Genomic DNA, 72,089 nt, shown 5'->3' with positions numbered 1-72,089 from the left:
TCAACAAACTTAGCAAGACACAAAGAGAGAGAAAGTTAATCATCTAAATCAGTAATGAAAAGAGGTATGTCACACAATCCTATAGAAATCCACATGGTAATCAGAGATTATTTTGAGAATCTTTCTGTCACAAAACAAGAAAACCTGGTAGAAATGGATAAATGCTTGGACTCGTATAACCTCCCAGGTTTGAACCAAGATAATTTGAAATAGCCATACAGACCCATGACTATTGAAGAAATTAAAACAGCACTCAAAACTCTTCCCCAATACGAAAGCCTAGGTACAGATGGATTCGCTTGTGAATTCTTTCAAACCTTTAAAGTGGACTGCTGCTGATGGCTACATCCCCTGTGTTAACAAATCCTGAGATCTAGGAAGGCACCAAGTGTATAAAGGTTCTAATTGCCAAGGGGGGGTTAAAAGCTCTCTGCCATTACAGGAACTTTTTCCCAGTAGTCTGTACTCAAAGAGAGGACTTTGAAAAAGTAGCACCTGTAAGACAAGATGTTTGAAAAAGAACCTGTACTCAAAATACAAAGGTGGTTTAACATACACAGGCCATCTATGTAATACACCATACCAATTTAAAAAAAGTACAAAAACCGGGCCCTGAGAGATAGCATGGAGGTAGGACATTTGCCTTGCATGCAGGAGGACAGTGGTTTGAATTTTGGCATCCTATATGGTCCCCCGAGCCTGGCAGGAGCAATTTCTGAGCATAGAGCCACGAGTAATCCCTGAGTGCTGCCAGGTGTGACCCAACCCCCCCTCAAAGTACAACAAGCATATGATCATAGTAGTGGATGCAGAGAAAGCAACTGACAAGGTCCAGCAGCCATTCATAATAAAAACTCTCAACAAGATGGACATTTAAGGATTTTCCTTAGTATAGTCAAAGTCATTTACCACAAGGCACGGCAAACCTTGTACTCAATGGAAAGCAACTAAATAAAAGCCCTTCTTCTACGATCTGGCACAAAAGGTTGTCCCCCTCTCACCACTTCTATGCAATATAGTACTAGAAGTATTTCCCACAGCAATCAGGTAATAAAAGATATCAAGGGCATCAGGTAGAAAGGAAGAAATCAAACTATCACAGTTTTCAGATGACATGAAACTATATTCAGAAAATCATAAAGACTACCAAAAAAGCAGGAACAATAGAATTGTATAGTAAAATGTCAGGTTACAAAATGAATACCCAAAAATCCAGGGCCTTTCTATAAATACATAATGAGTGAGACGAAAGAAATAGTAATCCCCCCAAATTTTGGTTTATTTTATCAAAAATAAAAATGAGAGAGAGAGGGGCCGGGCGGTGGCGCTGGAGGTAAGGTGCCTGCCTTGCCTGCGCTAGCCTAGGACGGACTGCGGTTCGATCCCCCGGTGTCCCATATGGTCCCCCAAGAAGCCAGGAGCAACTTCTGAGCGCATAGCCAGGAGTAACCCCTGAGCGGCACAGGGTGTGGCCCAAAAACCAAAAAAAAAAAAAAAAAAAATGAGAGAGAGAAAGAAAGAATGTTACAGTCTGAATGTAGGCTTTGCATACAAATGACTCAGTTTAATCCCTGGCAACTGCATTAAAAATTAAATGTTTAATCCCTGAGTTCTTCCAGGACTCATATCCACCCCAAACCCCACCCATCCACCTCCAAACAGCAGGTAGGTTCTAGTTGAATATTTCATCAAGCCTCAATCCCAGAGTCCTTACACATCACAGAAATAAGGGGCTAGAGAGACAGTAGGTAGGTAGGTCAGGTGCTTGCTTGCTTGCCTTGCTCACAGCAACCCGGAGTCAATCGCCGGCACCACATTTCGAATCCTGAGTCGTCCATAATGGGATCCCTGAAGGAAGACCCAGAAGTCAGGCCTGAGCACTTCTAGAGGGACCCCCACCCCGTAGTTGAAGGGAAGTTACACAAGCAATTCGGTTTAGGAGGAGTCGGATTTTCAGGCATGTTCTCCCACCTGGCTAAAAGGAGGGGGACCCAACCCTAAGGCAGGGCCAGGGGGAGCCCTGGGCACTGTCCCCCAACAGCAACCAAAGATCCCAGAGGACCTGGGCAGGCCCTCTCCACAGGGCATGCCTGCCCCAAGATATCTCCATCCCCCAGTACCTGTCCAGGCCGAGCCTGGCTTGGAGCAGCAGCGACAGGAACCGATTCGGAAACTCTCTCTTGGCCGGATTCCAGGCGAATGTTTACAGGCGTTGCCGGGACAACGCGGGTTTCCCTGGGTGGGCCCGGAGCCCAGGAAGGTTCCAAAGGCGCCCAGCGAGGAAGGGGGCCGGGAGGGCTCATGCAGCCCGTTCTGGCCTCCAAATCGTGACCAGACCAGCATGTGCAATCAACTTCTGCCCAGCGGGAGAGAGAGGTGATCAGCCACCCTTGCCACGCGGGACAAAATGTGGACAGGCAAGTCATTGATGCCCCTCAGGAGCCCCTAGGGCCTGGGTGAGGATCTTTTTCTAAGTTTTATTCTAGTTCACTGTCGTGAAGTTAGTCATTCATTCTTGGCTTTCAGGCTTACAATGGGTCAACACCAATCCTTCAGCAGTGTCCACTTCCCTCTACCCATGTCCTCTCTGTAAATATTCTGTCCTTGCAGTTGAACTCCTGGCTCTGCACACTGCGATCCCTCCTGGCCGTGCTGGCTAACCAGATGGGAACAAGGGATTGAATCATTCCCAGCTCCACGCATGTCAAGAGCACTAAGCACTGTTCTATCTCTCCAATCCTTAATTTTGGAGCTTTTGTTTTCAAATTGGAACTCTTTTATTCATGGTTTAATATTGTTATGATTGTTTTGAAAACATGTAACAAGGAATTTCAGATAATAATATATATTATATAACTGTAATGTAGTAATGTTTATATATTTAAGTATATTGAAAATATATATTTAAATATATAGTATTTATATAAAGTGTTATCTTATGCATTATTTTAGAACTTATAAAATTAATAATGATTATCAAACATTTTTATTTTACTTATATAAACAATATTTATATTAATTTTTATTTATACAAAATTTAAATGTAGATTATATATTTAAATATATGATAGATAATACATAATATTTATAATATTAATATTACTTGTAATATATTGGTATATTATAAATATGTAATATTCAATTATATAATAACTTATGGAGCTTTTATTTTGTATTTGGTTAGTGAGTGACTATAGTTTATAAAAATAGATGAAATGGATGTTCTCTCCATCAATCTAAAACAAGCTATCACTAGTCAGTAGCATCTTTATATATAACCGGGGAAATGATATGTTAAAAATAGAGGTTCCCCCCAGCTACCAGGAGTGATTTCTAAGCTGAGAGCCAGGAGAACCCCCTGAATGTTGTAGTTATGGCCAAAAAAAAAGTTATTTATAAAATTAAGATCAAATAAGAAAGAGACAGAGAAAGAAATATAACAGATTGGCAGACATAACAGGATATACCAATGTATTTTTAAATGTTATGCAACTATTTGTGAATTCCTTTGCTGTTTTCCCTTTTGTATATGCTTCAATCCTTTTTTATAAGAATTATAGGTTTGGGACCAGAAAGATAGCAGGACGCGCGGTGGTTGAAATCCAGGCATCCCATATGTGTGTTTAGAGATTTCTGAGTGCAGAGCCAGGAGTAACCCCTAAGCACTGCTGGGTGTGATAAAAAAAAAGAAGAAGATTTAAATATTTTAAAGATTTCCTTGGGTTCTTGGGGAAGACTTTTGTTATTATTTTTGTGTCACACCTGGCAGCGCTCAGGGGTTACTCCTGGCTCTCAGCTAGAAATTACTCCTGGCAGGCTCGGGGGACCATATGGGATGCCGGTATTCGAACCACCATCCTTCTGCATGCAAGGCAAATGCCCTACCTCCATGCTATCTTTCTGGCCCCCCACTTGGGGAAGACTTTGATGGCCCTTCTCCATATCCTTATCCATGCGCTTTGAAGTTTCCCAGAGGGTCCAGCCTTCACTGGACTGTGCCACCTAGAGTTAACAAGTGTATCAGTGATCCAGAACAATAGCACAGCTTTTAGGGCACTTGCTTGAAGGGGGCCTACCTGATTCAATCCCTAGCAACCTAGGGTCCCCTGAGCACTGCCCTGAGTTATTCCTGAGTGTAGAGCCAGGGCTAAGTCCTGAGCATCTCAGCGTGTGGCCTCCAAAACAATAAAGTGACAGGGTCATATTTCAAGAAGATAAAATTTCAAAAATTTGAAAGGATCATTGACATTGGCAGTGGAACTGCTGCTGGCACAGAGTGTATCTAAAGTTTAACTAAAAATCTCTTTGTAAGACAATCAGACAATAAAATCAAATAGGGGCCAGAGAGAGATAGCACAGTGGTAGTGTGTCTGCCTTGCATGCAGCCTATTCAGGACGAACTGTGCTTTGAATCCTGGCATCCCATAGGAACCCCCAAGTGTGCTAGGAGCAATTTGTGAGCACAGATCCAGGAATAACTCCTGAACACCACTGGGTGTGACCCAAAATCCAAAAATAAATAAATAACAAAATAAAATAAAACTGGGTCATCAAGGGCTAGACCTCTGCTCACTAGCAGGTTTTGAGAAGCACTGCTGGACTTTGACCACGAGGGGACAGTGGTGACATTCCTCCCCACTCTACTTGGCAAGGCTGAGGGGAAGTCTACTGTAACTTGGGACAGAAGTGATAGTACTGCAGGCAGGTAAGGTGCTTGCCTTGCACGTAGCCAACCCCTCGTACCCCATTGATTCCCCCGAGCCCACTAGGAATGACCTAAAGCCAGAGCCAGGAGTAAACGTTGAGCACAGCTGGATGTGGACCCACAAAATAAAAAAATAAAAAATAAATAAATAAAATAACACATACACTGCAAGTTGTAACCCCCACCTGAATCTACTGCTTCCTTCCTTGCAGGGATACCCAGCTGAGCTAAGGAGACATTCCAATACCCCAGGAGAGCACTTAGGCCCTGCAGAGTGTGGACCATGCCAGCCTCCAGCAGTCCATTTCCCCCTCTCCTTTGGGTCTCCCCCTCTTGTTTATTTCTTCTTTTCTATGTTTTCCATAGGGATCAACCCCACCAGAACTCAGGCCAGAATTGCCATGTTTGGCTTCAGCAGTGCTTTGCTACTAAGCGTACACACCCTCAGTGGAGCCATCTATTTTCCCAGTTCCTCCTCGCACTCTTCTGTAGCACCCAGAGTTCTTACCCAGGGTCCGCATGCTAGGGGGATCCAGTCACCCAGGTGATCTCAGAGTGAACTTTTGCCCTTCCTGATTGTTCGTCTCATGGATCCTGCCTAGCAACCACAACCCAGAGCCCTTTCCCTTGGCCCCTTGCTGTTCCCACAGCACCTCCTGCCAACTTTTGTCATAGTGCTCATGATCATGTCTATGAGGCCCAGAAGGACAGGTCCCCTGAGCCCCTCCAAAAGTGATCACTGAGTCTAGAGCCAGGAGTAAGCCCTGAACACTATCAGGTGTGGCCTCCAAACCAACAAAAAACAAGAGGGTAGATTTTCCAGGAGCTTGCAGAGAACTCGGGGGGGGGGGGGTAGGGGTTGTTGTAGCTCTGGAGGCTCAAAGGGCTGAGATTGTGAGCTCAATGCTACATGTGTGAGAGGTCTGAGTTCCAATGTACATATGTACACATGGAATCATTGTCCAAATCTTCACTTCTAATATTTTAAGGTTTGGAGACATGCCCGTCAGTGCTCAGGGGTTGCTCCTGTTTCTGCACTAGAAATTACTCCTGGCAGGCTCAAGGGACCATATGGGATGCCTGGGATAGAACCTGGATCAGTCAAGTGAAAGACAAATGCTCCGACTGCTGTGCTATCTCTCTGGCCCCCAGCTGCCTTCTCATTTTCCCTTGGGGTTTCTGGGCTATATACCCAGCAGTGTTCAGGGTTTACTCCTGGCTCTGAGATAAGGGATCATCCAAGTGAGCTAGGGGGATTCTAGTGGGTGCTGGGGCAGAGACAAATCAGCACTTTGGAGCATCAGTGGTAGCAGCACGGCTATGTCTGTCCCCAGGCAAGTTAGCAGAGCCCCTGTGGGGCCTGATGGATCAATGTAGTCCCATGTCGTGGGCACCAAGTCACAGAGCTGCCTGACTGCTGTGCAGGCAAGGCCTCTTCCTACACTGAAGAGGGCTTAACACAGCTGTCACACGAGCCCTGCCCTGCTCAGACTGCAGCATGGGGTCAGCGCCAGGACATAGGCACGCGGGTGACGGGGACAAGTAGACATTTCTACACACTGCACACTTCCTGTCTGCAAAGGGAGCCTCAGGGTGACTATCTGTCCCCAGGACCTGGCAGTATCTCTAGGTGAGCAGAGCACCTCTTCTCCTCACTCCTTCTCCCAGGGCTTGGCTGGTCTTTGTTCCCCCAAGATTAACTTTCGCGATTTCTTTCTTTGCCAAGTCCGGACGTTAATGCAGGAGAAGTAGTGACTATCAAACTTGACTGTGTCAAAACCAAACATGTGCAGCTCCACATCGAGAGCAAGATATACAAGATGATGCAGGGAAGTTGTAGAGCAGGGGTCTCAAACTCAATTTACCTGGGGGCCGCAGGAGGCAAAATCGGGGTGAGGCAGGGCCGCATAAGGGATTTCGCTTACCGAATATTCGCAATAAAAAATCGCATTAGTAAGAAAAAATCGCCAAAAATCGCATTAAACATTTGCATACCCCGAATGGAACTGCTCGGGATATTCGAATGTTTAATGCGATTTTTTCTTACTAATGAGATTTTTATTGCGATTATTTGGTAAGCGAATAATCGCGAATACTGCGGTATTTGAAGGCCAGCCGAGGGCCACAAAATGTTGTACGGAGGGCCGCAAACGGCCGCGGGCCTCGAGTTTGAGACCCCTGTTTTAGAGCCTTTGCTTGGGGAAGGGAAAGGGGCCTCAGGCCAGGGGGTGGTGTCCTATGCTCTCCCTCACACAGGTGCCCGACAGCTGCATGCAGCTGCCTGGGGCCTGCCATCACACCCAGGACTAGCTCTGATTCTTCTACCTCTTTGCGGCTGGCCTCCTCTGTGTGCCCTCATCATACCCTTTGCTCCCAGTTGTGTGTGTGTATGTTTGTGTGCGCTTGAGTGCGGATCCTTTCAGGTGTGTGCAGTGTTTGTACGAGTGTGGATCCCATCGGTCTTCTGCTTATGTCTACATGTGTGTGTGTGCATGCCCAAGTGCGGTCAGTCAGTCTCTTGAGGGAGGCAAAGGTTTGAGCTCCCTGACCTCTGCTTTTATCACTTCACTTGCTGTTCTGGTTCCCTGGTCACGTGTGCAAGACCTGCTCTGTGAGCCTAGAAGCTTCGAGCCTGACTTTTAGACTACCCCGACCCAGAGTAGACTTTGGTGTGTGTGAGAAGGAGGTTTTATCAGAGGCCCCAAAGGGAAGACACAGCAGGGTCATGTCTGTGCTGCTCCCCAAGGAGCCCAGGGTGCTTTGGGCCTGCAGGAGTGTGTTGTGTTGTGGGCTGCAGGAGTGTGGACTGCACCCTTTTTGGAGTCCCAGTAAGGCTCTGGCTGCCTCATTTGGAAGTGCGGCGACTCAGTACTGTGGTGGAGGAAGACATTGCCTCAGGAGTCAGGCTTTGCCCTGTCTGAGCTGGATGGTGACCTGTCTTTTCTGCACAAAAACAAGTCCGTGTGTTGCAGCTGGGGTGCTTTCTACATTGGTGACAGCATCCCAGGAACACTGAAGGCCATCATAAGGCTGTCCCATGCCTCAGTCCTTGTTCCTAAAGCCAGAGCTGTAGGCTCCTAACTGACACAGAGGAATGAACACTTGTCCCCATTAGTCCCTGGACAGAGCCCGTGGACTTGCCGCTATAGGGCAGGTGCCTACGCACTGGGTCTGGGGTTCTGTAGGGAACCCGGTGTGGCTTGATGGGGAGAAGCTGGGGTGGTAGAGTCAGATCTGATGAGTTTAAAGCCTTGTTGAGGCTGAAGGAGCAACATGCCTTTCACTCCTGCCCGGAGCAGAAGGGCCCGGAGCCAGGAGGGTTACCTGGTGAGGAGCGGGGCTCCTGGGGTCAGCAGACTGACAGAGGCTCCCAGCCCCGCCGCTATGTTAGGCTGAAGTCCTGCTGTGCCCAGGAGTCACTTCTGTCATGCTGGGACCAACCCAGACCCTCCTGTAACTGATGTCAGTCCTTTGAGCTCTCAGTCCAGTGCTAAAAAGTGAGCGGGATCTCTTTCCTCGGACGTGCCCAGGCCCCTCTCTTGCTTTAGAGATGGGAAACCCACTGGATTTCGAGAACTGGCCCCCACCTGCCCACCCGCCACAGCCTGGGTGTCACAGGCTCTGCTGAAGCCCCAGCATGCACTTGTGGATTATGGCCAGGGTGCAGCAACCTCGTATGTCTAATTACTCTGGGGTGAGGGGGTCTCTGGTAGAATTCAGGGATTGAATCAGGGCTGGCCACAGGCAAGGCAAGTGCGTTGACTTTGTATCACCTCTCCAAACTGTAAATACCTCTCTGAAAGCGTGTTTTGGGGACAGGGACCAACCCTGCCAAGGATGGAACTTAGGACTTTACACATGCAAGTGTGAGCTAGCAGCCTCCTTCCTACCAGCCCTCGGAAACCTTTCTTCCAAGAAACCAAAAAGTGCGTGTCCTGGCAGAGTGTGAGCCCACTCGAGGGAGTAGGACTAGCAGGGAAAGGCCTGGAGTCTCCTCCCAAAAGCCACCATCTCATCCCCACACCATGGGGTGCCTGTGGGAGGTGCTGTCCATGGAGGTGCAGCTGAGTTAGGGGTCACCTGAGGTGGTGTCTTTTCATAAAAAGGGGGATTGTGGCACACACATTTGAGCTGCCTAGGGAAGTGTGGGTGCTCAGGACACTTCGGTAGGATAATGCATCACACACTTGAGTGTGCTTCTTGCCACGAGAGCGCTGTGCATTGGCACCAGGACACAGGTTGAACTTGAACGTTCCTGGGTCGCACTGCAGGGAGAAGTCTGAATAGCAGGAACTGAAGAGAGCGAGCAACGGTGTTGGTGAAGGACTTGGCAGAGGCCAAAGACACCCACGGAGGGGGAGAGTGGCTCTAAAGCAACCAGTGTGGCCACTGTGCCCTCCAGGGAGCCGGCCAGGAAGGCCTCGCATGTGCTCACAGTACCCCAGCTTCAACAGGCTATGAAAGAACTGGCCTGGGTGCAGCCTGACCAAGAGAGGAGAGGCAGGTGTCCATTCCCATTGGTTCTAGGAGGCCTTGGATGTTTTCCAGAAAAGTAGGGTCATCTAAACAGGCCGGCTGCCTAACTTGAAATGCTTTTTTCTCATTGTTCAAGAATAAATAAATAAAAATAAATAAATAAAACAATAAAATCCAAAGCTGAAACAACCAAGTGCAATACCTAGAAGCATTGGGCAGTGTCATTTCCAACTGTCTTAAGGTTGAAGTGCTGAAGCTTTTGGTTTGTGGATACTGCTGAGTCCCCTCCTGGGGTCGAAACATGTCGCAGGTCTCAATGGGCTGCTTGTACGTGGTCCTGGCCCCAGTCTGCCCCTGCTGTGTGTGGTGCCTTTGAATCTGGGGAGGGAAAGCACATCAAGTGTTACAACTGCCCGGGTGCTTCAGGCAGCTCCTTGCTCATCCCAAGGCTCGCCGGGGCTGCTGGTGCCACTCATGTGTCCAGGCAGCCTGGGTGCTGCCCTGAGCCCTGCCCCACCCAGTGCCCACTCCAGGTCTCGAAGCTGCTGACCCCAGGTGGCCTGCTGCTCCGGACATCGCATCTTCGGAGGGCAGCATGCATGCCAGGCCGCCCTTCCCAGATGCTTGTCTGTGCTGCGGCTGCCAAGCAGGGAGGCCGCTGATTACCCCAGGAAAGAGGGCCACCCTCGGCCCTGTCCAAGCGGACAGGCCTGCCTGGCATGACTCCTGCTCTCTTCGGGTTCTTGTGTTGGTTTTAGCGGCCGGCCGTCTGAGAGTCTTTTGGACCTGTGTCCATTGTTTTTTCTGCTTGTTTTCTTTGGGGTGAGTGAGGGAGACTCCCCTGCGGTGCTCAGGATGCCATTTGGTGCTCAGCCTCCAATACCAAACCTCATGTGTTGTGCCACCTCAGCCCTCTCCGAGCCTGTTTGTTGTTGAGGGTCGTCCCAGGTTGGCTTTTAGCATCTTCCTCTTAGGGATGGTGCCTCCCTCAGGCCCTGGGCCGTGACTTCTGTCACCTGCCCATCACGGGATTTGCAATCCAGGGTGCAGGCGACTGGACGGCCATGCCGGTGGAACAGGAGCTTGGTGTGGCAAGGCACAGGCCTGCTTCTGCTGACCCATACACAGAAGCTGGGGAGGGAAAGGAAGATGGGAATCCAGGAGCATGTGACCTTGATCCCACAAGGCCTGGAGGGTGCACTGGCTAGAGCAGGTTACCTCCGCATGGGGGTAGAGAATTGATTCGTTTTAGCACCCCAACAATTACTTACAAACTCCTGCTTCCTCCCAAGTACCAATGAGGCTCTATCTTTGGTCATACCCAGTGGGGCTCAGGGGTTACACGACTCTGCGTTCAGGAATTACTCTGGGCAGGCTTATGGGACCTCATGCGATGCCAGGGATTGAACTAGGTTAGCTGTTGCGGGGAACAGATTGGGGCGTGGTGTGGCTGAGAGGATGCGGGCAGGGTCAGGGACTTGATGAGGGCCCGGAGCTTGACAAGATGAGAGGGCGTGGCTGGAGCAGAGGGGCGTGGTAAAGAGTTTGGGGGCGTGGCGTGACCTAGGCCCGGGAAAAGTTGAGGGGGCGTGTCTAGGAGTTGGGGGTATGGCTATCCATTTGGATTTTACCTTTGTACATGATGTTAACTGGAGGTCTAAGTGGCTAGCCAGTTGTGCCAACACCACTTATTAAACAGGCCTTCCCTGTTCCATTTAGAATTTCTTGCACCTTTATCAAAAATTAGGTGGCGGTATATCCTGGGAACATTCTCCGAGTATTCAAGCCTGTTCCACTGATCTGAGGGTCTGTCTTTATTCCAATACCATGCTGTTTTGATAATTATTTCTTTGTAATACAGTTTAAAGTTGGGGAAAGTAATTCCTCCCATATTCATTTTTCCAAGTATTGCTTTAGCTATTCTTGGTTTTTTATTGTTCCAAATAAATTTCAGAAGTGTTAGTTCCACTTCTTTGAAAAAATGTCATGGATATCTTTAGAGGGATCACATTAAATCTGTACAAAGCTTTGGGGGAGTATTGTCATTTTAATGATATTGATCCTGCCAATCCATGAGCAGGGTATGGATTTCCATTTCCATGTGTCTTCTCTTATTTCTTGTAGCAGGGTTTTATCATTTTCTTTGTATAGGTTCTTCACATCTTTAGTCAAGTAGATTCCAAGGTATTTGAGTTTGTGTGACACTAATGTGAATGGGGTTGTTTTCTTAATGTCCATTTCTTCCCTATCATTATTGGTGTATAAAAAGGCCATTGATTGCTGTGTGGTAATTTTATAGCCTGCTACGTTGCTATATGCATCTATTGTTTCTAAAAGCTTTTTAATAGAGTTTTTAGGGTTTTCTAAGTATAGTATCATGTCATCTGAGAACAGTGAAAATTTGACTTCTTCCTTTCCTATCTGGATTCCCTTGATATCTTTTTCTTGCCTAATCGCTATAGCAAGTACTTCCAGTACTATGTTGAATAGGAGTGGTGAGAAGGGGCAACCTTGTCTTGTACAATAATTTAGAGGGAAGGCTTTCAGTTTCTCTCCATTGAGGACAATATTTGCCATTGGCTTGTGATAGATGGCCTTGACTAGATTGAGAAATGTTTCGTTCATTCCCATCTTCCTGAGAGTTTTTTTTTTTATCAAGAATGGGTGTTGAACCTTATCAAATGCTTTCTCTGTGTCTATCGATATGATCATGTGGTTTTTATTTTTCTTCATGTTTATATTGTGTATTATGTTGATGGATTTATGAATGTTAAACCATCCTTGCATTCCTGGGATGATCCTTGATCATAGTGAATGATCTTCTTGATAAGGCATTGAATTCTAATTGCCAGAATTTTATTGAGGATCTTTGCATCTGTATTCATCAATGATATTGGTCTGCAGTTTTCTTTTTTGCCTGTATCTCTGTCTGGTTTTGGTATCAAGGTGATATTGGCTTCATAGAAATGGAAATGTTCCCGTTTTTTCAATTTCATGAAAGAGCCTGGCCAGGATTGGTAGTAGTTCCTCTTGAAAAGTTTGAAAGGATTCATTAGTGAATCCATCTGGGCCTGGGTTTTTCTTTTTGGGGAGACGTTTGTTACCGTTTTAATTTCCTCAATAGTGTAGGGGTGTTTAGATATGTTACATTCTCCTTGTTCAACCATGGAAGATTATAAGAATTCAAGAATTTATCCATTTCTTCCAGGTGTTCATGTTTCGTGGCATAAAGTTTCTTGAAGTAATTTCTGATTACCCTTTGAATCTCTGCAATATATGTAGTGATCTCCCCCTTTTCATTTCTAATATGGGTTATTAAGTTTCTTTCTCTTTCTTTGTGAGTTTTGACAATGGTCTATCAATCTTGTTTATTTTTTCAAAAAAACAACTTCTGCTTTCGTTGATCTTTCGGATTGTTTTTTGGGTTTCCACTTCATTGATCTCTGCTTTCAGCTTTGTTATTTGCTTCTGTCTCCCTATTTTTGGTTCCTTTTGTTGATCATTTTTTAATTTTATGAGCTGTGTCATTAGGCTATTCAGGTAATTGTAATTCTGTGTATTGAAATAGGGTTTGCATTATATAAAAAGTGCGTGGCCACGAAGCAAAGTGGAACTGCTGTGCTTTTATTTTTTATTTCCCCCCCTGTGTTCTTTTTGGTTGGACTAGGGATCACAAAGCAGCTTCAGGTGTGGCCCTCAAAAACAGTCTGCTGGAACCAAGGCAGGTAGGGGTCAAAGAGCCATGGACTGATCCACTTCTACCTTCAGTCAGACAGTTGTTTTATTCTTGAGTCACACTTGGTAGTGGTAATAATCAGGCTTTCTCTTAGATCTGCATTCAGTGGTCAGCACTGGTGATGCTTGGAAAACGTTATGAGACTCTAGGTTTTTAACCTGGATCAGCTATGTACAAGAACTGTAATAGTTGCACTATCTCTCTAGGTTTGTTTTGTTTTGCGTGTGTGGGGGACACACCTGACTGTGCACAGGGTAACTCTCGACTCTGCACTCAGGAATCACTCCTAGTGGGGAACCATATGGGAAGCTGGGGATCAACTCCAGGTTAACCCCGTGAAAGGCTGACTTCCTACCTGCTGTGCTATTGCTCTGGACTCATCTCTTCAGCTTTTTGTTTATTTATTTTTTGGCCACATTTGTCAGTGTTGTTTGTTTACTCCTGGTCTGCACTCAGGCAGCCTTTCTGACAGGCTTTGGAACCTTAGGGGTTCCAGGTCCAGGATTCAGGACAATCATTATGAACCAGACTGGTGCAGGCCTGAACCCTAGAGAAAGCAATACAGAGATCAGGCCTGCCCCGTTCCTGAAATAAGAACAGGACACTCCCCAACCCCTCGCCCAGGTCTCTAGGAAAACAAGGACTGCATGACAACAAAGAAGGCTCAAAAACATGATGCATTTGGTCAGAATGGCTTAATATCTGCTTCTGTACATCTACTTTGCCTAGATAAGGGTTAGGAATGCAAACATTGGCCTTGAGTACTTTTTAAATGTATATACATTGTGTGTCTACTTCATGTTCCGGCTCACTGAGTCTCCTTGTCTTGGGGGCCTTCAGCCTTCAGACATATGTATTTGTGTACTCACCTTCATGTCCTCTATTCTGTGCAGTGAAGTAACACTCTTGGCTCTGCCCTCAGATCACTCCTGGCAGGACTCTGGGGAACCATAAGACGGGAGTTACTGGGGCTTGTACCTGGGTCTGCTGCATACAAGGCAAATGCCCCTATCTGTAGTATCTCTTCAGCCCTGCCTCCCCCATCTCTTTGTTTTGTTTTGTTTTTAGGTCACATCTGGCATTGCTCAAAGCTTATTCCAGGCTCTGTGCTCAGGAATCCCTCCTGGTGGGCTTGTAGGATCATATGGGGTGCCGGGCATGGAACCCTGGTCAAACAATGCCGTACCCGCTTTACTATTGCTCCGGCCTCGCCTGCCACCTCGCTAATGTGATTGCCATGAGGATCCCCCAGGAGAAGTGTTCCCCCCCTTTTGTGAAACCCGGTACTGGAGTGCTGGGGCACAAGTCTGCTTCTCTCTCTCTAAGTGCATTTTCTTTTGGCTTCTGAGACAGATATGGAAGCATGAGTCCTGCTGGGTGCATTACACAGAATTCCTGGATAAACAAGATATTCACCATAGCATCCTCTACAACTACCGCGTGAACTGGAGCATCCCGACTGCTCAGATCCCCATCCCCAAAATCGAAACAACGATGGACTTCACCATCAAGTTCAGCAAAAGCAAGCCTCCGGTAAACTCTTTCTTGGAGGCCTGGTACTCTTGGGGCAAAGAGAAAGCATTAAACATGGTGGGGGCCCCTCTCTGGCTAGTTGCATTAAGGTGACCCACTTTGTAACGTGGAACCATCAAGAATGGTTGCTGTCCCATGAGTATGGTGCCTGTATGTGCCTCTAGGTCTGGACTTCCATACATAACTGGGCTCTGTACTGGGGCGCTCTCTGTCTTTGGAGAAGCCTGTGTGCCTTTTTGAGTTCAATTGTCTCTTTTCCCTCCTTTCTTCTGAATTTCCAAATAAAACCTGTTATGACTTCAAAAACAAAACAAGAGTTCGGTCCCAAGGGACCAAACAAAACAAAGCCAAGTTCCATCCTTTGCCTTTGTCCAGCCACTGGGCAGCAGACCATAGATGAAAACTCCTCCCGTCCAATGCTGCAGGAACACCTTGTCTCCTAGTTTTCCTCCTGCTTCAGGACCATTCTTCCTCCCAGCCGACTGGCCTTGCCTGCTGTCAGAACCTCCTCATAGTACACTATTTTGCAGCTCAGGTCTTTTTTGGTTCGTTTTTAGGCCACACCCAGCACAGTTCAAGGCAAACTTCTACAACTGAGCTCAGGGATTATATGGGGTGATGGTGATCAAACTGGGATTTCTTCATGCAAGACAAGCACCCTACCTGCTAGTCTGGCCTCCAGTTTTCCTTTATTCTGATTTATGCACCACACCCAGCAGTAATCAAGTGTCACTTCCTGGCTCTGCACTCAGGATTTTCTCCTGGCAGGCTCGGGGGACCACGTGGGATATTGAGAATCAAGATCAGGTCCACCGCAAATGCCCTCCTTACCTACTGTACTATTGTTCCAACCATCTTATGGAGATTCTTAAGGTTGTTGCAAAAACAGATCTTGTGGGGAAAAAGAGGTTTGCAGAAACAGAGAATTCTAGAGATTTCTGAATAAAATAAATAGAACCAGAGAAGTGTAAGAAAAATTTCTGGTAAAACAAGAGAAATGCAAACACTGTAAGTCAGAACCGCTGTTCTAGGTTGACAGTTGTCCTTTATTTTTATTTATTTATTGATTTATTTGTTAGTTTTGGTTTTTGGGTCACACCTGGCAGCGATCATGGTTACTCCTGACTCTACGCTCAGAAATTGCTTTTGGCAGGCTTGGGGGGACCATATGGGATGTCGGGATTGGCAAACGCTTTACCTCCATGCTATCTCTCCGGCCCAGTTGTCCTTTTATTAATCTTGTAGAGGGCATCCGCTGATATCACCTATAAAATGGATTCATTGAAACGTAAGGAACATTCAGAGAGTCAATAACAAACACGGTGATAAGATCATCTTACTTCAGGGATCCTGAAGGTCTATAATTCCTTGATCCCCAGGGGTTACTACAGGCTCTGCATGTAGAAATCACTCCTGCTAGTGCTCTGGGGACCAAATGGGATGCTGGGGATTAAACTTGGGGTAGCTGTGCACAAGGCAAATGCCCTCTCCGTTCTCCTCTTGCTTTAGCCCTATTTTTCTTCTTTTGCAGATCAGAACCTATGCAATTTCAAGAAAAATGGATGAGGGAATTTCTTCTTGGAAAATATATCTTACTGGACGCAGTTCCTGTGACAAGACATGCATATGACCTTGAAAAATTAAATTATAGAATTGAATTTTAAACTCATGCGTTAAAAAAATAACTGAATGTCAAACAACAGAAAATTTATTGAACAATAAACTTAACGTGTGGCACACATACAGCTGTGATCACTTGAGCCCTCAAGCTGATCTTAAGTCTCTTGTTCTCACCATCTTAGGTAAGGCTGTCCTAGCTTGCTGCAATTTCCAATAACAAAGACAAAGTTAACCTATGGGTGATTAATTAACAGGTAAATCAGATTACATAGGTACTCAGACCAGCACTGTAAGAGAACACAGAACACTCAAGATGACACACAAGATAGTGTGTCATGTTTCTTTGCTGTAACCATAACATCTATGCAATAAATAAAAAGGGAGGTAGAAATCTTACAGAGCAAGAGACAAAGTGGTGATGGGTGGTACAAACTACCTCAGTCAATGTAGTGAAAGAAAACATGTCAAAACAATAGCCCTTCTCTGTGACCTATGCCTCAGGTGTCTAAACAGAGTTTGCAGCAGGAACTCTCTGGAGCTGAAACTAAAATGCATTTAGCATGTTCTTTCTTCTGTCTCCCATTTCAAAGACTACGGTTCTTGGGCCATACTTGGCACTGCTCAGAGTTCAGTCCAACTGGCGTGAGGGGGACCATATGGGCTGCTGGGGATCAAAACCAGGTTGTCCAGGTGCAAGATAAGTGACATATCCATATCCAATTTACTACTTCTCTGACCTCAAGCGTTGCTTTTCTTTCCATGACTCAGTAAGAACTTACTTATCTACTGCTTGGAGGAGACAGAAGCAATTCAATGACAATCCACCAAATCTCGCAAAATAGATGTACTGAAACTATTCATACACTGAAAACATAACACCCAATTCCTCTGGAAAACCAAACCAAATGTTCTGAGAGAATAATAATTTTAGGGGCTGGAGAGAGAATAGAGCAAGTAGGGCCATGCTTTACACACACATATATAATAATATATATACTATATATAATTTTGCTTTATTTTTGCTTGTGTTTTGCCATTCCCATCAATGTTCATGGGTCACCCCACTGATACTAAAGGGGATCAGATGAATACTGGGATTAAACCTGGCTGAGCTACATACAAGGCAAAGACCCTAGCTGCTCTATTTCTTACTTAAACATTTTTGTTTAAGGGTAAGAGCTGGCAGTAATCAGGGATTATTCCTGGCTCTGTGCTCTGGGATCCATTCTGGTGTTGCCAGGGATTGAACCTGGGTGGATGTCTGTGAGGCAAGTGCCCCACCCCCTGTCCTATCTCTCTAGCGCCCCCTGTTATAAACAATGTACCATCAGAAAAAGGGGACACCTGCCCAGTGGGGCCCAACTGTGAAAAACTGTGAGTGCTGCCTGTGTGTGTCTGTCTACTGTCCTGTTGCGTGAACCTCTTGGGAGTGGGCCGAAAAGAGGCTCCAGAAAACTCGCTCTCCCAGAGCTCCGCTTCGCTATGCGGCCATGCACTCTTTCTAAGAAAAGAACACCATCGCAACAAGAAGAAAAAAAATCACACTAAGAACTGTGCTGGATCACTGAAGCCCAGCATTTCTCTCTGGACTGTCTTCTCTGCTGCGTGCTGGGGCCTAAGATTTGATCCTGTGTGAGGCTTCATCCACGGAGGACTCCCCTCCCTTGGAGGCAAGTTGACCCATCCAGAAAGGGCGGAGGCAGAGGAGGGTGGCTGCCTGCATCGTTTAGCCAATGAATACCACCACAACACGTAGAAAAACCCACAATACAATTGTGACAATGGGGAAACAATGCAGGCCAGCATCAGACATAGAGAATGAAGATGACAATTCTGATGACCAGATAATGACCAGCCAACTAATCAACCTCTCAGAGAAGGACTTTAGACTAGCAATATGGAAGATGCTCAACAAACTCAAAGAAACCATGGACTGAGTTGAACAGAACACTAATAAGAACCAAGAAAATATGAAGACAGAAATCACAAAACTCCAAACTGAAATAACATGTCAACTAACAGGCCTGAAAAACTCAGTAAACGAAGTGAATGACAAAATGGATAAGCTCTGGGACTGGGTATCAGAAGCTGAGAATAGACTTGGTGCTGTGGAAGATAAGATACATAACAATTCCATACAGCGGGAGAGATTGGAAAAAAAAACTTAAAGCAAATGAACAGACAATGGAAAAATTAGACAAAGAATGGGAACAGATGAAAATAGAAGTCTATGATAAGCTCAACAGAAACAACTTAAGAATCATTGGAGTCACAGAGACCCAGGAAGAAAATTTCCAGGAAGAATCAACGGTCAAGAACATCATTAAAGAGAAACTTCCAGAGCTAAAGAATATATATGATCAAATCCTGCATGCTCGAAGAGTACCAACCAAAAGAGACCCCAGAAAAAATACCCCAAAACACAGCCTAGTCACAATGACAAATCCCACAGATAGAGACACAATTCTGAAAACAGCAAGATCAAAAAGGGAAATTACATTCAAGGGAGCATTCTTGAGATTTACAGCAGACCTGTCACCAGAAACACTCAAGGCCAGAAAGCAGTGGTGGGATATTGTGACAAGACTGAATGAAATGAATGCTTCACCTAGAATACTGTACCCAGCAAAACTCACTTTCCGGTTTGACAGAAGAATACATGGTTTCATAGACAAAAAACAGCTCAGAAACTTTACAGACTCAAAACGAGTCTTATGAGAAAAACTGAAAGACCTAATTTAAGACAAGACTAACCAAAAGACACACCAAATTTCGATATAAAGATGGCATTAAATCCCAAGACAATTCTTTCTCTCAACGTCAATGGACTAAATGCACCAGTTAAGAGACACAGACTGGCTAAATGGATCAAAAAACTCAATCCAACCTTCTGCTGCCTACAAGAAATGCACCTGAATAGTCAGAACAAACAAAGACTCAAAATAAAAGGCTGGAGAAAAATTATCCAAGCAAACAACACCCATAAAAAAGCTGGAGTGGCCATACTAATATCAGATAATGCAAACTTTATACTCAGGAAGGTTGTAAGGAACAAAGATGGACATTTTATATTAATCAAGGGGTATGTAGAGCAGGAAGAAATAACTCTCCTAAACATATATGCACCAAATGAGGAGCCAGCAAAATATTTAATACAACTGTTGACATATATGAAAAATAATATCAATAACAACACAATAATTGTGGGGGGCCTCAACACAGCTTTGTCAACACTGGATAGGTCAACCAGACTGAAACCCAACAAGAATATACTAGACCTGAGGAGAGAACTGGAAGAAAGAGGCCTAGTGGATATATATAGGACACTCCATCCCCAGAAACCTGGATACACATTCTTCTCCAATGTACATGGGACATTCTCCAGGATAGACTATATGCTGGCACATAAAACATACCTCCATAATATCAAGAGGATAGAAATTTTGCAGACTACCTTCGCTGACCACAAGGCTCTGATATTATTTGTGAATTCCAAAGGGACACAGAAGAAAAACTTTAACACCTGGAAGTTAAACAGCCTCATACTGAATAACCAATGGGTCCAAGATGAAATCAAGGAGGATACAAATGACAATAAAGACACAACCTATCAGAACTTATGGGACACAGCGAAAGCAGTACTGAGAGGAAAATTTATAGCTTTGCAAGCACACATCAGGAAGGAAGAAGGAGCTTACCTGAGTAGCTTAATGACACAGCTAATAGAACTAGAAAGTGCTCAACAAAAGGACCCAAAAATAGGGAGACAGAACGAAATAACAAAGCTGAGAGCAGAAATCAACGAAGTGGAAACCCAAAAAACAATCCAAAAGATCAACGAAAGCATAAGTTGGTTCTTTGAAAAAATAAACAAGATTGATAGACCACTGGCAAAATTAACAAAGAAAGATAGAGAGAGAGAAACTTGATAACTCGTATTAGGAATGAAAAAGGAGAGATCATTACTGATATGGCAGAGATTCAAAGGGTAATCAGAAACTACTTTGAGAAACTCTACGCCACTAAAAATGAGAACCTGGAAGAAATGGATAAATTCTTGGACTCTTATAATCTTCCACGGTTGAAGGAAGAGGATGTAGCATTTAAACACCCCCATCACTATTGATGAAATTAAAATGGTAATCAAATGTCTGCCCAAAAACAAAAGGATTGCCCAGATGGATTCACTAATGAATTCTTTCAAACTTTCCAAGAGGAACTACTACCAATATTGGCAAGATTCTTTCATGAAATTGAACAAATGGAAACACTTCCAAATAGCTTTTATGAAGCCATCACCTTGATACCTAAACCAGAAAGAGATGCTACAAAAAAAGGAAATTACAGACCAATATCGCTGATGAATGCAGATGCAAAAATCCTCAACAAAATCCTGGCAAATAGGATTCAATGCCTCATTAAGAAGATCATCCACTACGATCAAGTAGGTTTCATCCCAGAAATGCAAGGATGGTTTAACATCCGTAAATCTATCAACATAATACACAACATCAACAAGAAAAATAAAAACCACATGATCATATCAATAGATGCAGAGAAAGCATTTGATAAGGTCCAACACCCATTCTTGATCAAAACACTCAGCAAGATGGGAATGGAAGGAACCTTTCTCAATATAGTTAAGGCCATCTACCACAAGCCAGTGGCAAATATTATCCTCAATGGAGAAAAACTAAAAGCCTTCCCTCTAAATTCTGGCACAAGACAAGGCTGTCCTCTCTCACCACTCCTATTCAACATAGCACTGAAAGTACTTGCTATAGCGATTAGGCAAGAAAAAGATATCAAGGGAATCCAGATAGGAAAGGAAGAAGTCAAGCTTTCACTGTTTGCAGATGACATGATACTCTACTTAGAAAACCCTAAAGACTCTACCAAAAAGCTTCTAGAAACAATAGACTCATATAGCAAGGTGGCAGGCTACAAAATTAACACGCAATATTCAATGGCCTTTCTATACACCAATAGTAAGAAGGAAGAAATGGACATTAAGAAAACAACCCCATTCACAATAGTGCCACACAAACTCAAATATCTTGGAATCAACTTGACTAAAAATGTGAAGGATCTATACAAAGAAAACTATAAAACTCTGCTCCAAGAAATAAGAGAGGACACGCGGAAATGGAAACACATACCCTGCTCATGGATTGGCAATACTCCCCAAGGCATTATACAGATTTAATGCTATCCCTCTAAAGATGCCCATGACATTCTTCAAAGAAGTGGATCAGGCACTTTTGAAATTCGTTTGGAACAATAAACACCCTAGAATAGCTAAAGCAATCATTGGGAAAAAGAATATGGGAGGAATTACTTTCCCTAACTTTAAACTTTACTACAAAGCAGTAGTTATCAAAACAGCATGGTATTGGAATAAGGACAGGCCCTCAGATCAGTGGAATAGGCTTGAATACTCAGAGAATGTTCCCCAGACATACAATCACCTAATTTTTTATAAAGAAGCATGAAATCCTAAATGGAGCAAAGAAAGCCTCTTCAACAAGTGGTGTTGGCACAACTGGCTAGCCACTTGCAAAAAATTGAACTTAGACCCCCCAGCTAACATCATGTATGAAGGTAAAATCCAAATGGATTAAAGACCTCGATATCAGACCCAAAACCATAAGATCTATAGAACAACACATAGGCAAAACACTCCAGGGCATTGAGACTACAGGCATGTTCAAGGAGAAAACTGCACTCTTCAAGCAAGTGAAAGCAGAGATTAGCAGATGGGAATATATTAAGCTCAGAAGCTTCTGCACCTCAAAGGAAATAGCGCCCAAGATACAAGAGCCACCCACTGAGTGGGAAAAACTATTCACCCAATACCCATCAGATAAGGGCTAATCTCCAAAATATACAAGGCACTGACAGAACTTTACAAGAAAAAAACATCTAATCCCGGGGCTGGGTGGTGGCGCTGGAGGTAAGGTGCCTGCCTTACCTGCGCTAGCCTTGGACGGACCGCGGTTCGATCCCCCGGCGTCCCATATGGTCCCCCAAGCCAGGAGCGACTTCTGAGCGCATAGCCAGGAGTAACCTCTGAGCGTCAACGGGTGTGGCCCAAAAAACCAAAAAAAAAAAAAAAAAATCTAATCCCATCAGAAATGGGGAGAAAAAATGGATAGACACTTTGACAAAGAAGAAATACAAATGGCCAAAAGACACATGAAAAAATGCTCCACATCACTAATCATCAGGGAGATGCAAATTAAAACAACTATGATGTACCACCTCACACCACAGAGAATGGCACACATCACAAAGAATGAGAATAAACAGTGTTGGCAGGGATGTGGAGAGAAAGGAACTCTTATCCACTGCTGGTGGGAATGCCGTCTAGTTCAACCTTTATGGAAAGCCATATGGAGATTCCTCCAAAAACTGGAAATCGAGCTCCCATACGATCCAGCTATACCACTCCTAGGAATATAACCTAGGAACACAAAAATACAATACAAAAACCCCTTCCTTACACCTATATTCATTGCAGCACTATTTACCATAGCAAGACTCTAAAAACAACCAAGATGCCCTTCAACAGACGAATGGCTAAAGAAACTGTGGTACATATACACAATGGAATATTATGCAGCTGTCAGGAGAGATGAAGTCATGAAATTTTCCTATACATGGATGTACACGGAATCTATTATGCTGAGTGAAATAAGTCAGAGAGAGAGAAAAACGCAGAATGGTCTCACTCATCTATGGGTTTTAAGAAAAATGAAAGACATTCTTGCAATAATAATTTTCAGACACAAAAGAGAAAAGAGCTGGAAGTTACAGCTCACCTCAGGAAGCTCACCATAAAGAGTGATGAATTTAGTTAGAGAAATAACTACATTTTGAACTGTCCTAATAATGAAAATGTATGAGGGAAATGGAAAGCCTGTTTAGAGTACAGGCGGGGGTCGGGTGGGGAGGAGGGAGATTTGGGACATTGGTGATGGGAACATTGCACTGGTGATGGGTGGTGGTCTTTACATTGCTGAAACCCAAACACAATCATGTATGTAATCAAGGTGTTTAAATAAAATATATATTAAAAAATATAAATAAAAAATGTGAAAACCAAAAAAAAAAAGTTTTGAACAGTTCAATTTCATGAATAAAACTTTTTGAGAAACAAAAAAAAAAAAGAAAGGGCCCGGAGAGATAGCACAGTGGCGTTTGCCTTGCAAGCAGCCGATCCAGGACCAAAGGTGGTTGGTTCGAATCCCGGTGTCCCATATGGTCCCCCGTGCCTGCCAGGAGCTATTTCTGAGCAGACAGCCAGGAGTAACCCCTGAGCACCACTGGGTGTGACCCAAAAAAAAAAAAGGAAAAAGGGTATTTTCTCATAGTGAAGGCAAAGTGTACTCTTTGCCAGGTATGTTCCTTTTACCCCTGGTTTACTACAATGATGCAGCTCAAATAACCTGGACAAAAGAACCAAAGCTTGCACTGTTCCCTGCCTCTTCACTCTAGTGATCTAACAACCAGAAGCACACAAAATGAAAGAAAAAAACATGTTTTCACAGTCCCAGAGGTTTTATGTCTTCCAACTGCAGAGTCAATGGTAACCATAAAAATGGGACAACTGAGATGGTTCCATTCAAGTAAAAAGTGGAACTGAATGAAATTTATATCTAGAAAACAAATAAGTGGAAATACTTAACAGTGCTAAAAATATCCTCTTCCATAAAGAACTGGCTTGGCAGCACTGAACATTTTTGCTTCATCCCATTGAAACAACTAAGCTAAACTACTGTTCGTTCCATTTCTCCCTGTTAAACTCTTGGCCACAGACAACTCTCTGACTCATCTAGCAGTCAACTAAAGATCTAAAGACTCTCTGTTGTTTATTTGGGTTACCTGCTCAGGGTTAACTCTTGGCTCTGCACCCCGGAATCCCTCCTGGTGGTGCTTAAGGGAACGTATGGGATGCTGGAGGTCAAATTAGGGCCAAATGCATTAGAGGCAAGCACCCTACCCACTGAACAACTTCTCCCGTCTTAGATGGCTCTCTTAGATGGAAATTGATAATGTATTATTGTGTTGCATCAATGCAACAGTTGACTGAATCCCCAACATTTGATACCCTCAAGAACAGATCTGAAGTAACCCATGAGGAATTTCAGTAACAGAAGTTCACATTTGCAAGTCAACAAGTCTGTGGGTTAGTTCACCTTCCGGTTTGTCAACTGGCTTTGGAGCAAAGGATGGGACAAACCCAAAATAACTTATTTTCAAGTTATTTATATACATTACTATATGATTCTCAAATTGCAGATTTTCTTTTAGCAATGCCTTCATTTTTGTGTCCTGTAGGCTTCAATCAAATGCACATAAAACATTTTCCACCTGGAGATGTGCTCTGGTGGGCAGGTGCCCCAACTAAAATTTGCCCAGTCCCAGATTTGACAATTGAGTTTCTCTCCTCACCAATGCTATTCCTTACTGCTTCCCCCCTAGCAGGGGAGGAGAACAGTTTCTTTGGGAATTAGAGTTTTAAACCAGAAAAAGTCAATCCGGAATAACCCAAAGACCTTGTGACGTGCAAGAAATAAATAGCTTTTTAAATTAAAGGACTGAAAGAAGGAAATTGAAGGCACAATTGCACTGTAAAGCTTTTTTTTCAGATTATAATCTTTCTCTTTTTATATGAATAAGGAACCCAGACTTTTGTTGCTAGCAGATCAAAAGTATCTGCAGAACCACCCAAATCCTATTTGTCGTCTTTTCCTTTGGTTTTCCTGTACACCATCTCGCGAAAGCTGGCCAGGATCTTGTTCTCTCTCTTGCGCCTTTCCTCTTGGTTGAAGGATGCCAGGGCTCGCTTCTCGTCTGCACTGTAGATCTGGTTTTCTTTCCGCAGTCTGACGGCCTCCATTCGGCGATGCCTGTGAAGAAGTTGGCAGAGTTTAATTCTCAGTCAAGAGTCTTGGGGCATGACCACAACGGTCGTCCTTGATATATAATAGTCCACCAAAAATTCAGAAAAATTACAACGGTTTTGTAAAGGAGTAATCACAACAGCCCGAGTTTTTTCTGCTGTGTCCTTTTTGCACTGTATTTTGGGGGACTGTGTAATACCCAGCACTACTCTGGGCTTAGTCTTCACTCTTGGTGGGCTCAGAGGATCCTATGGGGTGCTGGGGACTGAATCCACATTTACTCATGCAAAGTGCCCTGCCTGCTGCAGCTCTTTTGCTATTCCACTGATTACGTTCTATCATTGAAATATTAAGCTCTGGCGTTCTGGAATGGGGATGGAATTTATTTGTATATTTTGGTTTTTGGGCCACAGCCAGCGGCAGCACTCAGGGGACCATATGGGATGCCAGTAATTGAACCCGGGTCTGTCCCAAGTCAGCCGTGTGCAAAGCAAATGCCCTACTGCTGTTCTATCTCTTTAGCACCCTAGGAACAGAATTTATTATTTCAAAGTCTAAAAGTCTCAATTTTGCTTTGTTTCCTGCAAGCAAGCAGACACAGGCAATTTATTTCACTCTATCCGTTACCTGCGGCTTTTGCCTTTGTGGGATTGGTAGTTATATAGACAAAATACTTAGGGCAGGAGTGATAGTACAGTGATGAGGGCATTTGCCTTGCACACGGTTGACATGGATTCTATCCTCAGCATCCATAGGGTCCTCCAAACTAGCCAGGAGTGATCTCTGAGCTATTAAAGATTGGGTTAAGTATTGAGCACAATGGGTGTGGCCCAATAACAAAAAAAAGAGATTAAGATGTCAGGTTCTGGGCCGGAGAGATAGCATGGAGGTAGAACGTTTGCCTTTCATGCAGGAGGTCATCGGTTCAAATCCGGCGTCCCATATGGTCCCCCGTGCCTGCCACGAGTAATTTCTGAGCCTGGAGCCAGGAATAACCCCTGAGCACTGCCGGGTTTGACCCAAAAACCACACAAGATGTCAGGTGCTGGAGAGAAAGTACAGTTGGAAAGGTTCTTATACCACACAGGGTACAAGGTTTTAAGCATGCAGCCCTATTATGAGGAGTGTCAACCATGGTGCATTAAATAATAATGAGTAAATAAAAATGTTATTGACTTCTGCTGGTTGTTTTAAAAAGTTTTTTGGGCTACACTGAGAAATGTTCAGGGGTTAATCCAGGTTAATTGCATTCAGGAATCACTCCTGGTGGTACTTAAAGGCCGAGGTCTATTGATAGGGAATGAACCTGGGCCAGACATGTGCAAGGCGAGCATCCTACCTGCTGTACTATTGCTCTGCCCCATGATCTGAGTTTGACTTTTAATACTGCTGTCCTATGAGCGTAGTCTCATCACTGTTCCTGGTATACTGCTTGCTTTTCTAATTTTCCTGTTTAATTTCTCTTATTGAACCTGGTGAATGCCATAATCATTTTCTGCTCCTTTCTCTGAGTTCATAGAGAACTGACACATCTGTATTTTGTGTGGTCCTGCCTGATGTTGCTCAGGGCTTACTCCTGTCATGGCACTCAGAAATCACTTCTAGCAGTGCTCCAGGGACCATATGGGATGCTGAAATCGAATGCAGGTCCAGGCAAATGCTTGTTCATCCTACCCACTGTACTATCTACCTCTGGTCCCCAATAAGTCTATATCTTTCTTTCTCTGATATATTTTTGGGTTTTGGACCACTTCAGGGGTTACTCCTGGCTCTGCACTCAGAAATTGATCCTGGTAGGCTTGTGGCCCCTTTTGGGATGCCAGGATTTGAACCTGGCCCAGATTGGCCCTGTACAAAGCAAATGCTCTACTGCTGTGCTATTACTCTGGCGCTGTTTTTCATGTATTTTATGTTTTCTGTGGGTGGGGTGGGTGAGATGGGGAGGCACAGATTTGGCCACACCCAGTGGTAGTCTGGACTTACTCCTGGCTCTGGGCTCAGGGATCACTTCTGGCAATGTTCCAGGGAGTATATGTTGCGCAGAGGATCAAATTGGGGTCGGTATTGTGCAAAGCAAGCACAGTATAGCATATTCCTTATAGGTAGCGAGAAACACTAGTTAACTATATCCTCCAGATTATAAGTTACCTGTGTGCCAAAATATGAATTATGAAGGGAGGCTGAAAGGTTGAGTCTTTGAAGTTGAGGCAGAGTCATGTTGTGTACATACTTAATTTCAGACAACACATAACATCGTCAATATTAAAGCAAAACTTTCTGCTTCCTTTGGAACAGAAATGAATGATAATTCATGAGATGAGAAGTCCTGAACTTTTCACCATTTCATAAGATGAAATGGAAAATCATTTTCAAAATGTAACTTTCTGGTAGTAAAGCTGAAAAACAAGTCACAGCAGAGAAATAGTCATACTAAGCACATACCTGCTACCACTCATTACGTAACCAGAGCATTCAAATGATGCAATTTCTTCACTTGTCAAGCCAATTTCACCTCTGCGTGGGATCCGCTTTCCAGCTTTTACATATTCAGCCATTGCCGCACCTTCACCAGGTAAGAGAGCATGACCATAGCTGTGAAGGGATACAGAGGTCAAGAAGAAGGTTCTTTATAACAATCTGCTCCTCTAAAGGAGGAAAAACCTCATGGTCCCTCAGAAAAGGGTAGGAACAACAGCTTCCAAGAGTTGGAGGCTGGGACGACCAATACTAGCACAACCTGGTGACTTATGACACTAACGCTAAAAGGCAGAGAAGAGATACTTTGGAAGAGCAAAAGACCGGATAGATAGTAGTGAGCATACAGATGCTTAGCTGCAATTGCAGATACATTTATTCCTGAACTAACTACTATTACTCTTTGCCCTTGAACAATTCCTTTGGTCCTAAAATTGCAAAGAAATCATATATCTCAAATCAGAGTGTTTTTCAGACTTAAGAGTCATAACACTATATGGTAAAAATGGTCTGTTCAATTGTTTTCATGGTAACTTAAAAACTACCACTCCTTCACTCAATTCATTGAATACCTTCTAAATATTTATTAAAGGCAAGAATTTTAATACAAAAATGCTGCTCTTATGGGATTTAACATATAAGAAAACACCACTGCAAGTACAATCCAGAGTATATAATGCAGCATACAAAATTATAAGTGTGGTCAAAACTAAAAGACACTAGAGGCAGGACTCATACCTATGTATAGAAAAAAGGTAACTGCTTGCTCTTTAAGCCTACACTCTCCCTTAAATATTTAAATATTTTCTCTTCCCTAACACTTAAGTGTTGATAAAAATTACCATGCAAAACAAAACAAAACACCAACTTGCTTCCCACACCAAAAAAGCTATCTGGATTCAGAACATACACACCTCTTGAAAAAGGACCTGGAAGGCGATCAGGATTTTAACAGAAAGAAACAGGGACCACTGAAGAACACTGAACTGGGAAAGGGCAGCATGTTGGGGGAATAACTAAACGAGGCACAAAAGTAGGAAGGAATACAGTAAATGCAAGGATGTGTTAGTTCAACATAGTGGGAATCTGAGATAGAAATAAAGGGACAAAGGAAGAAAGCCTTGGAAAAATAAGATAGGGTCATAGTTGGAAACATTTGATATTGCAAACTCACTGTTACTTACTTCAAAGGCTTATCATCTTGAGATGCAAGAGTTTTTGGCGCTTCGGGACCAATTAAATCTGAGGGTTCTTCAGGCTCTGCATGGAAGATGTTAGAAAAATGTTTATATCTTGACTACAGAGAATGAAAGAGAGAGAGAGAATTTGTAAGACAAATACCCTACCAGCTACTATTACTCCAGGCCTACTAAAATTTTTTTGGTCTCCCAGCAGTGTTCTGGGAGGCCCAAATACTACTCCTGAATATGTTCTATCAATAGGGCTAGATGGTTCACTGCTGGGGGCCACCAGGCATGTACCCAGCTATTTGCATACCAGCTGGTATGGCAAATGGCATATGGAGGCCCAAATATTACTCCTGATTATGTTCTACCAATAGGGCTAGAAGGTTCACTGCTGGGGGCCACCAGGCATATACCTAGCTGGTATGTCATATGGCAAATGAAATGGCATATGGCATATGGTACTGAAGATCAAACTATGCTCTAAATGTGTCTTTGATTTCTGCGCTGTCTCTCCACCCTGATGAATCAAAGTTTGTCAGAAGCACCTACTTGATCGGTCCTTCCAAGGATTCTCCAGGAACTCTTCTTGGGACTCTTTAGAGCTTGAATCACTCGAATCCTTTCTGTTCTTCTTAGACTTCTTCTTTTTGTATTTCTTCCTGTAATCATCATAATTTGATCCAACTATTTCCATGATGAAGGTCACATTTCCCCCCAATTAAAGTTGACTGAAATGCTTTGAATTCTAAGTTTATTCAAATGTTTTAGAGAAGAGATTTTTGGATCTGTTTGGGTTTGTACCTGGGGGTAAATAGGAGCCAAAATGATTTGAATTCTTGGCTTATCCAGACTTTTTACTGATATTTTTCCTCCTGGGTTTAGGGTCACACTTGGCTGGCGATGATCAGGACTTATTCTTCTTGGTTCTGTGCTCAAGGATCACTCATGGTGAGCTTGGGGGACCATATGGGGTTCCATGGATCGAACCTGGGTGAATTGCCTGCAAGTAAATGCCTTATCCACTATATTACCACACCAACCCCTTATTCAGACATTTTAAAATTTTTGAGCCACACCGAGGAATGCTCAGAGTTTCTCCTGGCTCTGCACTCACAGGTCACTTTCAGTGAACTCAGCGTGCCATATGGGGTGATATGGGATGCCAAGGATCAAACCCTGGTTTGCCAGGTGCATGGCAAACACCTTATTAGGTGTATTATCTCTCTGGTCCTTTATATAGACATTTTACAGTAGGAATTTTTACTTGTTTTTCTTTCATGCACAGTGGTGCTCAGGAGCCTCTCTTAGCACTGTGCTCTGTGCCACAGGGAACATGTGGTGTTAAGACTATACCTGGGACTACTATATGAAATCAGGCACTAGGCCCTTTTAGCCATCCCACTGGCTCTTAGAGGAAGTCCTTTGTCTATTTTGGGGGGAGATTGGAACTACCCACCAGTGCTCTAGATCTTCTGCTAGCCCTGTGTTCAGGGTAGTGCTTTGGGGATCATGCAATGTAGGAGATGAAACCAGGTGGCAGCATTCAAGACAAGTGCCTGAATATCTGTACTATATCTCTGGCCCCTAGAAAAGAGTTTTATTTTATTTGGTTTTGGATTTATCTTAGAGAGGAGCTTTTTGTTGTTGATTTTGGATCATACCTGGTAGTGCTCAGGCTGACTCTTGGCTTTGTGCTCTGGAATTACTCTTGAAGAGTTTTTTTTTTTTTTTGGGGGGGGCATACCTGGTGATGCTCAATGCTTACTCAGGCTTTGCACTCAGGAATTAATCCTGGCCATGTTGAGGGGACGAGAGGAGGCCAGGCTTGAACCCCAGTCAGCTGTGTGCAAAGCAAACACTTTACCTACTGTACTATCTCTCCAGACACCATCCCCAACAATTTAAATTTAAAAAATGATAAAACTTAAACAAATCATGCTTCACTATAAACAAATCCTTAAAAGGAGCAATGACATATACTTTCCATGATATGGAATAATAACAGAAATAAAGTGACTTGAAAAAGGTCCAAATTGAATTAAATCATTTTAAATGTAATGATTAAAATACACCAAATCTGCTTGTATCTCTGGATTCAGATTCCAACTCATTTTTAAGAGCCATGAAACAATGTAAGCGACATTCCTGCTGTTCCTACACAAACTGAACTTCAGGGTACACCAAGCAGTCAATGAGGATTCTTTTCATATCATTCTTCTTGCTACTTGATCAAGAGGGAAAGTCAGAATCATCCAACCAGCATTATAAAATTCCTAATGAACTAAGAATAAGAAATCCAGTCAATGCCCCATCTTCCTCCTCCCCCACCTCCTCTGCCTGTATTCAAGAGAGGCATTCTACTTCTCTCACGCATTAACATTATCATGATGGTTGTTAGTGTAGTTATTTGATGGGAAGGTTGCATTGGTAAAGGGAGCGTTTTCTTTTTATGACTGAAAGCCAACTACAATCATGTTTGTAATCATGGTGCTTAAATAAAGATATTATTAAAAAAAGAAATCCAGTCAAGTAGTATCAAGGGGACAACAGTATAGTGGGCTGGACACTTATCTGTGTACAGTCAACCAGGCTATTTTTTTATGGGGGACACACTTGGCAGTGCTCAGGGTGTACTCCTGGCCCTGGACTCAGAAATTATTCATGGTGGTGCTTGGAGGGCCATATGGGATGCCAGAGATTAAACCCATGTCTGATACAAGTGAAGTAAGCACCCTACCCATTGTATTAACACTTTGGCCCCTCATTTCAGGTTTGATCTCCCAACACTACACAGGATCCACTAAACCCTGATTTGAGTGATCTCTGAGCCAGAAAAAAGCCCTGAGCACTGACAAAAACACAAATAAAAAGCATCAGACTGGTAATATGACAAAGAGAGATATAAAATTGTATTTGCCTTCTGATATAAATAAATTGTGTCATCATTCAAGTATCCCTGCTAAAACTTCAAATCAGAACTTTCTTAAGTTTTCAGACTTTACTATAGATTCTGTGTGGGAAATATGAAGGAGAGAGAAAATAATAAAATAATAATAATGCAGGGCTGGAGAGATAGCATGGAGGTAAGGCGTTTGCCTTTCATGCAGAAGGACGGTGGTTCGAATCCCGGCATCCTATATGGTCCCCTGTGCCTGCCAGGGGTGATTTCTAAGCCTAGAGCCAGGAGTAAACCCTGAGCACTGCCGGGTATGACCCAAAAACCAAAAACCAAAAAAAGAAAAAAAAAAAAAAAGAAAAAAAAGAAAATCATGCAAATACAACAAGCGAAGCCCACAATGGGGAAACAAAATAAGTAACTTGGTTTTTTTCAACAAGCAAATGTCAAGGAAATGGAGTCTATTGATTTAAAGATGTTTGAAATTCATTCCGCAATTGCAATTAAAATATTTTTAAATTAGAAAATACTGACGGTTTGTGTTTTTTCTTCTTCTCCTTTTTCTTGGCTTTCTTGGCTCTCCTTTTGGCATTTTCATCTACAAAGTAAAACATGGGCCAATTAAACAAATGAAAATGGAAGAAAATATTCACAATCAACACATCAGATAAAGTATAACTATCAATAAGAGACTTTTTTTAAACCATGTACTCCTTAAACTTAACTCCATGTCTGGCATTCAACAGAACACTATTAGTACTACTGTTTTTTTTGTTTTCATGTTTGTTTTGGGGCCAGACCCAACAGTGTTCAGGGGTTACTTCCTGGCTCTGCACTCAGAAATCACTCCTGGCAGGCTCGGGGGACATTATGGAATGCTGAGGATCAAACCTGGGTCAGCTGCATGCCAAGCAAATACCCTACCCACTGTCCTATCTCTCTGGCCCCAATTAATATTTTAATAGAGTTCTTAGTGAGCATCAATTAACACCAGTTTTCTCATCATGATGCTTGAAAATGGGGTGCTTTCAAGAATCTTTGTGCTTATTTATAATAAATGTATATTTTCTGAAAAATAAAAGGGTTATGAGAAAAGATACAAAGCATTCACACAGGAAAACAATAAAATATCCAAAATCCCTATTAAAATGGGGAAAGGAAATGAGTCAACACGTCTCTGAAGAAGAGAGTTGGAGTACAGGAAAGAGAGTAGGCACAGGAAAGTGTTCATAGTGGGGCCAGAGATATAGTACAGTGGTAAGGCACTTGTATTGCACATACTTGATCTGAAATCAATATCTGGCACTGCATGTGGTTACCAGAGCCCTGCCATGTGTGGCACTAAAAACAAACAAACAAAAGTGTTCATCAACACTAATTTTAGGGAAAGCCAAATCAAAATGAAAATGAGGTAACATTTCACACCAGTGAGAATGGCATATTTCAAAAATACTGAAAACAGTATGTGTTGGTAGGGATGAGCTCAAAATCATGGTGAAGCCCTCTGCACTCCTCTGTTCACTGCAACACTAGTCACAATAGTCAGAATCTGGAAACAACCTAATGCTCGAGAATAGATGAGTGGATAAAGAAACTGGTAGATCGACACAATGGTATACTTCACAGCTGTTAGGAAAAATGAAGTCATGAAATTTGCTTATACATGGATGGATATGAAGACTATAATGCTGAGTGAAATGAGTCAGAGGGAAAGGGATATAGAATTATCACACTCTTTGGTAGGATAGAAAAAAAGGCAGCATGGTTATAATATCCAAAGACAATAGAGATGAGGGCCAAGAGGACCAGTTCATGGTAAGAATCTTGCCACAAAGAGCAGGAGAGTGTAATTAGGGCAGTGCAACGACGACTGTGGCAATGGTAGCTGGAAATAATCACTCTGGACAAGAATTGGATACTGAAAGGAGATAAAGGGCTACCATTATACTCCTTCAGTAGCAGTACTGCAAATCAGTGTCTAAAGGGTAAAAGAGGGAGACAGAGTGAGAAAGAAGAAAAATGTCTGCCATAGAGGCAGGCAGGGAAGAGGGCAGTGGGGATTGTGGGAGTGAAAATGGGGACATTGGTGGTTGGAAAGGAGCACTGATGAACAAATGGTTGTTGGACATTATATGACTGAAACTCAATTATGAACAACTTTCTAACTGCATATCTCATGGTGATTTAATTAAAAAAATTATTGAGGGGCTGGAGTGATCGCACAGTGGGTGGCTATCACAGTGGGTAGCAATGTGACCAAGCCACATTTGATCCCTGGCATCCCCTGAGCCCACAAGGAACAAGGAGTGATCTCTGAGCGCAGAGTCAGGAATAACCTCTGAGTAACACTGGGTGTGGTCCAAACACCAAAAAATTATTGAAAAAAAAAATTCATGGTGCTGTAATAAAATTTACAAAAGAGAAAGAAGGTAAAAATAGGTCTCATCCACTGCTGGCAGGGAATGTTGTCTGGTTCAATTCCTACGTAAAACATTATGGCAATTTCTTTCTCTCTTTTTTATTTCAGGCCACACCCAGAAATGTTCAGAGGACCATGTTTAATAGTGGAGATCAACCTTTTCATCCATGTGCAATGTAAGCATCCTACTCACTGTACTATTGCTCCATCCCTACAGTATGACTATTTCTAAAAAAATGTAACAGAGTTTCTATATGACCTAAAGATTCCACTTTTTGATAGCTATGTCCAGGGCAGAAAAACATTCATTTGAAAGGACAGATATACACATTGTAGTGCTTAGTACAATAGCCAGGCCATAGACTCAATACAGATGTCCAGATGAATGGATTATGAAATTGTGGTACATATACACAATGGAATACTACGTAGCCACAAGGCAATGATAAAACCATGCAAATTATTGCAAGTTGAATGGAACTGAAAGATACTATGTTAGATGAAGTCAAAAGAAAAATGTCAAGTAGCAGATGATTATCACTTAAGTGTGGTGTATAGAATAATGTGACAAGGGAATACATGATAAAAAGGCCCAATATTACAGAAATGAAAAGCTTACAGAAAGAGAGAAATGGAGGGGGTGATGGGGCAGGAGGAGGGTAACAGGGGCCAGGGGCAGGGGCCTTAGATACACTAAAGGTGTAGATGTCTAGTATATGTATATATCTAAATCCCAGACCTATCAATACTGCAAGCGGAACCAACCATATCCTAATAATTAAACAAAAATCAATAAAAAAGGAGAAAAGTGCAAAAGGGTGCCCATCATCCAGTTTAAGAATCACTTAGAGGGGCCGGAGAGATAGCATGAAGGTAAGGCGTTTGCCTTTCATGCAGAAGGTCATCGGTTCGAATCCCGGCGCCCCATATGGTCCCCTGTGCCTGCCAGGAGCAATTTCTGAGCCTGGAGCCAGGAATAACCCCTGAGCACTGCCAGGTGTGACCCAAAAAAAAAAAAAAAAAAAAAAGAATCACTTAGAGGTACTGTTCCACTGTGCTACTGAAATCCGGGACCACTTGGCTCGGAGCTCCACTTCTCACCACCCAACATACTTGGTCTGGTACAACTACAACTACATGTAACCAGTCTGGCGTGGTATGACTTAGATGCAGCTCTTCATAGCATGCATTTGAGCATGCCTCTAGAGTCTGCTCTGTGCCTCCACGAGATTCCTGAAGCAACTGAGTATCAAGCATGTAGCTGGCACCATATCCATGAGCTCTGCATAAACTAGTGCTTCTGGCCATATGCCTGGGTGTTCCCCAGAATGGAACTGGCTCGGATGTGAGGCTGGCAGAGCCACCGGCTTGCTTACCACTGGAGTCTGTTTCAGATTCAGAGTCACTATCGCTGTCATCAGAATACTTCTTGTGTTTTCTTTTTGACTTTTTCTTCTGCCGTTTCTTAGCCCTTTCCTTGGAATGGTTAGACTTCTTCTTCTTCTTCTTCTTCTCCTCTTCTACAGAGACACACATAGAAAACTAACTTCTAAATATGTACATTTCTGGGGCCGCAGTGGTAGTGTGAGGGGTAAAGCGTCTGCCTTGCCTGTTCTAGCCTAGGATGGATTGCAGTTCGATCCCTGTGCATCCCATATGGTCCCCCAAGCCAGGAGAGATTTCTTTTTTTTTTTTTTGGTTTTTGGGCCACACCCGGCGTTGCTCAGGGGTTACTCCTGGCTGTCTGCTCAGAAATAGCTCCTGGCAGGCACGGGGGACCATATGGGACACCGGGATTCGAACCAACCACCTTTGGTCCTGGATCGGCTGCTTGCAAGGCAAACGCCGCTGTGCTATCTCTCCGGGCCCAAGCCAGGAGAGATTTCTGAGCACATAGCCAGGAGTAACCCCTGAACATCACTGGGTGTGGCCCCTAAAGCAAAACCTAAATAAATAAATATATCCATTTCTGAGTACCCCCAATTATTGTATTGAAAAGGCACAAAGAGGGGCCGAAGAGATAGCATGAAGGTAAGGCATGCAGAAGGACGGTGGTTTAAATCCCGCCATCCCATATGGTCCCCCAAACCTGCAAAGAGTGATTTCTGAGCATAGAGCCAGGAGTCACCCCTGGGCGCTGCAAGGTGTGACCCAAAAACAAAAAAAAAGAAAGAAAAAAAAGAAAAGGCACAAAAAGCGAGAGTAGGCAAATTTGAGTAAAAGCAATGGTTTATAAACTGTTTAATAACCAACTTCCCAATAAAAAAAAGCTCTGCATTTTCTTTTAAATTTTTATTTAGTTATTGGTTTTGGGGACAAACCCAGTGATCTCAAGGGTTACTCTTGGCTCTGCATCCAGGAACTACTGGCAGTGTTCAGGGAACCATGCGGAGTTCTGGGGATCAAACTTGGGTTGGCTGCATGCAAGGCAAATATCCTATCTGCTGTACTATTGCTCTGACCCTAATTCTGTACTTTCAAAATATCTTCTAGGGGATGGGCAGCAAGGCAACTGACCCAGGTTGAATCTCTATAACCCAATATGGCCCTGAGACCCTACCAGGACCACTGGGTATGGCCCCCTAACAAACAAAATAATACCTTCTGAAGAAGAAGCAGAAGTAGTGCTCTTTTTTGGCTCTTCATCCTCTACAGGAGTGTGTTCATCAGAACTGAATTGAAAGAAAGTAAGAATCAGAAAAATGATAGAGACCTGGACAACAGTACAAAAAATAGCTTTCAGAGGCTAGAGAGAGAGTATACTTGCACATGGGTCCAGGCTAGATCCTCAGATTCATATAGGGTCTTTTTTCTTACAATCTCATGTGTTGAGGACTGATTGTCAATAGATCACAGTGAGGGAGCTGCTCTGCTACAAATGAAACCTTGATCCTGCCAAAGTGTCTTCTAAGCCCTAGGAAGTGCAATGTGTTTCTGAGTTCTATGAGCTTTTACAACAGATCATTCCAATTGGAAATCTCTGGTTTAAGGCCAGGTTGGCAGAAGCACCAATAACAAACAACCTGCACTTGCTACTTGCTTCTGATGTATAAAGATGTTCTGAGTAAATGAGTCCCTAACTTATTAAATAAAATGGCAGGGAATGTCAGAACTGAGTTGAATTATCAGACTTGCAGAAATGCATGTTGGCATGAGGAAGCACACACAGCAACATACATACTCACACGCACTTTGAAATTCACATCCCCACATGCATACAAAGAAATTCAATGAAAACACATTTTCGGGTTTGTGCTTCTACTGTTCTGCCCTGCCATCACCTCTGCAATGTACCTGGGATCCCTGCAACCTGGTCAGCACGTCTCAGAATGAGTTTGACAAAGTTGCTGAGGGAGTGAAGAACCTCCAGACCAGGTCAACAGATGAAGAGATGCTGTTCATCTACAGCTGCTACAAGCAAGCAACTGTAGGCAACAGAAATACAGAATGGCCTGAGATGTTGGACTTCAAAGGCAAGACCAAGTGAGGTGCCTGGAATGAACGGAAATGGATTTCCAAAGACAGTGCCATGAAAGTGTATGTTGAAAATATAGAAGAGCTAAAGGGCAAATATAAAATATAGGGACTGGATTTAGCTGCCAGCCACACATCTCAGCTCAACTTTTATAATACCTTATCCCCCCTTTCAATTTTGTCTTTGGGCCACACCTGGCAGTGCTCATGGCTTACTTCTGGCTCTATACTCAGTGATCATACCTGGCCAAGGCTTGAGGTACCATATGGGGTACTGGGGCTCAAACTGGGTCAGGTGAATGCAAAGCAAACACTCTACTTGTTGTTCTGTACTCCAGCCCTGCCTTTTCTCTAATTAGTTTCTCTAATATTTCAGATGAAGTGAAATAATGAAAATAACCTGTTAACTAAATTCTTCAAACTCTGCAGATTAAGGACTGAAGCCATTGTGACATAGTTTTAACTGAAGATTGATTGAAAGTACATTTATTTCTTGAAAAAAGAAATTCACCAAAACCCGGATGTAAGATATATATATATATATATATATATATATATATATATATATATATATATATATATATAGAAGAAACCACCAGGTCAAACTAAGAAAAGAAATAGAAAGTAAGGAGCTGGTATGATATCATAGTGGGTAGGTGCTTGCATTATACTCAGCTGACCATTTTTGATCCCCACACTCCATATGGTCACCTGAGCACTGCCAGGAGTGAACCCTGAGCACGGAGCCAGAGTAAGCCTTGATCATCACTGGGTGTGGCCCAAAATCCCCAAAGAAGAAATAAGAGGTAAGAAGGCTGAGGGAAGACTTCATCATTCTACTGTGCATGTGTAATGTACTTATGATACAACAGAGACTATTATGTCTTTCTGCAACAAGAACCAAACATACCACAGTACAAAGAATTTTCATTCTGTTGCAGAGATTTTTTTAAACAGAGGAATTATTAAAATTCTATAGTATTTAAGAAAAGGAATTCCTTATATCAAAAAATCATTTCCTTTGAATAATACAATGGGAATAATTTAGGTAGTACCCAGTAACTTGTTTTTAGGGTCCCTTCTGACTCTATTATTTGTGCAGTTTAACTTCTTATGATAATGCCTTCTCTCTGCCAGTCACAAATGATAAGACTTTACCTGTCAATCATATTGTCTCAACTTAACCTAAAATAATTTTCAGAAATAGGGAGAGGAGAAAGAAATTATAAATAATGCCAAAAGAGAAAAAAGTATGGAAAAGGAAAAAGCACTAACCTTACGAGTACTGGACACAGAAAACCTAAACAAAACCATACTGATATAGTCATTTAAAAAATTTCTGTAGGGGCCAGAGTGACAGTATGGTGAGGAGGGTGTCTGATTCACACGTGGCCAACCTGGGTTTGATTCCCAGTATCCCATATGGTCCCCTGAGGCTGAGTGATTCCTGAGTGCAGAGCCAGGAGTAACCCCTGAGATATTGGGTATGACCCACCCCCAAATCTCTGGATTATAAAATACAAAGACATAAAACATTCAAACCAGCTGAGAAAAAAATCACCCCAAACAATGTAATTTAAATACCATATTAAAATAATAACTATACATTTAACACTGAGCAGGTACATGAGTAGAAAACTAACACCCCATGAATTATAATTTTAAAAGAATGATATTCATGCAAAAATTCATTAGGACTGTTCAATGTCTGTAAAACCTAAGGGGCATAAAGGAAAAGAGAGGGAAAGTATCTGCCATACAGGGAGACTGAGGGGGGACAGGAAAGAAACTGGGGATATTAGTGACAGGAAATGTACACTGGTAAAGGGATGGTATTGGACATTGTAGGACTGAAACTCAATCATGAACCACTCTACCTATGTATCTTATACTGATTCAATTGAAAATTTCTTTTAAAAATCCCTAAGGGGTCGAGTAATATAAAGCACAAGGAAGAGGGGAAAATGTGAACTGTGTTGAATTTTCCACTTAATAGAAGCTGTGACATTTGACACCTGGATTGAAACAAAGGTAAGTTCCTCAACAAAACTATTTTGAACACTTACTCTGGTTCTGGATTCCTTGGAGAAAGTCCCCACACTTCAGGAGCTCCTAATTCTCCAATTCTTTCTCTTTCACTTAATCTCCTAGAAGAAACAAGCATGTTAATTCTGTCTCCAGAGTGAAAGTTTTATTTTTCCTCACAGACACGACATTTGAGACTTAATATTAAAACCTGGTTAAGTGGAAACTCATGAGAGATCTGATGTTCTGTAGTACTGTTCACTTGTACAGGTGACAGAAGCTGGGAAGGCTGGGGAAACTGACCAGTGCACACTGGTCACTTTTGGCACACTACCCTGACCTACAATGTGACAGAAAAGTCCATATGTAAGGCTAAACACCTTACCCTCTGGACCCAAAAGACACTAGCTTCTTTTCTCTTTTCTTAATTTCTGCTGTTATTTGCAAACATACAAAATGCAAAACACTAAGGCTCAATTTCCTATGTTTAGAGGCTTGTGACTCCAGAGGTTATGACCAATTTGGTGAGAGGGAGTGCAGGAACTATGTACATTAATTAATAGCCACACATGTTAACTGTATTGTGATCATATTATCTAAATTGCCATTATAAAGAAACACAAATTGGAGCTAGAGAAGTAGAGCAGTGGGTACCTCTACACATAGACAACCGGGGTTTGATCCCCAGCATAGTCCCCGAAGCACTTTCAGGAGTGATTCCTGAGAGCAGAGCCAAGAGTAAACCCTGAGCATTGCTAGGTGGAGCCAAAAACCTAAACATTTTTGAGGGCTATCAAAAAACTTTATAAATTCCTGGCACTGCATACAGTCTTCTCAGCAATGCGAGTGGTCTCTCCTGAGCACAGAGCCTAGAATATCCCCTAAATACTGTGGTTCTACCCCCCAGAAAGAATGCTAATATTAGAAAACATAAGCCATTATAAGAGAAATATAATGGATCTGCTTCTTTTGGGGGGTGGGTGGATTTTGGGGGGAGGGTCACACCTATCCATGCTCAGGGTTTACTCCTGGTTCTGCACTCAAAAATCACTCCTGGCAGACTTGGGGACTGTATAGGAGACCAGGGATCAAAACTGAGTTGGCCTCTTGCAAGGCGAATGCCCTATCCACTGTACTATTGCTCCAGACCCAGGTCTGCTTCTTTGAATCAATCATTTTTCACTTTTCAAAAGAAAATAAAAACAGTTATATCACATTTGGTGGCAAGTGGTAAGGTCAAATTAGCATTAGCTGTCTTCTAAAATATTCTAATTATTGTGCTATGCTTTCTCAGGGTGGACCAAGCAGAAACCCAGAGTTACATATCCTGCAGACTTGATTTATTACCAGCATATCTAAGCCCTAGATAGGTAAAAGAATTAGGTCTGGTGACAGACTAATGGTCTTAGAGTAGTGAATGTTTAGCCTATTACAAAATCAGAACAGTGAGAATGTTCAAAGCACATTTTTGTTTTTATTTTGTGGTCACAACCAGCAATGCTCAGGAGTTACTCCTGGCATTGCACAGAGGAACTACTTTTGGTGGTGCTTAGGGGACTATATGGGTCAGCCATGTGCAAGGCAAGTGTCCTACAGGCTGTGCTATTACTCTTATGTTTTACTTCTTGATTTAAGGGAGAGAGTCTGTAGGTGACCATGCAGTCAAAGACCCAAGTCTAGCTGCTATCTGGCTTCACCCGCACTCTTTTTTTTGTTGCTATTTTGTTTACTGGGCAACACCTGGAGGTGCTCAGAAATGACTCCTGGCAGGCTCAGGGGATCATATATAGATGCTGGGGATTGAGTCTGGGTAAACCACGTGCAAAGCGAATATAAAATCTGTGTGCATAAGTGGTACTTGTGATTGAATCTAGAACTCGCATGTGCCTTAACCCCTGCCCTCTCCTGGACCAGATATTCCTGATAAGAGTAGAAATGTTTATTTTTCTGCCTCCTTGACACCACCCAAATATGAAAACTTATAGTAATATGAAAAATTTTAGTAAGAATCTCATTTTTCATGGCACTGGGTCTGCATAATTACAGAAAGAAGTCTTTCCTTCATACATGAGTGATTTCAAAACTGAATTTGTTGTTCTCTTTTAATGCCGAATGGAAGGCATTTGCACAGCATACTTTTCATATAAATAATTTAGGCAATTTAACAACAACCAAAAAATACCCAGAGTCAAAGAGATGTACAGGGATTAAGGGAGTTGCCTTGCATGTGGCTGATTCTGGTTGGATCATCCCCATCAGTTAGGGTTTCCCAAGCACTGCCAGGAATGATCCCTGAGCACCATGGGCTGTAGCCCATGCCCAGCTCCAAATGATCAGTGGGGCTGGGAAAGTGGTATGTGTAAGACCTTAGGTTTAATGCCTGACACTACACACACACACACACACACACACACACACACACACATACACACACACACACACAAACACACACACATACTAAACAGAAGACAATCTAATTAAAATGGGCAGATTTTGGGGCTGGCGAGGTGGAGCTAGAGGTAAGGTATCTGTCTTGCAAGCACTAGCCAAGGAAGGACCACGGTTCGATCCCCTGGCATCCCACATGGTCCCCCCAAGCCAGGGGCATTTTCTGAGCGCTTAGCCAGGAGTAAGCCAGGAGTAACTCCTGAGCATCAAACAAGTGTGGCCTGAACCCCCCCCCCCCAAAAAAAGGGCAGATTTTGTGCACAGCCGACCTGAGTTCAATCCCCAGCATCCTGTATGACCCCCTGAGAGTGCCAGGAGTAATTTCTGAGTTCAGAGTCAGAAGTAAATAATAATAATAATAGTAATAATAACAAATCTCATACCTGTGAGTATAGATTACATCACAGTAGTAAGAAGCATGGGAAGAGGTGTGATGAAAAATGGATCTGTGCACTGTTGGTGAGAATGTAAAATGTGGCAACCAGTTTGAAAAACATGAAGATGCTAAATAGATGTACCATATGATCACACAATCCTACTTTGGGGTACATATCCTAAAAATGTGACTACATGAATACCCCCCAAACTACACACAGTTCAGCATTTGTTCCACATTATTTACAATTGCTCAAACATGGCAACTAATGCAACATAGATAACTGGATAAAGATTTGCTAGGTTCAGACAGTGGGCTACTATTCAGCTATGAAAAAAGATGCAATATCACCACTTGACATGAAATAGAACACACTCTGGGACTTAAGACTAAGTGAAATAAATCTGGGTGCAAAAAAAAACAAGATTTGGATGGATTCACCTTAGAATATAAAACTGAGGGGCCCGAAAAATAGTCCAGTGGATATGGAGTGTCTTGCATGCAACTGACCGTATTTTGACCCAGAAAGGGTTTCCTGAGCCCTACCTGGAGTGATCCCTTAACAAAAAGCCAGGCATAAGCCTTGAGCACTGCCAGTTGTAACATTCCCCACGTCAAAAAGCAGAAACAGAGGGGCCAGATCGGTGGTGCAAGCTGTAAGGCGTCTGCCTTGCAAGTGCTAGCCTAGAGCGGACTGCAGTTTGATCCCCCAGCGTCCCATATGGTCCCCCAAGCCAGGAGCGATTTTTGAGCGCATAGCCAGGAGGAACCCCTGACCGTCACCGGGTGTGGCCTCAAAACAAAAATAAACAAAAAAAGAAACAGAATATAAAATCGATAAAACCGACCAAAAATAAAGAGATAAACCAGTGAACGTTAATCATAAAACGAAGAGGGTCTGGGGGTGAGGCTCAAGCACCTGCTTTACATGCTAAGGTAGGCTGTAAGCTCCGGCCAGAACACTGACTCCCCCACAATGGGGAGTGATTCTCAGCCACACTGCTAGCATGAGCCTACTGGTGTGCAAACCCCACTGCACCAGAACCAAATGCGTGTGAGCAGCATTAGCCAGTGTGCGTCCTCGGAAACACCATACTCCAAGTCCTTCGATGGGTACTACCACCCAGTCTACAATCCCTAGACCTCTAAGCAAAGACCAACACAAGTCGAAAGGAATACAGTAAGTACAGCTCTCTGCCTTGGTCCCTAACGTATTCCGTTTTCCACCTCAAAATCTCACTGGGGGTGATGGGGAGCTGATCTCCTGGCCCACTGCTGTGGTCAGGACCGAGGCTGTTTAAGAAGACTTCTCTCAAAGCAGCAGATCCAGATTCCTGACTGCCTTTAATTTATCCCATCTCAGAAATTTCCCCCTCGTCCCCCATTCATCCCTTTTTAAAAAATCCGTCATTTAATTCACAATTCTATTAAAAAAACATGTCCACTTAGCCTAGGTAAGGCTCTCTACGTTGCCTCATCATGCCACGTGCCAGGCCTGCTCCTGAATCAAACGCCAGGCAGCTGTCAAGAGGGTGGCCGCTAAACTAGTTACCTCTTTCTTTCCACGAGGCTCAGTCGGGCGGTGGGGATGAAAAAAGACGCTCCTAAACGATCGAAGGCCATAACTACAGTAAATTTTCTCTAGTTCAAGGGTGTCAGGGGTTTGGTCCTATCTGCTACCTGCCAGGGGGTAGAAGTGGCCAGCGGAGGGGAGGGGACCACAAGACAGGATCGAGTGACAGTCACCCAAGATGCATGAAAACCTTCGGGAGGAATCAAGGCGCCTAAGGGGGAGCAGCAGGTGGACAAGAGGGTGACTGACAAGTGAACCGGGGGTGCCCAAGGCGACGCTAGGAGTGGGGGGTGAACGCATTCAGGGCACCCCAGTTGTCACTCACTTTTGTCGCAGGCTCTCCTCCCGTTCCTTGTCTAGGAGGCTCGGCCACGGCTTGTCACTCCCGTAGGGGCGCGAGTAGCTGCCATAATAGGACGAAGAAGCGGAAAAGGGGGGCCCCCGAGACGCGGAGGAGCGGTCCCGGGAACGAGATCGCGAGCGGGAGCGGTGGCCCTGATTCCTCGAGTGCTGGCTGAGGCCGTTGCGGTCGCTCGAGCGGGAGCAAGAGTGGGAGCGCGACGAGTGGCCCCGCGGGGAGCGGGAATACTTGCTCGCTTTGGGGCTCCGGGAGTGACTGCGCCGCCTCGCACTGGAGCTCGAGGCTCCTTCCGGGCTCCGCGAACGGGACCCCGGAGACATCCCGGCCTCGGGGTCACCCCCGCCGCGGAGGAAGGCGGCACCCTCGCCTTGGGCACCCCAAATCCGGCGGCGCGCCACTGGCTGGCACGTCGGGAAACCTTGGCAATACTTCCGGGTCCGGCGGCCAATCGCTTCCCCCGTCCTAGCCGGATCCCGCGCCGCGAGACCGGAAGTGTGTAGCGTTTTTACAACGCCGGGGGACACCTGCGTGCCTTCGTCCTTTCGGTTCCGAGCGGGGTTGCTCTCTTCTAAATGGGACTTTTTTCATCCTCCCATTGGAAGGACCCAAGAAGGACGAGAGCGAGTCACCAGACACTTAGACTTTGCCACGGAATGAACGACACCACTGTGATTATAATTCTCAGAAATTACTCCCGAGCCTCGCCAGGAACCCCGGAGCAACCCGGCTGTAGTCCCCAAACAAACCCCAAGAGCCAACTTTGCAACCGTGCTGGCTTTACGTGGCAGGCCAGCCCTTGGCTGGCAAAGTGAACCCCGACCACGACACTCGATCTTGGTCTAAAGTTCTTGAGCAAAAGGCTCTGTTGATCGACTAGGAAAGGGAAAGAAAGCCAGAGAACTGGGACATGTAAAAGTAGCCAATGGGGTAGGGCAGAGGTTGAATCCTGTGAGAAGCCAAGACAAGGAATCTGTCGCGTTTACAAGGATTCATTCTATGCAGGTGTGTGTGTGTGTGTGTGTGTGTGTGTGTGTGTGTGTGTGTGTGTGTGTGTGTGTGTGTGTGAGAGAGAGAGAGAGAGAGAGAGAGAGAGAGAGACAGACAGACAGACAGACAGACAGACACACAGACACACAGACACACAGACAGACAGACAGAGACAGACACGGACAGACGATCTAGGAAGGCATTCATCTTACCTTAATAATTCATTTTATTTGGGAGGGGTGAGGCACATCTGGCAGTGCTCAAGGCTCACTCCTAGCTATGTGCTCATGGATCATTCCTGGCTGGCTTAGGAGGCCTATAAGGTGAGGTGGGTGGAAGGCAAACACTTTACCTGTTGTCCCTCCTTACTTTTTTTTTTTTTTTTTTTTTGGTGTTTGGGTGACACCTAGTGGCGATCGCTCCTGGCAGGCTCGGGTGACCATATGGGATACTGGGGATCAAGTCCGGGTCCTTACTGAGTAGACTGCGTGCAAGGCAAATGCCCCAACGCTGTGCCTCCTCCTTACTTTGTTTGTTTGTTTGTTTTGGGGCCATACCCGTTTCACGCTCCGGGGTTACTCCTGGCTATGCGCTCAGAAATCGCTCCTGGCTTGAGGGACCATATGGAACGCCAATCGAACAGAGGTCTGTCCTAGGCTAGTACGGGCAAGCCTTACCGCTTGCGCCACCGCTCCGGCCCCCCTTTACATTTTTAAGAGTCATGCTGAACATTTATGTTGACTTAAAAATACTTAATTGAATCACCATGTTACACAGTTACAAAGTTGTTCATGATTGAGTTTCAGTCACACAACATAGCACCCGTTCACTAGTGCACATTTCCCACTACCAGTGACCCCAGTTTCCCTCCTGCCCTCCTCTCTGCCTTCTCCCCTGCCTGTCTCTATGGCAGCCGTTTTTCTCTTTTTCCTTCTAGACACTGTGGTTTTCAATATTGTTACTGAAGTGATATCATGCCTATCCTTTTATTTCCTTTCAGTACCCTGTTCTTGTCCAGAGTGATCATTTCCAACTATCATTGTCCTAACTGCACTGCTCTACTATTTGTAACAAACTTCCTACCATGCACTGGTCCTCCTGACCCTCATCTCTATTCTCTCTGGATATTATTACCATACAATCTCTTTTAAAAAATTGTGGGATACAAATGAGTGAGATTATTCTATGCCTATCCCTCTCCCTCTGACTCATTTCGCTCAGCCTAATATTCTCTGTATCCATCCATGTATAAGCAAATGTCAAGACTTCATTTTTCCTCACAGCTTTGTAGTATTCCTTACTACTTCTTTATAGTGAGCTGGATAGATACTCCTCTATGACTGCATGGGTGCCACCCAGAGCACTAAGACAGAGAGATGGTTTGTGAAAATGGAAGCTGAAGGTGTGGAATCTAGGGGCATTCTTTTGTAGTCTGTATTTGTTTCAATGTATAGGTACTTTCAAGTCATAGCAACATTTATTTACGAAATACAAGACAAATGGTGTGTGTATGTGAGGAATCAGGCTGTATCACAGCAGTGCACAGGAACTACTTGGTTCTGTGTGCAGGGGTCACTCCTGGCAGTGCTTGGGGTTCAATCCAGGCTTTTCCCATGCAACAAAGGCATACAGGCAGTTGAAATGTCTCTCTGGCTCCTCAAACAACAAGAAAATAAACCACTAATCTTATTTGAAATGATTTATCGGCTTAAAAACTGAAGTATAGACTTTAAATATGTTGTATTGGAGGGCAGAGCAATAGTTCAGAGGGTAGAGAATTTGTATGCAACCAACCTAGGTTCAATTCCTGGCACTCCATAAGGCCCCTTATGGGTAACTCCTGAGTGCCAGGAGTAATCACTAAGCATTTCTGGGTGTGGCTAACCCCACCAAGGTAATGTTCTTTTCAAATATATTTACATTCCAAAATCAGTAGACTTTTGATTCCTAATAACTCTACTGAGGTCCTGGTTTGGTTAATTTCTTAATATGTGGTTCACCAGGATTTCTACTGGATGAGTTGGTGTTACAGAATAGGGAGGAATATTATGATATTTAGTCTCTATATGTATGGAAAATTCTCAAACTCTTGGGTCAATCAATATGATACTCACATTGGAAAGAACATCAGTGTTCTTCAACATGCTAGGCACTGTACCCTACTACTGAGTCACATTTCTACCTCATCAATAGTTTCTAATATAACCTCATTAGGAGAAGTTATTTCTGCCAACATATAGAAATATGAATCTGTGGAAATATTCTAATAAATAAAATGGTAAAATGAAATGATGATTATCTTAGATCAGAATTCAGCTAAAAATCTTGCATGTGTTATGTGCACACACACACTTGTCTTGCATGTGTAAATAATAGAGGAAAAAACAAGTAATGCACTGTCCCTGTACATGAACTTGAGAGTTTGCTTGGGTGGTCTCAGCACCAGGCATGTGGGGGAATAAGATAGTAGCCGAGTATTTACATTTATTTATTTTTTTAAAACACCATGGTTTACAAAGTTGCTCATAATACAGTTATTTCTGGCATTCAATATTCCAACACCAATACCACTACCAGTATAACATTCCCTCCACCAGCCCCTAGTTTCTCACCATCTTCCATTCCTGCCCCTTGGCAGGTACAAATAATTTTCTTGAGCCCGGAGAGATAGCACAGCGGCGTTTGCCTTGCAAGCAGCCAATCCAGGACCAAAGGTGGTTGGTTCGAATCCCGGTGTCCCATATGGTCCCCCGTGCCTGCCAGTAGCTATTTCTGAGCAGACAGCCAGGAGTAACCCCTGAGCACCGCCGGGTGTGGCCCAAAAACCTAAATAAATAAATAAATAAATAAATAAATAAATAAATAAAACAAATAATTTTCTTAATATTGCTTGTTCCAACTAAATGATAATAGAATTATTGAAAGAAAGTTCACTAAAAGGAGACCTGTCATCCCACAATGGGGTCATTTTAAGCCATGTTTTGCAGTAGGAATGTACCAAATTAGATACAAAATGATCATAGAAACTGGGGCCGGAGAGTTAGCACAGAGGTAGGGCATTTGCCTTGCACACAGCTAACCCAGGGTGGACGGTAGTTCGAATCCCGGCATCCGATATGGTCCCCCTCCCATGCTAGGAGTGATTTTGAGCACAGAGCTAAGAGTAACCCTTGAGCGCCCTCAGCTGTGATCCAAAAACTAACAAACAAACAAAAAAAGAACAACAGCAACAATAAGATAATAAAAACCACCTAAGCTCATCAAACAAAACCAAAAGCACAGAATGCTCAACTAGCAACCAATTTAGCTTGCAAATTGCAAATGTAGGATTAAAGCAATAGAACAGTGGATAAATACAAAGGTCAAGGGGCCGGAGAGATAGCACAGCTGCATTTGCCTTGCAAGCAGCCGATTCAGGATCAAAGGTGGTTGGTTCGAATCCCGGTGTCCCATATGATCCCCCGTGCCTGCCAGGAGCTATTTCTGAGCAGACAGCCAGGAGTAACCCCTGAGCACTGCTGGGTGTGACCCAAAAACCAAAAAAAAATACAAAGGTCAAATAAGATATAGTCCTCTACTCTGGCATTGTTTAATTTCAATATTCCTGTGTTTGTTTCTTTGTGGAATATAGGACACAAGTCTCTTGTGGTGATCTATAAAGATAAATGTGCTTCACACTTGCAATTTGGGGGGATTGAACCACACCCAGCAGTGCTCTGGAGCTAATCCTGGCTCTGCTCTCAGAACTTACTCCTTGCAGGTTTGGGGGAACCATATCAAAAGCCCTACCCGCTATGCTATTGCTTCGGTCCTATATTTGCAATTTGCAAACTAAGTTGCTGGTTGAGCATTCTGTGGTTTGGGTTTTGTTTGATGAATTTAGGTGGTTTCTATGATATTTTGCATCTAATTTGGTGCATTCCTACTGGGATGTCAGTATTGAACAACATGAAGGTATCAAGTGGCTATGTAAGCATGCTGCAACTGCTGCACACTCCGGGAATTCTAGGATCTGTGAAGCTCATACAATTAACTGAACATAGCAGAGGCTGTGGACTGTGGCTTCTGGAAGTATAGAGGCTTGGGGGAGGCTGCCTGCCCTGATTCCAGAAAGACCTCAGAGATCTCAGCCCCCAAAACTGCTTTCCTGGAGGTATCCCTGCTGAGATCAGTGGAAGATGGGCCATTGACATGGCAGCAGTTGTGCAGAGGCTTCAGCAGAGCAGGAAACTTGCCCTCATGCCCCTTCCGAGGAACCCCAGAGCTGTTAGCTGTGAGACCAGTGTTTTTGTGAGTTTTTGTGGCTTGCAGTAGCTAAGTATTACAGAGGCTAAAGCTAAAAGGGAGACAGCTCATTCTCAATATCCGAGAGGGATGAACAGTGAAGAAGTTCCAAAAACTTGGCAAACCACAAGGTCCCGAAATTCATGATAAATTCCAAATAAAATCAAAGAACCATTCACATATATGTGACAGAGGAGAAAAGAAAAAAGAAGATTAAATACAGGGCCAGAGAGGCGATATAGGGATGAAGCAGCTTGCCTTGCACAGAGAGGCAAGTTCTTTAGTACTGCCTAGGGTAACCTGAGCAGATGCCAGGAGTGATCCCTAAGCTCAGAGCCAGGAGTGAGCTCTGAGCACTGCCAAGCGTAATCCAAAAACAAAAAAGAAAAAGGTTAAAGACAGAGATCAAATACCTTCCAGTCCTCTACTCTGCCATTGTTTCATTTCAATATTTTTGCTTTTTTTTGTGGAATATAGAAAACACAAAAACTCTTGTGGTGGTCTATAAAAATAAATGTGATACTTATTTGTGATTTTTTTGTTTTTGGACCACACTCCTGGCTCTACTCTCAGAACTTACTCCTGGCAAATTGGGGGGCCCATCTAGTATGACAGAATTGAAACTGGGTTCGAAACATTCAAGACAAATGCCCTATTCGCTGTTTTATTGCTTCAGCCTCACCTTTGCAATTTATTTTTAAATAATAAATGTTAAATATGAAACGGTGGCATTTGATTTTCCCCCAAGCTTCTGCCTTCTTTCATTCTTGTTTCTCCTCCCCATTCATCCTTCTTCTGATTTAAAAATGAAAGAACAGGGAGACAGTACAGTGGATAGAGTGTGTTCCTAACATGAAGCCTACCCAAATTTGATCCCTGGTATCACAGATAATCCCCTGAGTCCCCATCAGGAATGATCCCTGAGGGCAGAGCCAAGAATAAGTCCTAAACAGGTATGGCTCCAAAAGCAAGGAAAATAAGATTACAAAGTGAAAGAGAATTTGTCAGTATGCAAATATGCAAAACTAGACCAATGCTACATGAAGTACTTCATGCCTATTATCAGATATGCCACACATCCAAAATGGGTACATCTTGAAAACATTGGATTCAAATGACATACTTTGAGCTCATCTTTTTTCTTTAACAGACTTAGTTTTTACAACATTTATAGGTTTACAGCAATGAACAGAAAGTACAGCGAGTTCTCAAATATGTCTCCCTCCTATGCCCACAATTTTGATTTTTAACATTGTAACTGATGTAATGAATTTATTACAATTAAACTAATATGATCACATTATAGTTCATCAAAGCCTATGGTTTTCACTGGGTTTACCCTTTATGTTGTGCTTTCCATGGAAGTTGTTAAATGCATCATGTCAGGTATCCACCATTACTATATTGTACAGATATACTGTTTTTGTATATTGTTTTGCTGTCCCCCAAAATTGTCTATGTGCAACTTATTCATCTGTTCTGTCCTGTCCACTTTACATCTTCAACCTCCAGCAAGCACAAATCTTTCTATTGTCATGACAGTTGTATCTTGTCCAGAAAGTCTTATAGTTGGGATCTGACTTACTTCTTTCATGTTATATATATTTAAGACTTCATCTTTTATTTTTGACATTTCTTAGCATCTTTTTTTTGGGGGGGAGGGGTCACACCCAGCAGTGCACAGGGGTTACTCCTGGCTCTACGCTCAGAAGTCGCTCCTGGCAGGCTCAGGGGACCATATGGGATGCCGGGATTTCAACCACCATCCTTCTGCATGCAAGGCAAATGCCCTACCTCTATGCTATCTCTCCGGCCCATCTTTTTTTTTTTTTTTGGTTTTTGGTTTTTAGGCCACACCCGGCGGTGCTCAGGGGTTACTCCTGGCTGTCTGCTCAGAAATAGCTCCTGGCAGGCACGGGGGACCATATGGGACACCGGGATTTGAACCAACCACCTTTGGTCCTGGATCGGCTGCTTGCAAGGCAAATTGCCGCTGTACTATCACTCCGGGCCCCCATCTTTTTATTTTTTATCTCACTTTTATATGCAACATTTCCCCTCAATTTTTTTTTTGTTTTGGGGCCACACCCAGCAGTGCTCAGGGGTTACTCCTGGCTCTGTGCTCAGAAATCTCTCCTGGCAAGCATGGGGACCATATGGGATGCCGAGATTCAAACCACCATTGGTCCTGGGTCGGCTGCTTGCAAGGCAAACGCCCTACCTCTGTGCTATCTCTCTGCCCTCCCAACATTTTTTATTAATAATTTCAAACTTACAGAAAAGGCAAAGAAATCTCACACTGAAAACTGATATGACCACCCCCAGGGTTCTATGTAAATAAAATGAAATTTTATTTTACTTTGGGCACTAGTGTTTACATACTATTAATGGTAGGGGTTCTTAGCATAAATCGTTTCAGTACCACATCCTCCACAATTGTATCTGTTTCCCTCCACTATTCTGCCCGCCCCCAATCCTATTTCCCCTACCCCACCCACAATCTACTTCCCTTGCCAATGTTAAACTTCCTACTTAAGTTCAGTTCCAGTTGCCTTTGGGCATTTGTTTCTTTCTTACCACGTTTTCTATAACCCATATATAAGAGAGATCATTCTCTGTCTCTCTCCTAATTTCTTACAGCATTAATGTAGCAGAAAATTGCATGGTTTTATATTTTCTTTTTTTGTTTGTTTGTTTTTGGACCACACCCAGCAGTACTCAGGGATTCCTTTTGGCTCTGCACTCAGGAGTCACTCCTGGTAGGCTCAAGAGGCCATATGGTGTGCCAAGAATTGAACCTGGGTCAGCTGTGTGCAAGGCACACACACCTACCAGACTATAACGTTGGCCCATTTTCTTAGACCACTTTCTAACACCATTCACAAAAGTCACATCAAAATTAAAGACCTGAATATTAGACCTGAATCCATAAATCATATTGAAGGAAGCATAGGTAGAACACTTCATGATGTTGAATCTAGAAGCATCTTCAATGATTCGATGCTATTAGCCAAGTTAAAGAAAGCAAATTTGATTATATTCAACTAAGACATTTCTGCACTGCAAAAGAAATGATGACCACAATAAAGAGACATCACAGACTGGGAGAGAATATTTACCCATTACTCAGTTTATAAAGAGTTAATATATTCTCACTTCTTTCTTTTTTTTTTTCAGAGAGATCACAAAAACAGTCGCCCACTACCATAAATTATACAGTCAACTTTCCCACATTTGGGGAAATCACACAGGTCACTCAACATATGCTGAGTGCAATGGACAAGCCTGGCCTCAGAAAAATCACATTTATGATCATGGTATCTTTCCTGCAGTTAAGTATTCACCTCACTTCTCTTCTTTTATTTACATCTGTTCATTTATTTTTAAATTTAATTTAATTTTATTGAAATCATTGTGATTTATAAAGTCCTTCATAGTTGCATTTTAGACAAACAATGAATCAAGGTCAATCCCACCACCAGTGTTGACCTCCCTCCACTATGTTCCCAGAGTGTATCCCAAACATCACCCTTTGCCCCCAGTCTGCCAGTATAACAGGCCAATTTAAAATTTAAATTGTGGAGGCCGGCGAGGCAAGGTGGCACTAGAGGTAAGGTGTCTGCCTTGCTAGCGCTAGCCAAGGAAAGATCGAGATCCCCCCAAGCCAGGGGCAATTTCTGAGTGCTTAGCGAGGAGTTAACCCCGGAGCATCAAATGGGTGTGGCCTGAAAAACCAAAACCAAAAAAAAAATTTAATTGTGGGGCCAGAGCAATAGCACACAGCGGTAGGGTGTTTGCCTTTGTACATGGCCAACCAGGATGGATGTGAGTTCGATTCTTGGCATCCCACATGGTTCCCAAGCCTGCCAGGAATGATTTCTGAGCACAGAGTGAGAAGTAACCCCTGAGCGCTGCTGGTGTGGCCCAAAAACTAACTAACTAACTAACTAACTAACTAACTAACTAACTAACTAACTAACTAAAATATATTTTAAAAATAAAATTTAGGGGCCCGGAGAGATAGCAGAGCGGTGTTTGCCTTGCAAACAGCCAATCCAGGACCAAAGGTGGTTGGTTCGAATCCCGGTGTCCCATATGGTCCCCCGTGCCTGCCAGGAGCTATTTCTGAGCAGACAGCCAGGAGTAACTCCTGAGCACCGCCGGGTGTGGCCCAAAAACCAAAAATAAAATAAAATAAAATAAAATAAAATAAAATAAAATAAAATAAAATAAAATAAAATTTAGGGGCCCGGAGAGATAGCACAGCGGTGTTTGCCTTGCAAGCAGCCGATCCAGGACCAAAGGTGGTTGGTTCGAATTCCGGTGCCCCATATGGTCCCCCGTGCCTGCCAGGAGCTATTTCTGAGCAGACAACCAGGAGTAACCCCTGAGCAATGCCGGGTGTGGCCCAAATACCAAAATAAATAAATAAATAAATAAATAAATAAATAAATAAATAAATAAATAAAATAAAATTTAGATTGTTAGAGTTTGGGTCTCTAGTCCATTGTTGTTGACTTTGGATATTTTTGTTGACTTAGATATTTTGTTCTGTCCTTTTTTTTTTTATCTCCACCAAAGCACCTGAGACAGCTTGGTCCCTGGTTCCGATCATTTCCTATTTGTGTTTCTTCTCCTCCTCCATTCAATTTCTTTCCTTCTCCTTGCTATATTTTGGGGCCAAGGATGTTCGAGACAATTCCCATTTAGACCATTGCATTTCTTCATGCCATTATTTTAAATACCACATATAAGTGATATTATTCTGTATTGATCCTTCTTCATCTGACTTATTTCATTTAATATATCTTCTAGTTCCATCCATATTGCTGCAAATTGCATGACTGCATCATTCTTACATCTAGTACTATTCCTTTGTATATAGGTACCACATCTTCATGATCCACTCATTTGTTGTTGGACATCTAGGTTGATTCCAAGTCTTAGCTAATGTACTGAGTGCTTCAATAAATAGTAATGTGCATACATTCTTTTGTATGAATGTTTTTCTGTTCTTGGAATAAATACCGAAAAAATGGGATTGCTAGGTCATATGGAAGCTCAATTTTGAGTTCACTGAGAACCCTCCATAATATTTTCCATAGGGGTTGGACTAGGCAGTATTTCCACCAGCAGTGGATGAGAGTTCCTTTTTCACCACATCCCCCAACAGAGATTGTTCCTAATATTTTTGATATGTGCCATCCTCACTGATGTAAGATGATATCTCATTGTTGTCTTGATTTGGATTTCCCTAATGACAAGTGATGATGAGCATTTTTTCATGTGTCTGGTGGCCATCTGTTGGTCTTCCTCTGAGAAGTGTCTGTTTATTTCCTCTCTCCATTTTGATGGGGTTTTTAGGTTTAATGGAGTTAACCTTTGTGAGTACTTTGTATATCCTAGATATCAACCCTTTATCAGATGTGTTGAGTGCAAAATTTTTCCCCTATTCAGTTAGCTGTCTTCTCATTTTAGCCCGTGTTTCTTTTGCCATACAGAAACTTTTCAGTTTGTTGTAGTTTGATGTAGTCCCAATATACTCAGATTTGATATTATGGCCCTTGCTGTTGACATCCTATCATGGAAGATTTCTTTGAGGTTTTTGAGTGTTCTGCCTACGTTTTTCTCAATGAACTTTATAGATTAGGGTTCTGATCTTAAGATCTTTAATTCACTTTAAATTGTCTTTTCTGTAAGGTGTGAGATATGGATCAATCTTTAACTTCTTACACAATCTCACCTTCTCTTTTATCACTGAATAAGAGACCATTGCATGGATATATCACAGCTTACCCAGTGCTGAAGAAAAGCTTTATTACTTCTGGATTTGGAGGTTCTAAGGCTGCAGTAAATATTCATATGCAAAGTTTTGGAAATAGATATACATTTTTAATTTCCTTGAGTAAATACCTGCAAATGGATTTTATGGATCATATGGCCATACTATGCTTAGTTTTGTAAGAATTGTTGAATTTCCAATGTGATTGAATCGTTTTCCAATACCAGTAGCAGTGAAGTAGAGTTCCTGTGAATACATTATTGCCAATATTTGAATTTGTTAGCAGTTTGGATTGTAGCCACTTAAACAAATAAGTGATGTTATCTTATTGTAATTTTGAATTTCCAATTTACAAAAGAAACTAAAACTAATTTCATATGCTGATGTGTGCATATATCTTTGGTGAGGTATCTTTTGCTCACTTTTAAATTGAGATGTTTTCGTTTCTGTATCTTAAAATCAAATTTTATTGTTATTTTGATTTTGGACCACAACTGGCTGTGCTCAGAGCTTACTCCTGACTGCACTCAGAGATTACTCCTGGTGTGCTCCAGGGTCCATATTAGGGTTGCTAAGGATTGAACCTGAATTGTCTGTGTGCAAGGCAAGACCATAATCAGAGGTAAAATGTCTTTGTTCCTATCATTCAGTTTTGAGCATTCTTTGTATATAGATCAGGTCTGGGGCTTTTTGATAGAGACCTTGTTTTACTCTAAAAAAAGAAAGATCCTTGGAGGGCCAGAATAATGTATAGTTGGTAGGGCAAGACTGTCCTTTGTTCAGTCTCCAGCACCCCATATAGTTACTCGAGCCCATTAGGAATGATTCCTAAGTGAAGATCCAGGACTAATCACTAAAGACTGCCAGGTGTGCGCCCTCCACCCCCTACCCCACCCCACCCCCACAGCGTGAGCACAGCCAGGTGTGGCCTAAAAGCAAAGCAAATCAAACAAAACAAATGAAAATGAAAAGAGCAGGACTTTGTCAGGGTGCAATTTTGCAAGATTGTAACAATGCTACATAAAATACTTTCGTTTCGTTTTGGGCCCGGAGAGATAGCACAGCGGCGTTTGCCTTGCAAGCAGCCGATCCAGGACCAAAGGTGGTTGGTTCGAATCCCGGTGTCCCATATGGTCCCCCGTGCCTGCCAGGAGCTATTTCTGAGCAGACAGCCAGGAGTAACCCCTGAGCACGGCCGGGTGTGGCCCAAAAACCAAAAAAAAAAAAACCTTTCGTTTCTATTATTAAATAAACCACACCAATAAACCCGGTCTGTTGCTTAGTGTATTGGATGCCCAGCCCTGCCCCTCCACAGGTGGAGTACAATGCTGCCATCACTGCTGTTTGTGATTCCTGAAGCCACAACCAAGTGTGTAGTTCTAGGGAACGCATGTGCACCTACTATTACAGCAAGAACAGCCAACAAGCAATTGGGGATTCGTTATATATTTTGCCAAGAACTGAAAATAATTGTTTGGCTCTACCAAGCTCAAGAAGAAAATAATGGCCTCCAATTCTTCCCAGGTTGTCTGATCTGAGCTGATACTTCTGTGGAATTCTCAGAATGGGTGTGGGAATATTCCCCTTTCTGCATGAACAACAGCCTGCTGTACTATCCCTCCAGCCCCAGGGTCTCTGATTGAATTGTATTCCATGTACAGATCAAGTTAGGAAGAACAGACATGTAAATAATACTGAGTTTTCCTTTTTTATGAACAGACTATCTCTCCATTTATAGGCCTTCTTTTATTTCTTCAGCATTTTGTTTTCCTCATATTGCTATTGAGATAATATACATATTTTATTAGGCTTATGCATAGGTACTTAAGTTTTTAGTAACAATATAAAGGACACATTTACAATGTCAAATTCCAGTGGATCATTGCTGGTTATGGAAAAGCAATTGACTTTTGTATATTAATCTGTGTCCTGAAATCTTGCTAGATTGCCTGTGCTATTTTCTAGAAGTTTTAGTCTTGTGTTTTACAGATATGATTGTGTTGAGGGCCTCCAGAGTTGCATCCAGTGATTCTTGGGGGTCCACAGGGTGCTGGGAATTGAATTCTGGTGGGAGTATGCTAAGCATGCAATCTAACCACTTTATTATCTCCTAGCTCAAATCTACTTAATTTTTGTCCAGCATGGAGCTCGTTTTGTTTTGGGGTCACACTCAGTGTGGCTCAGAAGCCCAGTGCTTGGGGACCATATGTAGTGCTGAGATCAAACTGGGGTCAACTACTTGCAAGGGAAGTGCCTTATGCTCTTCACTATCTCATTTGCATGGATTTCCGTTAAAATGAATCTCAGGGAGGGGAGGAGAAAATAAAAAGAATCTCAATAGCAGAATGTCCAACATATAGGATTATTTTGTTAATAGAATGTTCTGAACATTCTATATGAACCTAGAATGAACACATTTATTTCCACCTTTTCTGTTGAAAAGAAGTATGAAAACCTGCACTTGTAAATTTTCTTTCTAAATTCAAATGATTTATTGAAGTGACTTTAATATTTGAGTGCATGACACCAGCCCAACAATAAGACAAAATCATAAGAATTGTCACTCTTGGGCTGGGCGGTGGCGCTAAAGGTAAGGTGCGCCTGCCTTGCCTACGCTAGCCTTGGACGGACCGCGGTTCGATCCCCCGGTGTCCCATATGGTCCCCCAAGCCAGGAGCAACTTCTGAGCGCATAGCCAGGAGTAACCCCTGAGCGTTACCGGGTGTGGCCCAAAAACCAAAAAAAAAAAAAAAAAAAAAAAAGAATTGTCACTCTTTGATCTGTGCAAAAGCCAAGATCACTATATACAGATGACTGATTGTTACAACCAGGACTGGACAGTATGCATCCCGGGACCAACAACAACAACAACAGCAACAACAAAGCTCTAGCCTAGCTTTTGGTCTATGATCTGTTCAACAAACAAGATCTCCAATTCCAGAGGTCTGACTGAGACAATCGCAACTGAACGGATCTTCCGGAATCATAACAAAAGACTCGATCCCAGGCTCCATCCTAGGAGCAATGTAATGACCAAGACCACCAACTACAGAAGATGGATTAAAAGGACACTGAAAAAGCAGAACTGCTAGAACCACAAAGAAAGACTTCATCATAAGCTCCATTCCTTGAGCTGTACAAACACCAAGATCTCTAGATACAGAGGTCCGATTTTACCATCCATGACGAAGCAGAAGTCTTCCATACACCACAAAAGCACCGAAGGGAGAGTAAATGATCACGCAAGGAGTCTATAGTTAATCCCATGACAGTATACTTCAGGGGTGGAGAAACCCTGTATCTCCTAGGCCAAGGGAATTCCCTCTACAATATCCCCAGTAGTTACTGTGCCTATGCAGGGAGAAAAAAAAGCACAAAATAACCATTTTTCCACATATAAATTTATTGATTGATCGATTTTTATTGACATCTTTATTTTGGTGTAGATATTAAAGTTGATGTCTCCAATTTTATTTTATTTTATTTTATTTTATCTTTCTCTTTCTTTTTGTACTTCGGCATGGTTTGATTTCAGAACCGAGACTATTGTGTGGTGCTTGTCTTTATTGCTGTAGTGCTCACTGGACATTTAATTTGATATTTCTTTCTGTATTGATGTGGTGTTTCAATTACCTTTTTCATGTCCTCACTCAAACTGAGGTTGAAAGCCTCCGCCATTTTCAGCTTATTTTATTTATTTTATTTTATTTTTTTCTTATTTTTTACTCCATTCTATTGCTTTTCTTTCCTTCAAACAAAACCACTTCAACTCGAATTATCGAGCTCCACCTCTCAAATAGAGGGGGAAACAAGGGAGGGTACCAGGACCGAACAGATATATGATCACTAATAGTAAGCTAGATAAAGAGGGGACCACCTACTCTAGCAGTCCGGGGGGTGATGGTGGGGGATATGTTGCAGGAAGGAAACGGGGATGGGGGAGGACAAATTAGGTGATGGGAATTCCCGATTCAATGCTAATATGTACCTAAAATACTACTGTGAAAGATATGTAAGCCAATATGATCAAAATAAAAATTAAAAAAATATTTGAGTGAATGAATTCTATTGTAGTTGTCAGCTGTGTGATTGTGATCATTTTATTTAATCTCAATTTCCTCATGGGCAAAAGGTAATAGTGGCGATTCATGTGTTTTGTTTAATACAGTACTTGTTATATGGTAAACCCCTAGAAAACTTTAACTGTTATTAATATACCTTTTTTATTGTGGTTGCAAGTGAAGGATCTTTTAGCTGTTTGGGGGTAAAATGTTGTATAATATCAACATTATACTAGAGAAATGCTACAACAGGTGGGATGCTTGCCTTTCATATAGTTCACCTGGGTTCGATCCCCAGCACCACGAAGTCTCCTGAGCTCCACTAGAAGTGATCCCTGAGCACTGTGAGGAGTAGTCCCTGAGCTCCACCAGGTGTGGCCTCACAAAGTCCTCCCCAAAATAGAATATTCAGTTGAAGATGTTAGATGCTTATTTTTCAAGGTCATAGAATTATTCCATAGGGAAAATCTTACTGGGAAACCATCAGGTCTAACACTTTTTGCCAGTGAGTGATGAATATAAAAATTTGAATTGTGTTTTGTCTTTTCTCTGATAGAGCCCAACTAGCTATCGCTGTCTCTTTATTCCCACCCCACACATGACTACCCAGCTCTTTAAAGCTGACTAACAGTTGTTGATATGGATTTCTTTCCTTTCTAGTTCACTTACTATTTTCTATTCATTTCCAGCAGAACAGGGAATCAAACTCAGGTCCTCATCCAAGTGAGGCAAGCGCTCCTCTGCTGAACCACAATGCTCTGTGTCCACTTTATTTGATTTGTTTTGTTTTTGGAACACACTGGGCAGTGCTCAGGGTTGCTACTGGCTCTGTAGTCATAATCACTGCTGTGGGCTTGAGGGCGGGGGTGGAGACATATGGGATGCTGGGGATCCAATCTGGGTCAGCCTCATGCAAGGCAAGTCTCTCTATCCTCTGTACTATCACTCTGGCCCTATATATATTGGCTTTTGAGCCACACCCAGTGACGCTCAGGGGTTACTCCTGACTATGCGCTCCTGTCTTGGGGGACCATATGGGACGCAGGGGGAACGAAGCGCGGTCCGTCCTAGGTTAGCACGTGCAAGGTACACACCCTACTGCTTGTGCCACCACTCCACCCCCTGGCCCCATATTTTATTTTATTTTATTTTAAATTTTATCTTAGGCACTGTGGTATACAATACTATTAATAAAGAATAACACAGTCCCTCACCACACTACACGCCCTAGTCAGTGATAGCCAACCTTTTTTGAGCCCGAGTGCCCAAACTGCCGCACAATGTATGCTGGCACGCGTAGGCCTTGCAGCTGGCACGCGGGAAGGTCCACAATTAAGATATGTGGCGTGGCAGGAGGTGACTGTGCCGGTGTCTGCTTTGCAGCTCACCTGGTAACAGGGCCGGACTGGCCATTGGGAGGAAGGACTGGGCATTGTGCAGCAGTTTGGGCACTCAGGCTCAAAAAGGTTAGCCATCACTGCCCTAGATTATTCCACTATTATACCAGTGCCCTTCCCCACATTCCTTTTTGTTTTGTTTTGTTATTTTGGGCCACATCCGTTTGATGCTCAGGGGTTACTCCTGGCTAAGCGCTCAGAAATTGCCCCTGGCTTGGGGGGACCATATGGGATCAAACCACGGTTCTTTCTTGGCTAGCACTTGCAAGGCAGACACCTTACCTCTAACGCCACCCTCCTTTCCCCACATTCTAATCCTCCCATCCCTACCCAGAGAAAGGGACATTAGTAGGAAGTTAACTTCCTACTAAAGACCAGTTCTCAGTTTCTGTTGCCTTCAGGCATTTGTTATCCCCTGACTATAAAACTTTATGGGGCCAGTGAGGTGGTGCTAGAGGTAAGGCATCTCCCTTGCAAGCGCTAGCCAAGGAAGGACCACGTTCGATCCTCCGGCGTCTCATATGGTCCCCCCAAGCCAGGGGCAATTTCTGAGCGCTTAGCCAGGAGTAACCCCTCAGCATCAAACGGGTGTGGCCCCAAAAACCAAACAAACAAACAAACTTTATATCCTGTATCTGAGAGATCATTCTGTACCTGCCCTCTGATTAACTTCACTTAGCATAATGCTCTCAAAATCCATCCATATCACATTAAATTGGATGATTTTAAGTTTCTTTTTTGTGTTGAACCACACTCAGTGATAGTCAGGGCTTACTCCTGGTTCTGCCCTCAGAGATCACTCCTGGCAGTGCTTGGGGACCACAGGGGATGCTGAGGATTGAACCTGGGTTGGCCAGGTGCAATGCAAACCCGAAATCTCTGTACTATCATTTCAGCCCCAACAACATATTTAACACATCATTTGTTTCATCTTTCTTTTCCTTATGGAAGGGAGAAGTGAATAAATTCGAGCATGACCCCTTGACCCACCCCTTTTCTTTACCTTGCTTTCTAAACCAAGGTGTGCAGGCCTGAAACAATCCTGCTCCAAAACAGCAATTCTTAACTTGTATGGGGGCTATGCTTCACGTGGGTCGTGGGTCTAGACTATTATATTAATAGACTCTGGACTATTAATTATGTACCTAGGCCTCAAGGCTATCACTTTCATCTCTTTTGTCCATTGATTTGGAAAGAATGAACATGTGTAGGAGGTATCTTTCATATTATTGAAACTAATATATTGCTATCTGAGTGTTGGAAGGTCCAGAAATAAAACCACAGGTGTATATCACTTAATCTATGGCAAAGGATCCAAGACCATGCAATGGAGAAAAACAAACTCCTTCTAAAATGCTGTCTTGAAAACTGGACTGCACACTCAAAAGAAGTGAAACTACATTACTTTGTAATACCATGCACAAAATACCTTCAAACTGATTAAAGACTTCGATATTAGACTCTAAAACATGAGATATATAGAAGAAAATATAGGTGAGACACTTCAGTAACTAATTCAACATCAGAGATGTTTTGGAGACTCAACTCCATACATGAGCAAAGACAAATGGTATAATAGTAAACTTAAAAAAAAACAAGGCCGGAGAGAGCGCAGCAGTAGAGCATTTGCCTTGCATGCTGCCGACCCAGGATGAATGGTGGTTTGAATCCCAGTGTCCCATATGGTCCTCTGTGCCTGCCAGGAGCAATTTCTGAGTGCAGAGTCAGGAGTAACCCCTGAGAGCCACCAGGTGTGACCTCAAAAAAACAAAAACAAAACCAGAACATTTCAGACAGCAAAAATACTACCACAAAAACAAAGGCAGCCAACCATTCGGGAGTAGATATTTGCATGTGATATATTCAACAAGACACTGATATTCAGAATATATAAAGCATTCATACAATTCAACAAGAAAACCAAGCAAATCACTGAAAATCATCCAAAGATCTGAATAGATGCAAATACCTGACCCACAAGACCATAAAAAATGCTCAACATCACTTAATGTTAGAAAATAAATCAAAATCACAATGAGATAACCAATATCTACTAGATTGACTTACGTTCAGTATACGAAGACTTCAGTGGTGCTCAGGGTTTACTCCTGGCTCTGCACTTAGGGATCACTAATGGCAGGGTTCAAGGGACCATATATGGTGTTGGGGATTGAAACTGAATTAGCTATGTGCACATGTCTTAATCACTGTGCTATATCTCGGGCTCAATGTATGTTTATGGTGACGCTGACTTAAAAACTCACTCTTCACAACTGTCTTAGAAGATACCTGTATAGTTGTCTGTGACATAACTTTAGACAATATACAAATTGTTATATTACTGTAACCAGCTAAACCTGTTGAAATTAAGACTACTTATAACTTTTTGTTCTTAGTGATTATATGCAAAGATCACCTTTCTTGGGGTAGACCTGTTTGTTGGTACCCAATTTTAAAGATTGTTTCACAAATCAAAGTAATTTCTTGACAGTAGACTAATTTAGATATGACTTTATCTTTGAGATCTTTGAAGTCCATTTGAAGAGAAATGCTTTTAGAGAGCTTACTTTTAGGGGACCTTTCCTGTTTTTTGGGGGGGCTACACCTGTCTATGCTCAAGCTTACTCCTGGCTCTGAACTCAGGATCACTCCTGGCAGGAAGTGGCACGTCTTGGGAATAATATGGTGTGCTGGGAATCGAACCTGGGACAACTGTGTGCAGGGAGAGAACTTTAGCCTCTGTACTCTCTCACCCCAACCTCTCTCCTTTAAAATTTAGACAGAAGGCAATTTGTTTTGTCAGGAACGTTTTGAATGTTTTGTTTTCTCATTCTGTTTTAATTCTTCTGGAACCTGGAAGTAAACCAGTAGAAATAGTACCATGTTAAAAAATAAATACCACCAATTAGCAATCCTTTGGGCTTTGATTACAGATCTTAAATGCCAAGGGGAGAAGTGGGAGGGGAGATAAAGAGGTAGAGTGGGAGTAACATAGAACATTAGCCAAAGAAAGGTCTTGGGCACTTTAGTAATGGAGATTGCACATGAAACCATAGTGTCAGGAAGCATGTGATCTAAACTATAATTGGTAAACTAAAATATTTTGCTAAGTTGGTAGTGTGAGGTGTGGGAAGAAATCTTGGAGCATTGGTGGAAGGACACTGACACTAGTGATGGGTATGGAGTTGAGCTATTGTATGTCCCAATTTCTGTTCGTAATGGTGTTGTAATCATGATGTCTAGATATAAATTAACGAGAGTAGGAGTCACTGGGAGGGAATAAAAAATAAAGGTGAATGCCCAAAAACACATTTGAGGAATTGGAGAGATAGTAAATATGCACTCCATATGGTCCCTTGAGCCCACCAGAAATGATTCCTGAGGATAGAGCCAAGAGTAACCCATGAGCATCACAAGGTGTGACTCCAAAAACCAAACAAAATAAAAAACAAAACATACAAAAAAGCATTGATTCTAGGGAAGGGGATTTGCTATTCTTCCAGGTAGCTTGAGCACAAGAAAACAAATGTCAGTAAGCTTCAAACTAGAGCTAAGATGAAGTGTAGGATTGGTATTTGTTCCATCTGCCTTTAAGAGTCCTCAAATCTATGGAGTCACCTGTGCAGAGAATAGATGAGGTCAAAACTCAGTCTCATAGTGCCCTGAGGATTTTCTTAGGAGAGTTTATTATTTCTATTCAGGGAGTACTTAAAATATTTAAGAACATATTATTATTTTGGGGGGTTTGGGATCACACTCGGTGGCTCGCAAGAGTTACTCCTGGGATATGGGATGCTGGGATTTGAACCACCGTTCGTCCTGGATCAGCTGCGTGCAAGGCAAACGCCCTACTGCTGTGCTATCTTTCTGGCCCAGGAATGTATTATTTTAAAAGGATGGGGGAGGATCCTTTGCAAGTGCAACAGGTAAGGTGTTTGCCTTGCACATGGCCAACCCCAGTTTGAGCCCCAGCAACTTATATCATTCCCTAAAAACTGCTATGAGTGACCACTGAGAATAGTTGATGTGGCTGACCTCTCTAAAACATAAAGGATGGGGGTCACCATACATGTGAACAATATTGCAAAACATGTCCCCTTCACCTCAGTAACAAAAAATTAAGGATTACACAGAAGGATGGTTGTCAACACTAGGAAATAATTTCTGTTTGTTGGGAATGGAGCAGGTAGTGCACTTGACTTGTGCAAGGCTGACTCAGGTTTGATCCATGGCACCCCATACCCCATATCGTCCTCTGAGCACCACCAGGAATAATTCCCAAGTACAGAGTCAGGTAACACTTGAGCATTGCCGGATGTGGACTTCTCACCTACAAAAAAGAAATTTTGTTTGCAAAAAATCACCTGGTGGAGGCGATGGACTGCAGCTCAGCCAGAGAACCCTTGCCTTGCATGTGAGGTCCTGGGTCTGGTCCCTGGCACAATGCAATTATGTGAGAATGGCAGTTGACATGCACAGGTGTATTTCTAGAAGTTCTGCAATCCCAACAGGTTTTGTGCGTTTTTGTACACAGGGATCACTCCTGGCAGAGCTCTGGGAAACATGGGGTAGCAGGGATTGAACCAGAGTCGGTTGCATACAAGGTAAGCACCTTACATACTGTACTATCACTCCAGCCAGGGGTTATGATTTCTGGTAGCATCTATCTCTTCTGTGCAGGAGCCCATAGGTCTATTGAATTGCTTTGGTAATATTTAGAAACCGCCAAATTGAAGGGAGGAGAGGCAAGAGAGGTGAACCGCAAAAAGTGCATGCTTTCCCCAAATAACAAAGCCTGCCTTTCCACAGGAACTGCATAAGTGCTGTGAAACTGGTCTTTGGTGAATCCTAAGGAGAGGAATTTCTGTTATAACCATGGCAACATCTCTTAACAATTACTTTAGACTGGGACTTTCATGTTCATCAATAGTCATTAAACAGCATGGTTTTGGAATAAAGACAGATCCTCAGATCAATACTTGAGTATTCAGAGAATGGTCCCCAGACATATAATCAGTATTTGATAAAGGGGCAAGAAATGCAAAATGGAGCAAGGAAGGCCTCTTCAACAAGTGGTCTTGGGAAACTGGTCAGTCACATGCAAAAAAGCAAACTTGAACTTCCATCTAACACCAGATACAAAGAGTCAAATCAAAATGGATTAGGGGCTGGCGTGGTGGCGCTAGAAGTAACGTGTTTGCCTTGCCAGTGCTAGCCTAGGATGGACTGCGGTTCAATCCCCCGGCATCCCAGATGGTCCCCCAATCCAGGAGCGACTTCTGAGCACATAGCCAGGAGTAACCCCTGAGCGTCATCGGGTGTGACCCAAAAACCAAAAAAAATGGATTAAAGACCTTGATAACAGATCCGGAACCATGAGGTATATAGAATGTAAATCTAAGGCTGCTTGTAGTTTTCTTTTACAATGTTTCTCTGTGATGGGTATTCCATATTCTATAAAAACTGATAATGGGCCAGCCTATGTTAGCAAAACTTTTGAATTTTTTTGTAAGGAATGGCAGATAAGACATCTCAGAGGAATTCCTTACAATTGTAGGGGACAGGCCATTGTAGAAAGGACTCACAGAACCTTAAAAACTCAATTGCAAAAAAATAGAAAAAGAGGTTTACCACCAACGGATTTGTTATCCTTGACTCTTATCACACTAAATTACTTTAACTTACCCCAAGGGGAAAGTTACACTGCAGTGGAAAGACATTTTAAAGAAGATATTCAGAGACAAGAAACAACCCATAAACCTATTTGGATCAAGGAGGATGAAAAATGGATAGCTGGATATCTTCTCCTAAGAGGAAGGGGTTATGCCTATGTTTCTATAAATGACAACCCTCCCAAGAAATTTTGGGTTCCATTACGCCTTGTTAGAAATCGGGCTAGCACAAATGATCAGGTTCAGACTACAAACTTTCTTTTTTTTTTTTTTTTTTTGATTTTTGGGCCACACCCATTTGACGCTCAGGGGTTACTCCTGGCTATGCGCTCAGAAATTGCTCCTGGCTTGGGGGGACCATATGGGACACCGGGGGATCGAACCGCGGTCCGTCCTACGCTAGCGCTTGCAAGGCAGACACCTTAACTCTAGCGCCACCTTCCCGGCCCCCAGACTACAAACTTTCTTTCAGAGCAAAAACAGAATACTTCAGACACTAACAGCAGTAATATTGCTTAGATTTTTGAGAAGACATGGGAATTGCCTACATAAACCGAGAATAAGTGTCCACCACAACATGAAGATAAGGTTTCCTTGGAAATAAATCTGTTTAAGTTATATCCATTTGCCAAAGTTCGTTAGACTGTAAGCCTCTTGGGTTTGCTTCTGCAATGTCTTTTTTGTTAACGGTGCACATACGTTGCAGTTTTCTACAATTTCTCTAGCTTGCCTCCATGGAATTTGGTAATTCACATGTAAACGGCGAGCATTTGTGTGTAGGGCTGAATGTTCCTCTACAGGTGATTTAAATATAGGCATTGCTAGCAAGTCAGCAGTTTTATTTCCTTGAGCCATCGGTCCTGGAAGACCTGAGTGGGCTCTAATATGCCTTTAGTTGCAATATCTAATATGCGTGATGAAGATGGGCTCGGTTCGTTTTTGAAGAAGCTGCTGTAATTGTTTAAGTAAATTCTGTATGATCGGGTTATTAGCATTAAGGGAAGCAGTGGCTATCACATGACATAAATTTACCACATACAAAGAATCAGAAACTATATTCATGGCTTCAGATACATTTCCAAACAAGTGGAAGCAGAGATAAACAAATGGGACTACATTAAACTGAGAACCTTCTGCATCTCAAAGTAAATAGTGACTAGGATATAAAGTATACTCACAGAATGGGAGAAACTATTCACCCAATACCCATCAGATAACAGGATAACATCTAAGATATACAGGTACTGACAGAACTTAACAAGAAAAAAACATCCAACCAAAATGGGGAGAAGAAATGAACAGATAACTTCTCAAAGAAATACCGATTGCCAAAAGGCACATGAAAAAATGCTCCACATCACTAATCATCAGGGAGATGCAAATCAAATCAACAATGAGGTGCCATCTCATGCCACAGAGACTGGCACACAACACAAAGAACAAGAACAACCAGTGCTGTAGTAGGGGGAGAAAGGAACTCTCATTCACTGCTGTTGGAAATGCTGTCTAGTCCAGCCTTTATGGAAAACACTATAGAAATTCCTCAAATAAAACTGGAAATTGAGCTCCCATATGATCCAGCTATACCAGTCCTAGGGATATATCCCAGGAACACAAAAAACACACACAAAAAATGCCCTCTGCACACCTATATTCATTGCAGCACTATTTAGAACAGTCAGATGCCAAACATCAGATGAGTGGCTAAAGAAACTGTAGTACATATACACAATGGAATACTATGAAGCCATCAGGAAAATGAAGTCATGAAATTTTCCTATATATGAATGGACATGGAAACTATATTATAATGAGTGCAATGAGTCAGAGGGAGAGAGACATAGAATAATATCACTCTGGCGCTAGAAGTAAGGTGTCTGCCTTGCCAGCGCTAGTGCGGTTCGATCCCCCAGAGTCCCATATGGTCCCCCAAGCCAGGAGCGACTTCTGGACACATAGCCAGGAGTAACCCCTGAGCGTCACCGGGTGTGGCCCAAAAACCTAAAAAAATAGTCTCACTCTCCTGCGGGATTTAAGAAAAATAAAAGACAGGATGGTAATAGTACCCAGAGACAATAGAGATGAGGGCTGGAAGATCCAGCCCATGATGTGAAGCTCACCATTAGCCACTTTGAATGCATACTTTCACAAAGACCACTCCCATTGCTTGAGGTTGTGCTGAGGTTACCTGATTGCTTGAGGTGGTACTCAGAACTTAATGCTTGTTATAAATTGGACTGGGCCTCCCTCACACAACCTACTCCTCTCTTTTATGTTCTGAAAGTTTCACCTGAAGATGACAGAAGGAACAAAGCAGTGCTTCTAAGGAGGAACAATTCTGGATCAGGGGCTCGGGAAAGCCTGTCTCTTGTTTTGAGCAATGCAGAATCTGAAGGTTTCCACTCTGTTTAATTTGCAAGTAATGGGGATCTTGAAGTGACAACACACTTTCACGGGTGTGCATGTCTACTTTGGGCCTAAGGGACTCTTCTCCATGTCTCTTTTTGTGCTTCCTTAGAAACGTCAGAATGGGGCCCGGAGAGATAGCACAGTGGCGTTTGCCTTGCAAGCAGCTGATCCAGGACCAAAGGTGGTTGGTTCGAATCCCGGTGTCCCATATGGTTCCCCGTGCCTACCAGGAGCTATTTCTGAGCAGACAGCCAGGAGTAACCCCTGAGCACTGCCGGGTGTGGCCCAAAAACAAAACAAAACAAAACAAAAAAAGAAACGTCAGAATGCTCCTATTCCTCAAACTATTTCACAAAAAGGGCTTCAAAATGTGGAGCACCTTGGATACTCGGTGTTTTTCCCTTCTCATACTCTCTGAGTAGCCTCTTAAAACATTTCTCTCAGAAGTTTTCTTGGTGCTGTAGCAGGTAGGGGACTTACCTCACACATAACTGACCAGATTTAGATCACCCCGCATCCCATATGGTCTACTGAGCCTGACAGAAGTAACCTCTGGGGACTGCTGGGTTTGGTCCCCCTCCAAAATTATATTTTTTTCAGTACAGGACCTGAATGGTCAACCTTGTATAGCCAGGACTCTGCCCTGACAGAAAACAACTTATTTCACCAGTGATTTCTCTTATCTTGAACATCTCTGGTGATAAGGAAGTGAGTAAGAGGGAAGTGAGAGTGATAGAAAGAAGGAAAAAAGTGTTCAGTATATACATCCTTTGGGGGGACCTGGAGAACTTCCTTGATATGCCCAGGGCTCTTGCTGGTGACTTTTATGCATGGATGTCAACACATGAAAATGGCCTCCTTGCCCAACTTTTTGCTGGCATTCCCTAAAGTCCAAATACTTTTTGGGGGAAGGGTGTTGGAACACATTCAGAAGTGCTCAAGGACAAACTTCTGTGCTCAGAGATCACTCATGGCAGACTGTATGTAGTGTCAGAAATAGATCCTGGGTCGGCTGCATGCAAAGAAAGTGCTTTACCTGCTGTACTATCACTCTTCCCCCCATTCAGACACTCTTAGTCAACCTGGAATACAAAATCAAGCATACAGAGAATTCACTGATTTATTCAAAAGTTACAAAAGCATGCCCACCCCCAAAAAGCGGTGCATCTTATAACATTCGTTGTTTGAAATCACTTAAGAGGTGCCTAAAAGACTAATGTTGGTCAGGCATGAACAGAATCTGAAAGAAAACTGCTTTGCCAAGACTCTTTATGGAAAGCACACATTGGGAAGGGTCACAGGCACAAGGAAGTTGCTCCTGATTATTGGAGCACGTTCTAGGCCAAATGAGGCCAAGTGAGAGGGACACATGTGGAGTGGAGGCCGGGTTGACATGGGTACCCTCAATGAATTGGGTGGCCTGGGTAGCATCCGCAGCTCAGGTGATCTTGGCTCCAGAAGAACCCATCTGCAATCAGATTGCAGAACAACGAAGGCGTTGGAGCGGCCATTCAAGGTTAGGCCCACGGGAGGGTTTGGAGCCACAGGGGCCCCATTTGTGCATGTATCTTCCTCCTTCTGCTGTTTCCTCCACTTCACCCTCCTATTCTTAAACCAAACCTTAAATCAGAGGGGAAAAGTATTTGTTTAGTATATTGAACAATTAATGGCACTATGCCCCCCTACCCCAAATATTACAATGACTCTTCCCATCACTAAGATTCTTTGTTGCTTTTGGCTACACCGCCAATGCTCAGGATTTAGTCCTAGATTCCTAAACTCAGGAATTATACTGGCAGTGCTCAGGGGACCATATAAAATGCCAGCGGTCGACTGTGGATCAGCTGTGTTCAAGGCAAGTGTAGTAGTAATATCCCTTCATACATGCCATTAGTGAAGTTCATTTTCTTTTTGGCATTTGAGCCACACCTGGTTTTGTTCAGAATTTGCTCCTGCTTCTGTGCTAATGGTCATATTTATGGTGGCGCTTGGGAATTTGAACTGGTGTTGGCACATAAAAGGCAAGTGTGCCATCCAATCCCATTATTGAGGTTGAAAACCCCACTGTAGCCTGCTCTATCATCATTGGTAAAGTATTTTAGGAAACCTACAGCCATAGTTTTGATTGTTCACCTTTGTGATTATCTGCTCAATGCCAAGATTTTTGTTCGTTTGGGGCTCCACATCTAGACATGTTCTTGCTTGTTCCTGACTCTAAACCAGGGGTCTCAAACTCAATTTACCTGGGGGCCGCAGGAGGCAAAGTTGGGGTGATCCTTGAGTGCAAAGTCAGTAGTAAGCCTTGAACATTGGGGGGGTGTGACCCAAACAACTAAAACAAAACAAAACAAAACAAAGCTTCCTCTAGGGCAGGGCCACAAAATGTAGTATGGAGGGCTGAGTTTGAGACCCCTGCTCTAAACTCAGGGATCACTCCTGGTAGTTCTCAGGGGACCATATGGGAAGGATGTGAAAGGTAAATGTTCCACTTGTTATACTACCTTTCTGGTCCAACATGCCAAGCTTTTAACTATAGCTCTTGCTTTGGTCATCTCTGCCCACCTTTAATATTCTCCTTGTGGTTTTTTGGTTTGGGGGCAACATCTTGTGGTGCCTAGAAGCTCTTCTGGGTGCTCGGTTACTATGTGGTTCTGGAAATCAAAGCCAGGCCTCTGGCAGGGAAATTACACACTCCAGCTTGTTTGAGCTATCTCCTGCTCTGCATCTTTCATCTTGAATATTTTTCCTTAGTGCTTTTTGTTTGTTTTGGGCCCACTCTCAGAAATGCTCAGGGTCTTTACTCTTGGAGGTGCTCAGAGCTCATTTGGGATGCTGGGGGTTGAACCTGGGTCAGCTGTGTGCCTTACACGTTGTATTATCTCTTCACTCCCTTTCCCAGCTCTTGAATGCAGAGCTAGCTGCTGAACTACATTACCTTCTTGTTGTCAATGCTGCCTTGTAAGAGATGCCTTGTAAGAAATGCTGGTACCTTAACTGTGGGATCTCAGCTAGCTAACTACCTCACTCCTGTTACCCTGTGTCAGAGACTCCAGGAGTTAGCAAAGTAAAAGTCCCTTTATTTGGAAGAAAACATTTGAATAGGAACAGGTGGGATTTTTTTTGATGGGGTGAATGGGAAATCTTTCAAGCCATACTTGGGGGTCTGGGGTTTGCTGCCAGGCCAATGTGGTGTCACTCTGCCCCACTAGCACTGGGGACTATCAGGTTATACTCTGCAGAACCAAGGATGAAACCCAGGGCTTTCACATGCAAACCCCGTACTCTCT

General features: G+C 43.0%; 2 protein-coding genes, 1 non-coding gene and 2 pseudogenes across 3 annotated transcripts in view; 1 reads left to right on the top strand and 4 right to left on the bottom strand.

The window, feature by feature from the left end:
* Positions 1-1,852, bottom strand: part of LOC125999538 (A-kinase anchor protein 14-like) — a 9,204-nt gene extending 7,352 nt beyond the window's left edge. Inside the window, exon 1 of the mRNA XM_049767619.1 lies at positions 1,778-1,852. Within this exon, the coding sequence (XP_049623576.1) occupies positions 1,778-1,838 (61 nt within the window). The 5' untranslated portion in view covers positions 1,839-1,852. The remainder of the gene's footprint in view (positions 1-1,777) is intronic.
* Positions 1,853-24,546: 22,694 nt separating this feature from the next.
* On the bottom strand, positions 24,547-44,638 carry NKAP (NFKB activating protein). The gene is made up of 9 exons (XM_049767655.1): positions 44,175-44,638; positions 39,494-39,574; positions 36,555-36,625; positions 35,330-35,470; positions 32,069-32,132; positions 29,188-29,297; positions 28,636-28,711; positions 27,419-27,568; positions 24,547-24,982 (listed from the first exon to the last, which is right to left on the bottom strand). The coding sequence occupies exons 1-9, from the start codon at positions 44,528-44,530 to the stop codon at positions 24,808-24,810; spliced, it is 1,224 nt and encodes a 407-aa protein (XP_049623612.1). The 5' UTR covers positions 44,531-44,638; the 3' UTR covers positions 24,547-24,807.
* On the top strand, positions 37,165-37,536 carry LOC125999377 (acyl-CoA-binding protein-like; annotated as a pseudogene).
* Positions 40,791-40,913, bottom strand: LOC125999642 (uncharacterized; annotated as a pseudogene).
* Positions 44,639-52,656: 8,018 nt separating the features above from the next.
* Positions 52,657-52,821, bottom strand: LOC126000000 (U1 spliceosomal RNA). The gene has a single exon (XR_007492408.1). It is a non-coding gene; the product is annotated as a U1 spliceosomal RNA (small nuclear RNA).
* Between the last annotated feature and the right edge of the window lie 19,268 nt (positions 52,822-72,089).

The sequence above is a fragment of the Suncus etruscus genome, chromosome X, assembly GCF_024139225.1.
Source record: "Suncus etruscus isolate mSunEtr1 chromosome X, mSunEtr1.pri.cur, whole genome shotgun sequence".
Classification (NCBI taxonomy): domain Eukaryota; kingdom Metazoa; phylum Chordata; class Mammalia; order Eulipotyphla; family Soricidae; genus Suncus; species Suncus etruscus.
This window is presented reverse-complemented; position numbering and strand designations above follow the sequence as displayed.

Coding starts and splice junctions, on each gene's coding strand:
- NKAP (XM_049767655.1), bottom strand. CDS start 44,530: ATGTCTCCGGGGTCCCGTTCGCGGAGCCCGGAAGGAGCCTCGAGCTCC. Junction 35,471..36,554: donor TTCTGCTTCTTCTTCAGAAG/GTATTATTTTGT, acceptor TCTCTGTAGAAG/AGGAGAAGAAGAAGAAGAAG. Junction 27,569..28,635: donor CAAGATGATAAGCCTTTGAA/GTAAGTAACAGT, acceptor ATCCCTTCACAG/CTATGGTCATGCTCTCTTAC.